This window comes from Perognathus longimembris, chromosome 16 (assembly GCF_023159225.1).
Source record: "Perognathus longimembris pacificus isolate PPM17 chromosome 16, ASM2315922v1, whole genome shotgun sequence".
NCBI classification, from domain to species: Eukaryota; Metazoa; Chordata; class Mammalia; order Rodentia; family Heteromyidae; genus Perognathus; species Perognathus longimembris.
The window spans coordinates 16,071,766-16,143,552 of NC_063176.1; the positions used below are offsets into that span (position 1 = coordinate 16,071,766).

The 71,787-nt window shown below is 39.5% G+C and overlaps 2 protein-coding genes across 2 annotated transcripts; both read left to right on the forward strand.

The window, feature by feature from the left end:
* Positions 1–18,931: 18,931 nt before the first annotated feature.
* LOC125364496 (dentin sialophosphoprotein) lies at positions 18,932–23,940 on the forward strand. Its single transcript, XM_048364106.1, has 4 exons — positions 18,932–18,982; positions 19,926–20,012; positions 20,163–21,107; positions 21,904–23,940. Exons 1-4 carry the CDS (start codon positions 18,932–18,934, stop codon positions 23,938–23,940), a joined length of 3,120 nt encoding a protein of 1,039 aa, XP_048220063.1.
* Positions 23,941–38,950: 15,010 nt separating this feature from the next.
* On the forward strand, positions 38,951–49,107 carry Dmp1 (dentin matrix acidic phosphoprotein 1). The gene is made up of 6 exons (XM_048364496.1): positions 38,951–39,014; positions 44,389–44,463; positions 44,719–44,772; positions 46,302–46,334; positions 46,484–46,531; positions 47,836–49,107. The coding sequence occupies exons 2-6, from the start codon at positions 44,410–44,412 to the stop codon at positions 49,105–49,107; spliced, it is 1,461 nt and encodes a 486-aa protein (XP_048220453.1). The 5' UTR covers positions 38,951–39,014; positions 44,389–44,409.
* The last annotated feature ends 22,680 nt before the right edge of the window (positions 49,108–71,787 follow it).

Consider the following 71,787-nt stretch of genomic DNA (forward strand, 5'->3'; position numbering starts at 1 on the left):
CTTAAGCAGTTGTCTGTGACTTATATCTGTAACCCTAGCTACTCAGAAGGCTGAAACATGGAGGATGGTTTGAGGCCAGTGCAGGCAGAAAAGGGTGTGAGATCTATGTCTAAACAAAGAGCAAAAAGATGTGCTGGAAGTGTGACGTAAGTGGTAGAATGCCAGCCATGATGAATAGGTAAGCTGAGAGCGAGGGTAAGGCCTTGAATATGGGAGAGTAAGGCTCTGAGTTCAAGTTCCATTTATTTATGTTGTTATAACACAAATACCTAATTCAAAGTTTTTCATTTAGTAATAAAGAACTTTGCTCTGCAATGGTTTACTGTGCTTACTTAAATTCTCCTTCAGAGATGTGTCAGATTCTCTAAATCTGAATCATTGTAAAAATGAAATTCTGTCTTGTGCTTATTATGTCAGACTTGTACTCCACCTGCGCACTGGTAGCTCACATCTATAATCCTAGCTAGTCAGGAGGCTGAGACCTGAGGATCATGGTTGAAAGCCATCCCAGGAAGAAAACTCCATGAGATTTTTATCTCCAACTAACCATTAGAAACCCTGAAATAGAGCTGTGGCTCAAAGTTGTGTGCACTGGCCTTGGCAGAAAAACTCGAGAACAACACCTGAGTTCAAGCCACATGACTGATAAAAATAAGTAAATAAAAATTGTACTCTGATCTGTATCCTTCCCCTATTTTTTTTTTTTTTTTTTTTGGCCAGTCCTGGGACCTGGGCTCAGGGCCTGAGCACTGTCCCTGGTTTCTTTTTGCTCAAGACTAACACTCTGCCACTTGAGCCACAGCGCCACTTCTGGCCATTTTCTGTATATGTGGTGCTGGGGAATTGAACCCAGGGCCTCATGTATACGAGGCAAGCACTCTTGCCACTAGGCCATATCCCCAGCCTTCTCCTATTTTTGTCTTCTGACATCATTGTTGTGATAACAGATAGCCCTACTGAAGACCCATATGGTTCTGAGTAGCACATACACCCTTTACTGATTTGCAATTGATGACACTAATTATCGTGTATCTTCAGAAATGGCTGCGGAACCGCTTCTGCCCTCTCAGATAGAGCTGTCATAATCAGACCCCTGATGAATCAGATAGGATGAGAAATTTTCCCAGTGACTGAGTGATTTGGCAGTCCTCAGATGAAGACCCAGGCCTCTCAAATGTAGCCAGCTTTCTCTGGCAGGACCTGTTCCTGGGCTGATCCAACCCCACAGACCACATCCTTCTGACACGAGAAAGAAGGCGCTCTTTCGTTTTCGTGAAATAATACTATCTTTGACTACATGCAGCACTATGACATATATTCTAACTTGGACAATTTTAATTTTAGTCAGAGATAATTTATTCACAAGGTATGTTCTTTGACTTAGAACTGCGGCTTCCAAACATTTTCCCCCACCCCATCCCCCCTTTATGCTAACACCAGTGCTTGAACTCAGGACCTGGATGCTATCCCTTAACTTTTTTACTCAAGGAGGGTACACTACCACCTGAGCCACAGCTCTACTTCTGGCGTTTGGCTGGTTCATTGGTGATAAGAGTCTCACACACTTTCCTTCCTGTTCTGGCTCTGAAACTTGATCCCCAGATCCCAGCCTCCTGATTAGCTAGGATTGCAGGTGTATGAGTCACTGACCCCTGGTGTTCTCTCTCTGTGTCTGTCTCTCTGTCTCTGTCTCTCTCTCTCTTTCTCTCTCTCTCTCTCTCACTTTGCTGTAATCCTCCCTCCCCATGAGTTGAGTCCCCACATCTATTCTCTCTGCCAGTCTGGCCCCAGGCCCTCATGAAGAGCAGAGCACTGTAGTCCCGCTAGGGTTGGGCAGCTTCTGTCTGCTCTGGAGGTGGGAGCAGAGCCGTAGCAGCAGGAGAGGGGGGCTGGAGGAAGGCCCACAGAGTCAGGAAACTGAAAAATATGGCAGCGGGCTTTCACACAGTCAGTCTGCTTTGTGAACTGAGTTAGACTCCAGGAAATTGATGTGCAATTGCCTCTCCAAAGAAAAAAATGGGGCGGGGGGGGGCGGTTAGTTAGTACCTGTAATACCCAACACAACTACCTCTCTTTTTATAAAATGTTTCTGCAAATACACTCAGTCTTATTTGATTCTTTCTGAACAATAATGTGATGTTGGCATACAAGCCTATTCCCTTTGCAAGTAAGACAACTGAGTTTCAGAAAGATTGGGTTGAATGGTTTATAACACAACGCATGGCTATGAACTATAGTTGTCATCATCATCTCAGCTAACATATATCTAAAACTTACGATGTACCAGACTCTAAAACTTACACTGTACCAGACTCCATTAAGTGTTTCATATGGATAGTTCTTTTAACTTATGTTAACAAAATACAAAATCAAAAAATTTAAATTGCCATCCCCTTGAATCACTTCCATTATATCCAAATGACTTCTTTCTATAAGCACAAGATGTACAAAAGCAACTATTCAATATGTTTGGTATGAGAAGTTTCAATATAAACTTTATTCTCATGGAATTTGGCGTGCAGCACAGTTGGTCCAGCATTAGCCAATGAGCAAAAGCATCAGGTACCAAGTTCAAGTTCTAGTCTTGAACCTAAAAAAAAAACAAAAAAAAGGAAATTTATACTCCCTGAAACCAACAGTTTCTGCAACCTGTATCTGAGAGTTAAGCCTACTTAAAAAGGTGGCTTTTTGAAGAAAAACTTGAATTGTTTTTGTCTAAATTCTTTCATTCATCCTTCAAGTAAATTGAGGAATTTCATGATTTTTACATTGAACTGTCAGAAAAAATAGAGCAATCAGATAATTCCACTTTAAGTTGTCTCTGTTCTTTAGCATATAACAGAAAGTCAGCCAATACAACAGTAAGTTGCCGTGGAAATACTTCAGTTACTGAAGGACGGTCCCTCTCCAGGAAGTAGGTTGTCTACTCGCGTATACGCTGGAACTGCTTGTGTGGTTCCCTATCACAGAGACGACTTCAGGTTTGGGTAAGCTCAGACATTTATCATGCAGTCATCTCTCAGTATCCATGGAGGGGTTAGTTTCAGGACCCCATAGAGATATAAAAATTCATGGATGCACAAGTCCTTTATATAAAACAGTATAGAATTCACATATAGCCTACATATCATGTTAAACATCTCTAGATTATTTATAATACTTAATACAAGGTGAATGCTCAGGGAATAATCATCTATATGAGTGTAGTACAAATGAAAGCTTTTTTTCCCCTCAAATATATTAAATCTGGTACTGGTTGGGTCTATGCATGTGGACCCCACAGAGAAGGAAGGCCAACTCTATTATATAAAAAGAGAACTTGCACTAGCCCCAAATGATGAACTCAGATCTGGAATTTTGTCCATTTACTGCAGAGTCAACACATATGCAGCAAACATGCTTCTAACTACTGGCCAATGGAAAACATTAAATTTAAAAGAAGTTTAATTAGAAACATTGGCTTTAGCTAAAACAACACAAAGGGCCTTGCATGCTTCGATCAGCTCCAATCACCACTACTAGGAAATGGCAGTTGACACGTAAGAAGAAATCTAAATCTGAACCAGACTGGTGGATTGTAGCAGAGTCAATGTTTGGATTGAGATATTACAGGTTTTCAAGATGTAACCATAAAGGGTACATAAGATGTGTGAATGATTTCTTACAGCTGCATGTGAGTCTGTAATTATCTTCTGGCAGTACTGGGGCCTGAACTCATGGCCTCATAGGTAAACACTTTACCATTTGAGACATGTACCCAGCCCTTTGTGTCTTTTAATTTTTTTTTTTTTTACATAGGGTCTTGCTTTTTACCCTCCTAGACTTGGGCTGAGATTCTCCTACCTCTGCCTCCCAAGACTACAAGCATACACCACCGTGGCTGATTTATTTATGAGAAAGGGAACGCACTAACTTTCGCCCCAGCTGACGTCAGTGCACAATCCTCTTATCTCTGCCTCCCAAGCAGTGGAGAGTGCTAGAATGCCCACACTGAATCTGTGATGATCATTTTTATAAAGTTTAATTAGCAAATCTATTTGTCTTTTCAGATTTTCAATACAACTTAATTAGAATCTCTTCTATGTGTTTATAGAATTATCATTTAAATCAGACCACTTCAAAGTAGGGGAGATACTAGGTCATCTAGCTTAATTGTTTTATTTAACATTGAGCGTACAAGACCAAAGGCAATTCTACTTATATACCTAACAATTTGATGAAGATGGAAGCACAGTTAAGTGACTACCTGTGTCTTAAGGAAGTTTATAAAGGTAAAGAATTTGAAGTTTGTTTCAGGTCACAATATTAACTAGTTATGAAATCTGCATTAGAATTCTCTGTGTTTCTTCAGGCTGTTCTCACTATAATCCTCATGCAAAATAAATATTATGCTATGAGCCTAATACATATGGAGATGTAAACTTCACAGTCAGTCACACGGTTCATGTCTGTGTAATCCTAGATAGTTGCGAAGGGGAGATCATGATTCTAGGACAAACTGGGGAAAAAATTGTGAGCCTTTCATCTCAGTCAGTTGATCTGGGCATGGTGTCATGGCTCTGTCAACCATGTGGGAAGCACAAAACAGGAAGATGTGGTTCAGGCCAGCCCAGGAATCAACATGAAACTTTACCTCAAAAAAACAACCTCAGTTAAAAGGGTTGCAGAACATGGCTCAAGTGGTAGAGTATGTGGTTTAAATCTAAGCATATCCAGGAAAAAGATGTATGTATGATGTTCTGTTCTATTCTTAAACTACAGTTGATTTGATGATTCATTAATGGGTTATCACCCACTGTTTGAAACTTATTTTTCGTTTACTTTGTCTCTTCCACCAAGACTTGGGAGGAAACTTTCTTTCACTGGTAGTTTTCTTTGTAACTGTGCTCAGATCTTGCATACTAAATTAAAGGAGATGTTGTTTTGGTTAGTTTTGCTCATTTAAATTCATAGTGGCACATGCAAAACATTGTAGCTTGATTCTTCCTGTGGCCTTAAGGCACTTTAGGTCTCCTTTCACCTCCTTTTATTTCCTTTCCCTCTTCCTGGCCACATCCCTTTAAAATTGAACCCTGCCATAGTCTGAAGTGATGGGTGGTTTGTTGTTTGAGGAGAGCAGAAGGCCATGTCTATAAGAGGCTAATGCAGGCAAATGATTCACTGATTTGCATTTGGCTTACAGCTGTCTCCGAGTGGGTGTGCTGGGTTGGTGGTGGGGCTGGGCTGGCAGTCATCCGTGGGATTGCGTGTGGGTGGCCTGGCATTCCTAACTCTCTTCCTGGCAGACCCCATGATGTTTCCCTCAGGATCGGCTGCATCGCCCTTCATAAGTTGCATGGTTTAGCGGTGAATCACCTCCTGTTGCCTGGCTTCCTGTGACATTACTTTTAGAACCCAGAAACGCCACAGGTCTGTTGGCAGTGATATCAGCTTCTACTCATCGCTGGTATAGATTGATTTGGTCTTCTGGCTGTCCGGAATCACCTCAGGAGCATTCTTGCAGAATCCTCACAGGAGTGCTGTGTGACCTCAGTCCACAATCCTCTTATCTCTGCCTCCCAAGTAGCTGAGAGTGCTAGAAGGCCCACTCTGAATCTGTGATGATCATTTTCATAAAGTTTAATTCGCAAATCTATTTGTCATTTCGGATTTTCAATACAACTTAATTAGAATCTCTTCCATGATTTTGTCTCATTCATGTTGGTAGAAGTGTGGACTAGGGGGCAGATAGCTTTGTTTAGTAGGTTCTTAGAAGGTCATGGGGAGGAAGTGGTAGAGTTGAGGTTTACACACACGCACACACACACACACACACACACACACACACACACACCACATGTTTTGAGGAGTTTCTTTGCCTAAGTTGAACTTGTCTTGTTTTCCTCTCTTTCTAGATTTGGTCACCTTGGCTCTGTGAACTCTTTCAGCTAATAATCATGACAGTTTTAAGTTCTAGAATTTTCCACGCTTGGCTTTTCTCATTTCAAGAAGATGATCCAGATTGGCTCCCAGAGATGTTTTGCAATCACAGACACACTTAGCTGCTCTGTAGAAAGTATTCTAGTTCTCCTTTTTGGTCAATAGTTGTTAAAATGAACATACACAAAATGAATCCAGGAGGCATCTTAAGTGAACATCACTAGCTCCACCAGGATTAATTTGGATTTATTAGGTCATCAGCACTCCTGAAGCCTACAATTTTTCTCAAACTAGATTTAGTTTGAATTAAGGTGATTAAGACACAAATTAGGAGTCATATTGTAAAAAATGCTTACTTCAAGGTAAGGTATTTGGACTAGTATTCCACACTTGAGCCAGCTTCTTGCCTTCATATTAATCTCTATGCTTGATGGTTTTAAAAAGGATGTCAATAAGTAGTGTTAAACAACAAGTTAGGCATGATGGTTTATGCCGGTAACCCTAGAAACCCTAGAGACAGAGATCAGAATCCTTGTTCCAGGCCAGCCCAGGCATAATAATCTTAATAATAATAATAATAGTAATAATAACTATATGCAATGGCATCCACCTAACCTCCAGCTATTTGGGAAGCATAAATAGGAAGCCCACAGCCAAGACCAGCCTGGGAGGAAAAAAGGAGATCTAATTCAGAAAATAAGAGAATAAAAAGGGTTGGAGGCATGGCTCAAATGAAAGAGTGCTTGGTAGCAAGCACAAAACCCTGGGTTCAAATCCTCGGATCACTAGAACTCAAGATGCAAGTCCTCTGTAGACACAGGGCCATCACCACGTAGACATGGAGAGCCCTTTCTGCCTGTGACAGAGACTTAGGGCTTTCCAGGGTCAGAGTGCTCCTCCAGCTTCCCCAACTTCCCTTGGAGTTGGGTTGACCCTGTGACTGTGTTCAGACCAATGGCATGAGACAAAAGCAGTAAACTACTACCTAACCCGTATCTCCAAAATATCCAGCTGTGTCTTGCTCTCTCTGTAGGCAGTCCCTTGTCCTTCATAGAGCCCAGCACAAGACTTCCTAAATAAAGGAGGGACTAAATAAAGGGTGTCTATTAAGAGTTTGATCCCAATCTGGAGTAGCTGTGCAGACCCAGAAACAGTTTTAGTGTGATAACTAATATTTAAACAAGTGTGCCATCTAGTCCTAGCTTGTTTTCTTGCTCAACCTTGACCTTGGACCAGGTGAGATGAGAAACCGGGGGATTTCCGCGGCCCACGAACGCCTTGCGATGCTGGTCGCCATGGGAAAGCACTGTCAGTCCTCTTATGTCTGACTGTTTGTCTAGCAGGGAAGAATGTGTAATTACCTCTCGAAAATCCCCGTCTGTCCGCTGATAGAGGCCAAGCGTAGGTCACTAGAGTTAGCAAGTAAAGATACAGAATGACCAGCTAAATGTGAGTGATTTGTAATTGGCTATTTTTATGAACTTCGAGATAAAAAACTAATGATCTAAAATAAATTTTAAATACTAAATTATATACCTCAAATTATATTATCCCAGTGAGTTGGCTCTCCTCACAGTTATTTGTTTTATCGATTTCATTTTTAAAATACCTATAACCTGTTTCATTTTTATTGTAATTTCTTCAATAATTACATAAAATTTTTATTTTGTCCACTGATCATGCATGAATTAAAACAATTACTCAATGCCACAGTCGCATATAAGCCAGTGCACACAACACGCATCAGCATAAAGTTAACAGTCAAGATTAGTTCTCCAAGTTCACTGTGTTGAAGGAAGCACATAATACCACATTTTGTGGTATAACTTGCTCTTTTTAAACATTTTTATTAAGTAGTTGTACAAAGAAATTGCCATTTAACAAAGCAATATATGTTGCCTTATTTTTCTTCAGTCTCGTGTGGCATCTCTTGATAAATAATGTGTGTGTGTGTGTGCGTGTGTGTGTGTGTGTTTGCTTGCAGGTACTAGGGCTTGAACTCAGCCTGGGGATTGTCCTTAAGCTTTTATGCTTGTCTGTATCTCTACTACTTGAGCCACAGATATACTTTCAGCTTTGTGCTAGTTAATTGGAGCTAAGAATCACATGGGCTTTCTTACTTGGGTTGGCTCAGTCTCCTCAGTAGCTTGGATTGCATGGATGAGCTACTGGTGCCCAGCCATAAGTGAGGAGGAGAATAATAGAAGGAATGACAGCGATCAAGATATATTACACACATAGATGAGCATGTCAAGTTGGAACTTCTTAGGTAACTATTTGAGAATTTTTTTAAAAAACAACAAACATTGTCAAGAAAAGTGGCTCACACTTGTAATCCTAATAACTTGGATTAGGAGGATTGCTGTTTGAAGCCAGCCCAGGCAAAAAAGTTCATTTGAGTCTATCTCCAAAACAGTCATAAAAAATCAAGACTGGGGGCTGGGGATATAGCCTAGTGGCAAGAGTGCCTGCCTCGGATACACGAGGCCCTAGGTTCGATTCCCCAGCACCACATATACAGAAAACGGCCAGAAGCGGCGCTGTGGCTCAAGTGGCAGAGTGCTAGCCTTGAGCAAAAAAGAAGCCAGGGACAGTGCTCAGGCCCTGAGTCCAAGGCCCAGGACTGGCCAAAAAAAAAAAAAAAAATCAAGACTGGAGGAGAACCTGCTTAGCAAGTAGGAGGCCCTGAGTTCAAAACCCAGTACAGAAATAAGTAGACTTCACTCCATGGATTATTTTAAAAAGTTAACATAAATGTTATATGAGATTGGTATTCAGAATTTGACTATAACTAAGGATTCTCTCAAGAGCCTTTGTTCAAGGCAGTTAACACACTTCTGAACAGAAGAGAAGTGAAGACTGCTGAATGCTGACAAAATCACAAAACTTTTTAAAGGATTCCGTTTGAACAAATAAATGCTGAAGTACGAGAACAGTATTATACACTGATTTCAAAGTCAGTAGAAAGTACATTATTCGGGACATGGCAGGACAGCCGGTGCCTTCCATTCCTGTTTTTAATTCAACTTTGAATAAACACTGTGCTTTCATGCATATACTCACCAACATTTGTATTTGTGTTACTGACAACAAGACAACCTTCCTCATGAATTCCTGATGCAACAGCAGAGCCTCAGCAAAAACGTGCATTTCTTAACTCTCATCTGGAGCTATTTTCACACATGTAGCCTAATAAGTAATTTTTTGTCATTCACATAAATGTATGTACAATACCCTGGGCACCAAAATCAAATACAGTGATAACAGGGGATAAGTCATAGGAAAGAAAAATGAAAGAAAAAAGAGCTAATTTCACATAGTACATTAAAAATAACATTAACAATAAAAAACCTCTTGTTTCCATATCCTGGAGTTCATTTTGATTATCATCATCTTATATGAGGATAGCCATTGAGCTATTGTGATCCTCTGCTAGAACTATCCTAGACATATACTAATTATTACCAATGAGGGAAAACATAGAGTCTATATTTCTTTGGGTGTGGCTTACTTCAATTAATATGATTTTTTCCAAAGCTTTCCATTTCCTCATGTGTGATGTCATTCCAATGAAAGCATAGAATTCCATTGTGTATATATGCCACATTTTCTTGAGCCATTCATTTACTGAAGGGCATCTGAATTAATTCCATATTTTAGCTATGGTAAATAATGCTGCGATGAATATGGCTGTACTGGTAGCTTTAGTGTGCCTTGTTAGTGATCCTTGGGGTAAATGCCCCAAAATGGGGTTGCTGAGTCATAGGGGAGCTTTATAGTTGGTCTTTTGAGGAACCTCCACACTCCTTTCCAGAGTGGTTGAACAAGTTTACACTCCCACCAACAGTGTAATAGTATTAACCTGTTGTCCACATCCCTGCCAGCATCTGCTATTATTAGTTTTCTTGATAATGACCATCCTAACTGGGGTGCAGAGGAATCTCAATCTTGTTTTGATTTTTGTGGCCAGAGATGTTGAGCATTTCTTCATGTGTCTCTTGGCCATTCTTATTTCCTCTTCGGAGAAGTCTCTCTTTAAGTTTTTAGCCCACTTATTAATGGGGTAGTTGCTTCTTTGAGGATTTGTTATGGAGGGACTTAATTTTTGGAGTTCTACATATAGTTTAGATATGAGACCCTTGTTTATTGTATGGCTAGTGAAGATCTCCCAATCTGTGAGCTTTTTTTTTTTAATCTTGATACATATGTCCTTTGCCATGCAGAAGCTCTACAGTGTCATGCAATCTGATTTGCCCAATCTTTCTTTGATTTGTTGTGTTTCTGGTTCTTTATTAAGACAGTTTTGACCTATCCCAAAGAGTCCTAGTGTTTCTTCTATTACTTCTTGTAATGGTTTCAGGGTATCTGCTTTTACCTTGAGGTCTTTGATCCATTTGGAATTGATTCTGGTGCAGGGTGATATATAAAGATCTAACTTTAGTTTTCTACAGGTATTTAACCAATTTTGTGAGCACCATCTGTTGAAGAGGTTGTCTTTCTTCCATCCTATTGTTTTTGGCTCCCTTATTAAAGATTAGGTGGCCATAGGTCTGCAGGTTCATTTCTGGGTCTTGAGTTCAATTCGTGCTCAAGCCTGTTCTATTACCAGTACCAAGCTGTTTTTCTTAATCACTGTAGCTTTGTAATAGAGTTTGAAGTTTGGTATTGATATTCCACCAGCACTGTTTTTCCTGCTAAGGATTGTTTTTGCTATTTGGGGTCTTTTATTGTTCCATATAAATTTCTGGATTGCTTTTCTATTTCATAAAAGAATTTTATTGTTGGGATACTGATGGCTTTGCATTAAATTTGTAGATATCCTTTGGCAGCATTGCCATTTTTACAATGCTTATCCTCCCAATCCAGGAGCATGGGAGGTTTTTATACTTCCTTAGTTCTACTTTAATTTCCTTTTTCAGGGTTTTACAGTTTTTATCATAAAGATCTTTCACTTATCTCCAGTTAACTGCCAAAAAGCTGGAAGGGGAGCTGTGGCTTAAGTGGCTGCAGTTGAGCAAAATGCTCAGGGACAGAACCTAGGCCCTGAGTTTTAGCCCAAGGACCAGCATACACATGCAAAAAGTTACTATTTTGTTACATTTTAGTACTAGTCTAGGAAGTGATCTATCTCTTATGTTCAGTTATTATGTGTATCTTATTATATAATTACCATTTTTATATTAAATGAAACTTTAGGAAGTACAGAAAGTTATGTTTTGGTTTTACAAGATGAAAAATATACACAACTGAAAATAAACAGCGACTATCACAGGAATTTAAGAGATTGAATTTGATAACCTCACGGTGGTGACAGGATATTACACACAAGTCAGAACTCTAAGTAGAAATAGCGACTGCACTGATGAAAGGGCTGCTAATTTGTGAACTCTTAGTAAATTCAATTTAATGCTTTATGCAAGAGAAGTAAACTTCCCTCTTACCTACAAGGTACATCTGTACTTGCAAGACCATCATTCTAAATTTGTATGTTTGGGAAGCCTGGTATTCAGAGATTGGTAAACTTTCAGAAGTGAGAGTGTTTGGGTATTGATGAACTTTCAAATGTGTTTTCATAGTGACTGGAGAGAGGCACTTTTTGATTGGCTCATTGTCTAGAGGTATTGTCATGATTGGCCAACAATCAGAACCTTTGACCATGGATTTGCTAAACTTCCAGAAACAGTTACAAGAGTGAGGCTATTGTTGATTGTCTGACTTTCAGGCCATGTGTACCAACTCGCTAATTTGGATTATTGGTGGGAACTTGTTCATGAGTTGGGGTTTTAGAGCAAGAATAATCTTCGATTGTTGCATGTGAAAAGTAAATATTGTTAATTCTTAGTCCCCCTCCTTTGGTCTTCCCTTAGCCAAATTTGAAAGAAGGACTGTAAGGGTTTGTTAAGATCTTATTTGAGAATGTGTCACTTTTTGTTAGTTTTGGCATTTAAAAAAATTCAGCACTGAGTACTCTGGCAGGAAAAAAATCACCATTAAAATTTTTTGTTTGAGCAAAGTTGAATCAAGGACATTGTGGGGCATCTTGAGAAAGTCACTGCTGCGCGTGCTGGGAATCCTTTGGAGAAGACTGTCTTGTGCATGCAGAAGGCTTGGCCCCAGTTCCCACCACCGGTCAGTCTGTGTCTCTGTCATTGTCCCAACCCAGATGTGCTTCAGGGATAGCTTAAAGGGGCACTGAAAAGTTTGTGTCAAAATAGTGACATCATTAGATTTCTATTTTAGATATATCTTCTGGAGTCTCTGAGGGGCAACAGAGACAGAGACTGGAGGCAAATGAGACGCTGAGAAGTTCAACATTCCGTAGGAGAGTAAGGACTATTGGATGCTGGGCACTGGCACTGATGCTTAGAGGTTGAGGTCTGCTCAGAAGTCAGCCTAGGCAGGAAAGTCTAGTGAGACTCTTATCTCCAATCAACCAGCAAAAATCCTGAAGTACAGATGTGGCTCAAGTGCTAGAGTTCCCTGAGTGAAAAAGTTAAAGAAAAGGGCCCTGACCCTGAGTTCATGCCCCAGTATCAGAGTGTGCACACGCATGTGGACACACATATACACACACTTAAATGTTTAATTTGATTGTTTATTATTTCTTGTGACTCTTTTTTGTAGATCCCATTGGATTTTTGGTGTAGATAATTATACAGTCTACACTTCATTTCTGTTTTCTTTTTTCATATAGATGCCTTTATTTCTTCTTGTGTTTCAGAAGCTGGCGAATAATGTTGAATAGCTGAGGTGAGAGAATATATCCTTGTACTGCTCCTGGTCTTGAGGAATTAGCCAATATTTCAAGTTAAGATGAATAGATAGCTTTTATGAGGTTGAGAAAGTTCTCTAGTCTTAGCTGAGAGGTTGTTTTTAATTTTTCAAATAAAGAATGAACAGATGTACTTAAATTTTTCTGAGCTCATTGGTATCTTTTTTAGTTCATCAATGTGGTAAATTACATTGGTTGATTTTTTTTAAGTGTCAAACTCATCTTGCATCCTTGGAATAGAGGCAACTTGCTCGTCATGAACTTTCTTCTTCCTTTGTCATTAGATTTGATTTCCTACAGTTCCATTTAGAGTTTGGTATTATTACTCATGGTGGACACTGGTTGGTGGTGTACTTTCATGTAATATCATCATGGGCTTGGTATCAGAGTAATGTTAACCATCAAAGAATGGTTGGGAACTACTTCACCCTTTGTTTCCTGGAACAACATGTCTTCCTGGAATGTTCTGGATTCACTTGTGAAACAATTTGAGCTCAAAGTTTTTGTGTGTGGGGGGGGGGGGAAGATTTTGAAGTATGAATTTCATTTCTTTAATAGCTATGGGGCAGTGCATTTTTAAATGAGCTTTGGTGTTTCAAGGCACTGATCTAGTTCATATAAGTTGTTAATTTATTAGCCTACTGATGGTCACGGTACTCTTAATATTTACATGCTTTACCATAAGTCTATAGAATGCATCATAGTGTCATCTCATTCCTCACATGGCTGATTTGTGTCTTGTGTTTTCCTTCTTCAGGCCAGCTTGTCTTTTTTTTTTTTTTAATCTTTTTTCTTTATTGTCAAAGTGTGGTACAGAGGGGTTACAGATTCATATGTAAGGCCTGAGTCTTTTTAAAGAACCAGCTTTGGATGTATAGACTTTCCCTGTTTTGTTTTTTGCTTTCTATTTGATTTATTTCTGTTCTGATCATTATGATTTTGTTTCTTCTTCTCTCTTCCTCATTTTTTTGGTAATACAGGGTTTGAACTCAGGACATTTTGCTTTCTAGGCTGCTGCTATATGACTAGACCATGACTTCTGCCCAGTTTTTTCTTGGTTATTTTGGAGATGGAGTCTCGAAAACTTTTCTGTCTGGGGTCATGTTGAACCAAAGTCCTCCAGGTCTTAGCCTTCTGAGTAACTAAGATTACAGGCATAAACCAGTAGCACATGTTTTCTTTTGCATTCTTTTAAATTATACCATCATCATCATTTGTAGTTTATGTTTATGTCGGTGGACAATAAGGTCTTTATTTCAAAGCTTTTTTTTTCTTTTCACACATATTCATTTATGGCTGTAAGTGTCTCCCTAAGTGGTTTAATGAATATTGCACACAATTTGATAAATGGTACACTTATTTTCATTCAGTTCATTGCATTTTGTTTTAGTCATTTGGAGTCTTCTTTATTATTGGCTCTTTAGAAATGTGCTACCTAGTTCCTAACAGCTTTGGGTTTTCCAAAGTTTTTTATGCTATTGATATCTAGTTGAATTAGAGTCTGGTTGGAAACATTGTATGACTTAAATTCTTTTAAATGTACTGAGATTTACTTTTGCGGCTAATATGTATCTATCTTGGCAAGTGTCCCATGTACATGTGAAAAGAAGCTTTTAGCCATGTGCTGTCCTAGCTATTCAGTAGGCTGAGATCTGGAGGAGCGGGGTTAGAGGCTACCCTGGCCAGAAAAGTCCATGAGACTCTGTCTCCAAACAATGAGCAAAACACAGAGCTAAATGTGTGATTCCACTGGGAGAATGGCAGCCGAGCAAGTGCAAGGCCCTGAATTCAAAGCCCAGTAACTCCTCCCTCCCCACCAAGGAGACTATTTGTTATTTTAGTGCTGGATAAATTGTTCTATAAACAACAACTAGATGAAGTTAGTTGGTACTTCTATTTAAATCTTGTGTATTCTCTCTGCTTCTCTGTCTGTTACTAAGAGGGTACTATTGAACTTTGACTAATTATCCATGTTAATTCAAAGTAAGGTAGAGGCAGGCAGGTTCCATTCAGCATCTTCCACCGGGGTGTGTGTGTGTGTGTGTGTGTGTGTGTGTGTGTGCGCGCGCACGCTTGCATATGTGGCAGTGTTACTTGCAGCAGGGCCTTGAGCCTTCATAAGATTTGCTTAAGTCCTTCAAGCTTTCCAAATAAGCTTGTTACATAAATAAAAGCAAAATCCTTGCTATGTAAACACAGCTTCAGTTGAAATCTCCTTCGTATTCTCTCCTCCAGTCCTCTCCACCTCACTGTGATACCTACACACATGTATTTCTCTCTCTATAAAATTCTGAGATCCCGCTATTGGACAGTGGTCTATTATTACTGGTATGTATTCTGTACCCTTCAGTATTGTAACATTGAAAATATGGACATATTCATGAGCAAGTACACAGGGAGACATATTGTTAAGTTTCAAGCCCCTGAACTGGAGAAATCGTTTACAGATCACCTGCATCCTAACGAACACCCCAGGTGCAGGCAAATGGTGAGTTCAGGAAAACTCCAATGTTTTTTCTAGATTTACAATCCGGTTTTCTGTGTTGCCTGCCACAGCTCACAGAGATAACCTTTGCACTGCTAACCATTGTGCAGTTTTAACTTTTGTACATTTAGGCAAGTCTGATTATTCAAGTAATTGATTTGTAAACTCTGTGTCACTGTTTGAGTTAGATCAGAGAAATGTCATGGAGGGACTGTTTACAGATTGTTAAAAAAATTCTTCAGGTACTCTTAGACTGTCACACTGGGGGGAGGGGTGCAGTTTCTTGAATTATAGCACAGAAACTTTAATACCTACCTCAAGAATGATAGGGGTCTTAAATAGGCAGTCATATTTACTAAAGAAACCTAGAGTTTTCTTAGATTACCAACCTGAGCAAGACAAGAAATGTCAGGGTGACAGAGTTTAAGTGGCTCCTTCCAGATACATCACACTGATTCTCTATATTTAAGATGCAAAGCAGCCTTCCAGGAGCTATTTAATTAAGTGAAAGTAAGTCTAGTTCTTCTGGAACCAAATAGTTCGGTGACCAAATACATAGCAGGCAAGTGAGGAAGTGGGGAGTCATTATGTGTCCCATGGAGTTGGGGACACTACACAACCCCACATCAGGGATCCTAAACAGTGATTGGTTGAGGAAATGATCAAACTCAGTTTAAATTTCGGCAGGTACAAAATTGCCATGCAAAACTCCAGGACAGTGTACCTGTCTCTGCCTTTCAAAGAGAAAGATAAGAAAACTTGGATTTTCAAGGTCCCTTTGAAGGCTTTTAAGGTAAGATAGAACCTTCTTTGAACTCAGAACCAACAATTCCTCTAGAAAGAACTTTGAGCTTCAGAGACAAAAACCACTTGATTTTAAACTATGAATAAATGTTTTGATTAGATTTTTATTTCCTTTTGACTTTTCATATTGACGATATATTAAGGATAATAGAAGATTAGGTGAAGCAATGTTAACTCCACTTGGTAAGCTACTGCCCCAGAGAAGGGTATGCTTTCTTCTTTTTCACAGACTATATGTTGTTAAACTTCCAGTTGCTTATCAGAGAAAGATGCATAAATTGGAGTAGATATGACCAGAATGGTTTTTGAACAATTTCCTAGAGTTTTATTTTGATTTTTGCAATGATTATTGATTTATTAATAGTATCAGCTGTATGTAGATACATTTGTTGAGAGACAACCTCTATTGTGATTTTTATCCAAAAGAAAAACCTTAAATCTAGTGAAAAATACTTTATTTTTTATCTTTAGTGTTGTAACATGACAGAACTTAATGGAAAAGAAGCTACGTCATCTCTTCCTCTTTCAAGTAGCATCAATAGTGATATTGAAACAGATTCTTGCTGAAAAATAGACATAGATTAGGGTATTTTACACATTATATACATTTGTTTCAAAATCTCACTATTCCATGAACTTTAACGCTCCGTGGGAGAAGGGCTTGTATCTCTTTCCATGCTTCACTATCAGGCCTGTAGTCCATCTTCAGATATCAGTTGACTAACTGAATGATTCTCAGTTTACACTCTAAGTCTCAGTCCCTGGAAATTCAGCTATAGGCCTGGAAAATTAGCTTCTGACACCTCCTATCAAACAGCACATCTATTTAGGATATCTAAGATTCTGACTTGTGTTATACATAACTTCCATTTTAAATACAATCATAGGTTTGGAAAAATATACTAATGAAAAAATGTGAAGAAAATGGAGATGAAAATTTGATACTTACCTGGTCACTTTATTCAGTTTTAATTAAAAAACCCTCAGGTCTAAATCCATCTCAGGCTTTCCATAAAAGGCTTTGCTGTTCTCTTTATTTACTTGATCTCCTCATTTCCTTGTTTAACCTCCCAATTGCTAAATCTCGTTTTGTGCAGAACACAAATGAAATGATTTGAAGAGGAACTGGAGGCGCTGGGGATGGCACTAAGGCTACTTCTACAGGGGTCCTTTAAGCTGCTTGCCTGCCTTGGCAAGCGGTGGCAAGCATGGGTGTGGGGTTGCTTGAGAGTGGTACTGAGATGCTAGTGTGGTCAGACTGCTGGGCTGGGGGGTGGGGGGGAGAGGAGACGTGAGTCACCCTGATTTCAGAGCACTGCTTTCCAGTCACAGGAACTTCGCAGGACCTCAATGCTGACAGCTTTGAGAATCTATGTGCCAGGTGGTAACAGTATAACTTGGCTGAAGGGGCTGCTGGCCTTTATCAGCTCTGCCTGAGAGCCGGGCATTGCCTGAACTCAGCCTCATTTTGACCTACAGCATTTTTAAAGGAGATATGGATATTCTTGGCTTTGTCTGAGCAGCTATAAAGAGTAAGGCATATTTCTGTGCTTTTTGTTCTTTTTATTTTCTCAGTAACTCCAGGCCTGTGCTCTCTTCCTGTGAAGAGAGCTAATACTACTACTATTAATAATAATACTATACTACTAATACTAGCTAATACCTTTTATGACATAGGTTTCCATTAATACTAGTAACTTTTAACCAAGGTCATATTATGACATACAAGGTTAGACTCTAAATCAAGTGGGTGGTCCTGAAATAAGGGTAAAAAGCTTTTCCTTTTACAGTAATAGCATCATAACATAAAGAAAACCACAAAGTAGTAAATGGAAGCTGGTATGTTTGAACCACTTAGATTATACAATACCTATTTCAATGTATCAAAATATATATTAGATTCTTTCTGAATTTGGATTGTAATAAGGTGAAAGATCATATTCTCAGAAGGACCTTGCAAAAATTGTTCTTATTTATCAAAGTAGTGCCAAGTTCCAAGAAAGAGGGCTGGCTGTTGCTCATGCTAATTACAGTCATTCATCAACAGCATTCCCAAGAGTTGGTTTTCTGTGCTTTGCATTGGAGATAATGGTAACCAAAACACACTGTTGGACCTCTGGACTTTGTGGTAAGGTAGAGAAACAGGTGATGTCGGACAAGCACAGTGTGTTGCTAGTGAGGTGCGCAGGGGCTGCTCTGCAGCATACGAGAAGGAGGAACACCAAAGGTTCTTGGGACTCTCAAAGCTCCCATGAGATCCACTTAGGAGGGCTGGTTACTGACATGCATCGCATGACTGCCCCAGTACCCTTTGGGATGGACTCAATGAAAGTTTCTCAGAGATGATTCTTCTGCAGAACCGTAGGATATCCCTGAGGAACCTTATTTTTATTATCCAAGATCAGGGGAGAGGTTCATAAAGCTATTTAAGGCTCTGAATTTCACACAGCCAGTGGCACAGGTGGAATTTGAACCCAGGTCTCTGATTCTTTCCACTGGACTAGGGTTTCTCAGTTCAGTCTCTCTTCCTCTTGCTGCTGTGACAGTCCAATTCTATAGATTAGGGGTGAGGATACAAGTGCTTCATCTTTTAAGCCCGATCTTAGCAGAATTACTTAACACGATTAAAACTATTGAGAAGAAAGGGATATGATTATAAAGGGCAGAAGGACGGCTGCAGCCATGGGCTGGGTAGTACATTGGCACACGCAGAAATAGAAAGCAGATCTCTGGTTCTCATCCTGGTGAAGCTCCATAAGCCTCCATAACCATGTGGGTCTGCTGTGGAACACTGCAAATCTCCTCTTGTTCAAAACACATTCCTTGCTCTAGAAAAGGGCAAATGTTGCAAACCCAAATAATGTAATACTCTAGTTATCACTCTTTTCTTTTTAAGCAATTGTCTGCTGTTCTTGTTTTGAAACGGCCATTGATCACTGTTCCTAAGGAAAATGAAGATATTTATATACATTTGCATTTGGGCTGCTGCATGGGCTATTCCAGTAAGTATGTCTTCCTTAGCAAACCTTTGTCCTCCCTTTAGTCTTTATATTGAAACACACACACACACACACACACACACACACACACACACACACACACTTAAGGCTTTATAGATAAGTTGAGTCCAAACATTTAGATTTTCATCAATGACTTCACAATATCTTTCTCCCATCTCAACAAAAATAATGTGCATTTCAATTCATGTGTCATTCTGTCAGATGAAACTTTTGCATTCTCAGAGAATTACTATTTAAAAATGTATTCAAATGACAGGGTGAGGAGGGGGAGCTATGACTGTAATCATTGCTACTCAGAAAGCTGAGATCTGGAGAGCTGAGGTTCAAAGCCAGGCTGAGCAGGAAAGTCTTCAAGACTCCATCTCCAATTCAGCAGTATAAAGCCAAGATAGAGTGCCAGACATGAGAAAAATATCCAGAGTAATTCACATTCAATGCCAAGAAGTCATAGAGATATTGCTCATCATTCCTTCATGCTATTCCCTTGCAGTGGCTACAACTGGTATATTACTTCAGCTTGCTTTTTTATTAGTTCTGTCACACCTGCTGTTGTTTTAGGAGTTGTAGCCAGGATTGTGCTTGAAGTGGGCCCTTACTACTTTAAGAGGCTAGCTGGAACAGAATACCAAAGGTTTATCTCCTTATCTTTATAAGGGATATTCTCCGATAGCTCAGATAAATGGTCTGGCCAATCAATAACATTGGTGATAGCAAAAAAATAAATAAATAAAATTGCCTCATTAGAAATTCTACATAAGGCCTATAACAAGCTGTTTCTCTTTTCTATGTCATTAGGTCATCCTATCCTATGTCCTATCTTTTCTTCTTTACTGAAAGAAAAATGTGTGTACATATACAAATGCATCAATACACATAGAAATAAGGGTGTGTATAACACCCATTGTTGTTGTTTTTTTGTTGGCAGGTTCCTCAAATTAAACCACTGGAGAGACATGCTGTTGAAAAATCTGTGAATTTACCTCTTCAAGCAAAAGCAAAATCACCAGTACAGGTTGAGACATAAAATGTATTTCCACTAATTTTCTATTTATAAGATGATTTTACATCCCACTAACCATGTCCAAATTTCCACTCATCTTTTCAATTTGCTTTACTTTGAGATGACATTCACCCTTGATTTTGAATTGTTTCTCTTTTTCAGAATGAGTTAATTGTCAATGACATCACTAAAGAAAGTGGTGGCCCCCTGTATCAAAGTGAATTAGAAAGGCAACACTATATCATAGCTGGTGATAAAGGACAGGGGAACGACTCTGAGTTGGCAGAAGTAGGAGAAAAGAAACCTTCTACACATTTCACTTTAGCAAGTAAAGAGGGAAATCTTGAAGATGAAAATGGAGGCACAAGAACTCCAGAAATATATGGTCATGATGCAGTACATGGAAAAGAAGATACCACAGCAAATGCCACCGGGGGGCAAATGAGCATTACTGGCAGTGTTACAACAGCAAATGAGAGCAATATTGATGGAAATACAGATCAGAATGTAAAATATCAGGAGGGGGCAGATGTAAGCCAGAATGCCACTGTTGTCCAAGAAAATAGACCACAAGTAGCTGACAGCAATAACAGTACAAACCATGGAGATAAAACAGACAGGACTGAGGGTGATACAAATTCAACAACATCTCACAGAGAAGGAGAGGAAAACTGGAATGGGAAGGCTGAGGTAATACCAGGCAATGGGGGAGATGCTGGCCTGGATCATTCTGATGGGTGTCCTAGTGGGAATGGAGCAGATGAGGATGGAGACAAGGGCTCTGGTGACACCGAAGGTGTGGAAGCAGATACGAAGGAAGAGGGCAGTGATAACAGCCAGGCCCAGGAAGGACAGGCTCAGGGAAAAGAAGAGAAAAGCACAGGTCAACATTCAGTTAGTATTGAAGACTGTGACTCTGAAGAGAAGCAAGATCCCAACAACAACACTGGTGCAGATGATAATTCTAACAGTGAAGAAAATGCTGAAGCTATTCTAGAAGGCCAAGCAGAGAACTTCCAAGAATCCAGTCATAGAGAAAGTAAAAGTGTGGGAAATGGAACCATCCAACAGTCAGAACCAAGTACTCTTGGAAAGAGTCAAGATAAGGTTGGTTTTAAGTCCCATTTATTTACATGGTAGTTTAAATTCTTCTCCCCTCTTCAAAGGGACCACAAAAACAAGCCCTGATGAGCATCCAGGTATTTTCACCTATCTTGAATTAGTATCTAATGAGGAAGCTAGAGAACTTGTTAGATTTTAATATTGAACAATTTTTAAAATACCACTCATTTCTGAATAATTGCTCTCAATGCTAGAAACATCTTGGGCTAAATAATGGTCCCATCATGGAAATGCTTTTAAAACATGCTGTAGCATATTTTTATTGTACCCATCATGGGTTACATTTTCATCATCATATGATTGTTTACAAAACTTTCTACTGAGTAGAAATGTGGATGAGTTGTTCAAGAACCTAAACAGCTGAATACTTTCAAGTACTGACCATATTTTCACAAAGTGAAATATTTATTGAATAATATTTATCAAAATATGGAATATTAGGCTGGGAATGTGGCTTAGTGGTAGAGTGCTTGCCTAGCATGCATGAAGTCCTGGGTTCAATTCCTCAGCACCACATAAACAGAAAAAGCCAGAAGTGGTGCTGTGGTTCAGGGGTAGAGTGCTAGCCTTGAGAAAGAAGCCAGGGACAGTGCTCAGGCCCTGAGTCCAAGCCCCAGACTTGGCAAAAAAAAAGAAATATAGAATATTTTATATTTACAAAGTATTGAAAGCTGGGTTCCTGTTTCCAGACCCACACACCCTCAAACAGCCCTCCTTATACAAATGCAATTTTGCAGTAAATGTTCTCTAATCAGCCATTTCTTCCTTCATTGTTCCTTAGGGAATGAAAACTGAATCTCCCAACAGTGAAGATAGAACTAATAGTACCAAGAGAGCTGGGGAAATACTTGAACAGAGTAAAGGACAACGTGGTGGAATCACGGTGAAGGAAAACAGAAAACCACAGGGACAAGCTGACAAGTCAGAAAGTCCTGGCAGGAAGCCAGAACCTGGGAGTGAGGCTGGACATAGCAAGAGAGGTAGTGACAGTAACAGTGACGGATATGATAGCTATGATTTTGATGATAAGTCCATGCAAGGAGATGACCCCAACAGCAGTGATGAATCTAAGAGAAGTGATGGTGCCACTTCAGAAGGTGACAATGACAGAAGTAGCCAAGGAGATGTTCCCTACCTCTCAGATGAATCTGAAGATAATGGCAATGACAGTGACTCAAATGGAGGAGATGATGATGACAGCAATAACACTTCAGATGCTAATGATAGTGACAGTAATGGTGGTGGTGACAGCGAGAGTGATGAAGTTGAATCAGAAAGCAGCCAAGGCCGATCTGAAAGTGGTGACACTGACAGCAGCGACAGCAAATCAGACAGCATTGGCAGCAGTGACAGCAGCGACAGCAGTGACAGCAAATCAGACAGCAGCGACAGCAGTGACAGCAACGACAGCAAATCAGACAGCAGCGACAGCAGTGACAGCAACGACAGCAGTGACAGCAAATCAGACAGCAGCGACAGCAAATCAGACAACAGTGACAGCAGTGATAGCAGTGACAGCAGTGACAGCAGCGACAGCAGTGACAGCAGTGACAGCAGCGACAGCAGTGACAGCAAATCAGACAGCAGTGACAGCAGTGACAGCAGTGACAGCAGCGACAGCAGTGACAGCAGTGACAGCAGCGACAGCAGTGACAGCAAATCAGACAGCAGTGACAGCAGTGATAGCAGTGACAGCAAATCAGACAGCAGTGACAGCAGTGATAGCAGTGACAGCAAATCAGACAGCAGCGACAGCAGCGACAGCAGTGATAGCAGCGACAGCAGTGAAAGCAGTGACAGCAGTGATAGCAGTGACAGCAGCGACAGCAGTGACAGCAGCGACAGCAAATCAGACAGCAGTGACAGCAGTGACAGCAAATCAGACAGCAGCGACAGCAGTGACAGCAGCGACAGCAGTGACAGCAGCGACAGCAAATCAGACAGCAGCGACAGCAGTGACAGCAGCGACAGCAGTGACAGCAAATCAGACAGCAGCGACAGCAGCGACAGCAGTGGCAGCAAATCAGACAGCAGCGACAGCAGCGACAGCAGTGACAGCAAATCAGACAGCAGTGACAGCAGTGACAGCAGCGACAGCAGCGACAGCAAATCAGACAGCAGTGACAGCAGCGACAGCAGCGACAGCAAATCAGACAGCAGTGACAGCAAATCAGACAGCAGTGACAGCAGTGACAGCAGTGACAGTAGTGACAGCAGCGACAGCAGCGACAGCAAATCAGACAGCAGCGACAGCAGTGACAGCAAATCAGACAGCAGTGACAGCAGTGACAGCAGTGACAGTAGTGACAGCAGCAACAGTAGTGGCAGTAGCAGCAGTAGTGACAGCGATGACAGCAGTGACAGTAACAAAAGTAGTAGCAGCAGTGATAGTGACATTAGCAACAGTAGTGACAGCAGTGATAGTGACAGTAGTGACAGCAGCGACAGTAGTGACAGCAGCGATAGTAATGACAGCAGCGACAGTAGTGACAGCAGCGATAGTAGTGACAGCAGTGACAGTAGTGACAGCAGCGACAGCAGTGATAGTAGCGACAGCAGCGACAGTAGTGACAGCAGCGACAGCAGCGACAGTAGTGACAGCGGCGACAGCAGTGAGAGTAACAACAGCAGTGACAGCAGCGACAGCAGTGACAGCGATGACAGCAGCGACAGCAGCGACAGGAGCGAGCACGGGGCTAGCCCCTCTGACAGCAGCGATGAGAGGGATGAGCAGAGCGAGTCTGGAACTAGCAACAGCAGCGGGAGTGCCAGTGCTAGTGAGGGCAGTGACAGTAACCACTCAACGAGTGACTACTAGAACACAAACCCCGCGGGATTCTTTGTGTGAAAGAAAAGAGTAATTGGGAGGAAAGAAGCTTCCCAGCATAATAAAGGAAAGAAAGAAACAAACAGAAGGCCTGTGTGAAAATGCAGAACCATAATGAGGGCATCACATAAAACTATTGGATCCAGAACCAAGCTCCAGAAAGCGCCCTCAGAGAATCACAACGCATTGCCTTTGGGAAACACATATTCTGAAAATACTTTGTTCCAAGTGTAAAGCCAAACCTAAGAGAACAATCAAACTAATCTTTAATACTTGGCGAAGAAACCTCAACAAATCACTTACTACATGATAAACTATTTCAACATTAAGGTGCTTTAGAGCAAAGGGAAGCAAAACCTGCCTTAAGCCTGTACTAGTCCTGTTGCCAAACACTGCTGACTGTGGGGTAAGAAATGCTGTTCTCCAACACTAAACTTGGCCACGGATGTGCCTGCTTGTTCCATAGAACAAATACATTTGTAACATAAAAACATCCCACAGCAACAATGTAACCAATCAAGGCAAGGGAATAGTCTTTTTTTAAGAGACTAGTCCATTAATTCCAAGGTAAAAATTCTGGCCACTCCTTCTCATAAAAGAACTCAGAAGATGGCCCAAGCAAAACAGAATTATGAAATAACATTTCTGAAAACCACTAAATTAAATACCAAGTCCCTAAAGCTATTGAGAAACACCATGCGGTACTTAGAACAATGTTTTGCTTTCAGTAGCCACTCTCCAAATAATAACAGAATTAAAGGAATACGTGAACAACTGATTCTGCAAGGTAGGAGCAACTTGTTGAAGTCTACATGTCAAACAGTTATTGTCTTCATAACATTCTCAACAAGTGAGACATGTTCCTATTCTTTTAAACTTCAGCATGCATCCACTTTCATGCCACACCCAGACACTTTACTCTCATGATTAATCTCTTTAATAAAGCCAAGATTGCTGGGGGGTAGTGTTTTGGAAAACTTAACTTTCTTACTTGAGAGTAATATATACAAGTAAGAGCTGAGCATAGATTAACATCCTTAATCTTGAAGCCCAATCTCTTGGAAATTAGGATCCTCAAGGCTTTTAAGAATGGATTTTTCCTTGATAGGGTAAACTTATAATTTAATACTTCACAAAGAAACCTCAACTAATTACTTACTACATGATAAATTATTTAAACATTAAGGTGCTTTAGAGCAAAGGGAAGCAAAAAGGGCACTGAGAAAGTAATCATGAGACATAGACAGGAGATAAATTAGGATTGTCCCAGAGAAATTGAGGGAAAATGAGGCTAACACATAAACCTTGATGATAATTTTCAATATGTACTAGTGATGTGTTGTAATTCTCCTCTTTTTCTACTTAAGCAATTATTTTCAATTTATTCCAGTGTGAGGCTAAAATCTGTTAGGAAGGTATGAATGCTAACTTCTTTAACATTATTTACAACCATCTTTTGCTTGACAATTTATCTTAATAGTAGACACACAAAAATACACAAAATTACACAAAATAGACATTACACAAAATTATCAAGGTGCTTCACTTTTCTATCTTCTTTATGTAAAAGTTTCTAGAACAAAATTCCAAGAAATAGTCCTGAAGGCTTTAAAGATGCTGCTATTCACAAACTACTTTGAAACTCCAAATATTGTAAAATGTTAGGTTTGATTATTCTACAGTCAGATAGTAACTCCAAACTCCATCCCTTAAAATATGCCTTAGGTTTTAAATTGTTAGAGCACAAGACTTTTTACTTGTTTTGTTTTAATTTGTAAAGTGCAGCTTCTACAACCTGTCATATTTATCTCAAAAGGTGATCATTAGCAATGGTTTTGGTACTCTGTAGACTGTACAATATATGTAAATAAAAAGATAATTAATTTCAGTGTCATAACATTTATTGTACAATTGCTCACAAGGAAAATTCTTTTCTTAATAAAATGCATGACATCACATTTCTTTTAAATATGTATATACACAAAATACAAGCTTTCAAACACATTTTTTTGGTGTCTGTGCTGGGGCTTGAACTCAGAGCCTGGGCACTGTCTGTGAATTTACTCAAGGCTGGCACTTTACCATGTGAACCACAGGTCAACTTCTAGATTTTCAGTAGCTAACTGAAAGGCTGGGTTGGCTTTGAACTGAGACCCTCAGATCTCAGCCTCCTGAGTAGCAGGGATTACAGGCTTGAGGCACCAGCGCCCAGCATCTCAAACACTTTTAGGAGGTACAAAAATACAGATCTTTATATTTTAGATCTCCAGCCTTCTCCTTTTCCCTTTTCAGAGGAATTGCTACTATCAATCCTACCATCTTCTGGAACTTTCTACACCTATTCTGTTCACACACACACACACACACACACACACACACACACATACATCTTTTGAAAACACGTGGGAATCTACTCTATAAAAATACTCATCTTCCTCTTTTCAACTGAATAACACAGAACATTGACTTATAGAGCATAGATCAATCTTGCTCTCTTTCATAACTGTTTTTAACTTCATGTATGAAGAGCTGTAAATTATTTAGTATGTGTTTGGCATTCTTTCCGTTCTTTTCAAGCCATTTTGAGTCCAATAAGTATCTGTAAATGTCACCTAAGATACTAGCCTAACTCAGATAAACTTGTAGCTGGTTCTCAGGGAGACATTTCCTTAAGAACTATTTCTTGTGGGGTAGCCTGTTCCTGTTCTGACAGCATGACCTAGAACTGATGTCAAAAATCATGAAGACTATGATACTCATTTTCTTTTATAATCACATCTTCATGACTCCTGGACTCTCAAGACAAGAATAGAACAGAACAGGCTGGTAGTAGGAAATGGTTATTTTTGCCTATATTTTTAAAATAAATATTAATAAGTTAGTCCTCCCAGGAGCAATACTGCAATGCTCACAGAAACAAAATTTTGTAAGCTTCAAGTTGCCAATTACTGAGCAGCTCACTGAATCAATTTAGTGAGTTGTGACAAACATTTTATAAAATGATAAAAGAGGAAAGAAAGCTCACAGTATATCAGAGTAGTATATGGAAAAACTCAATCATTTCTATATACACATTCATATACAATAAGTCTGTATATGCATATACAGAACATAATGTAATATAACTTTTTGTGTTTCAGTGGAAAAGTTTGAAAGCCATTAATTTAGGAATACATTGTTGATAGTCATTGTTTTATATTTTAAAAACTTTCTCCTTAAAATCTTTATGGTTTTTTTCCCCTCTTCTTTTTAAAGCAGAGGTTTAAAAGAAGAAGGAAGTGGGGGGAGGGAAATACTGTATGTGTAGAGAAAACAGGTAAGAGCATTAGTATTTTTGTGTGAGGTACTGAAATTTATTTGCATCATAGAAAAGAAAAAGCCCAGGTACCACTGTCACTCATTATCAAGAGGCTCTGTTGATTGTGCAGGTGGATTTGTTGGGAATTGAAACTTACTTTCTGGTGGTATGGGTTTCTCTATGTATGACTGAAAATCTTAAGACTGAAGATCTTAAAATTGGTTCTCCGAGTTTTCTTCTCTTTTCCACCTAGGAATTCCTTTTATACCTGGTCAGACTCCAACACACGAAACAGTGTGACGTTTCGGTGGTGGTGGTGGTGGTGTTATTTAAAAATCTACTTATATAAAATGACAGTCTTTATGAAATCATACCTCACAATATAAATACAGTATAAGTTATTAACCGGAGGGAAATGTCCCAGAAGTCAAACTTGCTTTAAGACTTGGAAGGGAAGCGTTGAAAAATCTGTAGACCAAAATAACCAGGAACAATTTCTCCTTTCCCTAAAAGGAACAGAAGCACACTGACTAGTGTAGCCGTGGGCAGAAATACCACTGTGTTCTCAGAGCCAAGCACCCAGTGCTGCAATGGAAGCAAATCCTCTAGGGAATGGAGCCAGTCAACTACACAATGTTTTCAACCTCTACCGCTGAGCAGGGATATTGGATTCAGTTGCTGGGAGAATGGGGAATTCCTATGAGGAATTGTGTAGTTCAGAAAAACGTATCAAATGTAGCGGTGAAGACAATGTACTTACCATGGCTCTAACTACAGAGATAAGCCAGGAACAGATCTGGTGCTAGAAATCTCTCAGGTTTTTCTCTACTATGATCAACATGACTGATGCCTCTGACATCCGTTAAATGAAATTACTGTACTCTTAGTAGAAAATGAAAGGAATGAGACCTTAGAGACTGGGCGATGGAGCTAGGAGCCTGTGGCTCATGCCTGTGGCCTTAGTGCTCATGAGGCTTGAAGGACGGTGGCTTCCAGGCTAAGCAGAAATGTCTGTAAGATTCTCTAATTAACCAATGAAAAGCTGGACTAGAGGTATGGCTCAATTGGTAGAGCACTAGCTGTGAGCAAGAAAGCTGAGTGAGAACATTCCCTGAGTTCAACACACTGACACACACACACACACACACACACACACACACACACACACACGATTAGGGAATTGTTTTCCTGAAATCTGGCTCTCATAATGAACATTTCTAGTTTACTTTCAAAAGACAATAACCGTTTTAAAGAGGATACAACCATTTTTTGTGGATAGGCTTACTACCTTTATTTGCGTGAATTTTGTTTGGAGCTTAGCATGTGCTAAATTCAACGACTTTTTTAACTTTTTGTTTTTTTAATTAATTTTTACTGGTACCATGGTAGGCTTGAACTCAGGTCCTTGAACTTGCTCAGCTCTCTTGCCCAACTAGGCTCAAACTGTGATGCGTAGGGTCTCAGGATCTCGAGTAGCTAGGGTTTCAGGCACCATCTGTCAGCTCCGGGCAAGGAAGGCATTATTAATAAGGAGAGTCTCTGATTAGAAGTAGATCATATTGAGAGAATAGGAATGGCCAAATCCATATGAGTAAAGTACAAAAACAGAGTAAAATTATAAAAAGAAAAAGAAGATGAGTTAAGGAGGTAAGACAGAAGTAATGTAATATAGCTGCTATATTTCAAGTGTTACTTTTTTTTTATAAAATAGCAATTTCAAAATTTGACCAAAAAGGATAATAAATTTGATGATGGAAGGCAGGCATAGTAACTCATACCCAAAATTCCAGTGACTCGGGAGGCAGAGATTAGGATTACAACTTGTGGTCAGCCCAGGCAAAAAGGAAATTAGACCCCCTCTCAGTCAGTAAACCAAGCACAACAACACATATTTGTTGTCCCAGCTATGTGGGCGGTCGGACGTAGAAGAACCATGGCCCGAGACCCAGGGAAATGTGATACTTTATCTAAAAAGGAATTAAAGCAAAGGAGAGTTGGAGGGCAAAGTTCACACAGGAGAGTCCTGTGTTTAAACCCTAGTATCACAATAAAAGAATGGAGAAATTCTTTTTTTCTGGCCGAAAATTAATGAGAATATTTAAAAGCTGTGTAAAGGTTAGTGATTTACACATCTGTATTTAATGACGACAGCTTGACTTGAGTTTATGTGGATTCTTAAAGATATAGATCATGCCAATAACCGAAGGCACAATAGTATTCGTGAGAGCTAGTGCATAGCTAAGTGGAATGGGCTTCATCACTCTGTGTCTACTCATTCACTTCAAACACCGCAGAACAGCAAAACATTCTTCACTGGAAAAGTCAGGACTCACTTGGCCAGTGGGAAATGTGAACCGAGTCGGTGGAGAGAGAATGATGGAAGGCGGAAGCAGTGCCACGGATCAAGAACCACTGGAGCTGGGTGCCGTGGCTCATGCCTATATTCCTAATTACTCAGGAGGCTGAGATCTATGGATTGCAGTTCAAAGCTAGCCTGAGCAGGAAGTCCATGAGACTCCAAAAAAGCTGTAAGTGAAGTTGTGGCTCAAGTGGAAGATTTTTAGCCTTAAAAAGCTCAGGGACAGTGTCCAGGCCGTGAGTTCCAGCACAGGAGCAGCACCAAAAAAAAAAAAATAGCACTGGACATGTAGACATGTTAAACTGTAATACCTTTGTACCAACTTTTACAGTTCAGAATGAATAAAATCCAAAATAAATATACTTATTTTTGTGCTAGTTCTGGGACTTGAACTCAGGTCCTTGAACTTGTCTCTGAGAATTTTTGCTCAAGGCTAGTGCTCTACCATTTAAACCACAGCTCTGCTTCTGGCTTTTTAGTGGTTAATTAGAGTGAAGAGTTTCACAGCCTTTGCTGCTTGGGTTGATTTCAAACAATGATCCTGAGATCTTAGCCTCCTGAGTAGCTAGGATTATAGCCTTGAGCCACCAAGACCTGGCGGTTTTTATTCCTTAAGAAATTATTTATTGGCATATATTGGGAGTAAGTATTTCACTATGTAACTTAAGTGGACTGAACACTTGTTAAGTAGTTCAGACTGACCTTGATCTCATGCTCTTCCTGCCTCCTCCCAAGTGCTGGGATTATACGCATGTGCCACCATGCCTGACCTACAAATTAGATTTAGGAAAATATAATACATTCAGAACCTGTTTTGCCAAAATCATGTGCTTTATTACCAAATTACACATCTGATTTTTTTTTCTCTCAAATTTTTATTATCAAACTAACGTACAGAGAGGTTACAGTATCATACGTTGGGCATTGGATACATTTCTTGTACATCTGATTATTTTTTATTAAAAAAAAAACACACCAGTAAAAGTAAGAAGAAAGCATTTGGAAGAAAATATGTTACAATTGTGGAAGGTTTTGTCTATCTCTGACTGGATTGGTCTTGTCACTGACAGAGACCTTTACATTCAGGTTGAGCTGCTCTTTTCTAGACAGAGTAAGAATGGACTCTTGGAACCCATTCATTGACCCACGTAGGCCTGTAGGGAGGAAGCCATGCGCAGGAAGCTGGAGAGATGATACTGTAATCTTGCCTTAGCATTAGTCAGGTTTGGCAAGGAAAAATGTGGTACACAGTGTACCCAGCATTATCCATTCTTATTCACTAGCAATTTTCTCCAAGATGAGAACATCCTGAGGTCTCCCGACTGGCAAAGACTCAATTTTTGTGGCAGATTGAAATCAACCTTATGCAAATAATCAAGTTGTGGTCTTGTAAATTCAAAAATAGTCTCTAACTAGTCAACTTCAATTTGCAAATGGTTGTGTTTTTATGAATAAGAAAATTAAAAAGGTTATTTTTATCTACTTCCAAACCTCAAAGAATTAAGCATTTTAAGGAAAGGGAAATTTTTGTGAAAACTGAAAAATAACGTGGATATAAAAAATGCTACAAGTGCTTGTTTACTGAAGACTAGGAAAACAGACTGTGAGCAAGATCCATAAAGATGGTGAAAGTATATCATAAGTTTATAGAATAGTTGCTCTTAATGATCACGTGCAAAATAATAATAACTTTTGTGTGCCTCACATTCTTGTTCAGCTTTCTTACTCATACTTCCTGGCACTCTTCCACTTGAGCCATGCTTCTCGATGCAGTTTGCCAGTTATTTTGCTCAGTGAGGCTAGCTGCTTCTGCTCAGGCTAGTTTATCTGAACCTCTGGATCTCAGCCTCCTCAGGAACTGGGATTACAAGTGTGAGCTACCAGTGTCTGATACAGTATTAAATTTTAAGGAAAATAAAGAAATTTACTCCTTATAATTTAGGAACTGGGAAAGGTTTAAACTATGTTCTGTCTTGTACATAAGGCCATCCAGGTCTGTTCTCACATGGTAAAGGGGCTGAAAAAAGCACTCCCCACCCTTTAAAAAATCATATTATAATAGCTACAGAAATGAGTTTGTGAATTTTGAACTTGCATACAGTAAATGCCAAACAATGCAATGTTCACTTCTAAGTAATCAATTGGTCAGAAACATAGATGTGAGAATTTGGCTACTCAAATCTTATTTTTTGGTAGTTCTGGGGTTTGAGCTTAGGGCTTTGTGCTTACTAGTCAAGCTCATTCCCACTGGAGCCATGTGCTCACCTATCAATCTATGCGTACAATCAGTTTTGATCTATGTCATTTCCTTCCACTCCCACCTATCCACTTCCTCAAGTTCCTTAGTTCGGTTTTCAGGTATGTACATTGAGTATTATTGCTATAGTTGCCCACCATTCCTCTCTCTATTCTCCATTTACCCCTCCTCTTAACACCTACCTACACAGCAAAAGCAAGGCTAGGGTCAAGCTCATTGTCCTGAGCTCACACATCAAGGAAACAGAAGCAGCTCAAGTAAATGATTTCATGATGCAGTTAAACTTCTAGATAAGCAAGGAAAAATTAAATCTAAAGCTACTAGGCAGAGAGAGGTAATGAAGATTAAGACATAATGAGATAGAAATTTTAAAAATTATATATAAAATTAATGAAATGAAAGCTGGTTTTTTTGATAAAGTTAATAAAATTACCAGACCTACTGCCAGATTAACAAAAGAAGAAGAAGAAGAAGAAGAAGAAGAAGAAGAAGAAGAAGAAGAAGAAGAAGAAGAAGAAGAAGAAGAAGAAGAAGAAGAGGAAGAAGAAGAAGAAGAAGAAGAAGAAGAAGAAGAAGAAGAAGAAGAAGAAGAAGAAGAAGAAGAAGAAGAAGAAGAAGACTCAAATCAGTAAGATTAGGGATACCGCAGGAAAAATCACAACAAACATCTAGGACATCCAAATGATTATAAAGAACTATTTCCAGAACCTATACTCACTAGAGAAGGAAATCCTAGCAGAAAGGGACAAACTTCTAAGGAAATGTAAATTGCTCAAACTGAACCAAAAAGATATGAATCAATTAAATAAAACAAGATATGAATCACTTAAATAAACCAAGAACATAAAATGAGATAGAGGTAACAATCAAAAGTCTTCCAATAAGGAAAAGCCCAGGCCCTGACGGGTTCACCACAGGATTCCATAAGGCTTTTAAAGAGGAATTAATACCCATATTCCTTAAGCTCTTCCATGAAATAGAAGCAGAGGGAACAATCCCAAACTCATTCTATGAAACCAATATATTCATCCCCAAACCAGGCAAGAATCCAACAAAGAAAGAGAACTACAGACCAATCTCCCTGATGAACATAGATGCAAAGCTCCTCAATAAAATGTTAGCCAATAAAATCCAGAAACAAATTTTAAAAGTCATACATTATGACCAAGTTGGCTTCATTCCACAGATGCAAAGCTAGTTTAACATATGAAAATCAATAAATGTAATTCACCACATTTACAGAGCCAACCTCAAGAACCACATGGTTATCTCAATGATGCAGAAAAAAACCTTTAACAACATGTAACATCAATTCATGTTAAAAGCTCTGGGGAAAATAGCAATAGAAGGAACATTCTTTAAAACAATAAAAACCATATATGACAGACCAACACCCAATATCATACTAAATGGGGAAAATCTAAAACCATTTCCCATAAAATCAGCAACTAGACAAGGATGCCCACTCTCTCCACTCCTTTTCAATATAGTTCTGGAATCCTTACCCAGAGCAATAAGGCAAGAAAAGGACATTAAAGGGATACACATAGGGAACGAGATATTAAATCATCTCTATTTGCAGATAACATGATCTTATACCTGAACAACCTCTAAAACTCCACTCCTAAACTCTTAGAACTAAGAAACCACTTCAGCAAAGTAGCAGGATACAAAATTAACCCAAAATTATCAGTAACCTTTCTGGATGCCAAGGGAAACCATGAAAACAATCCCATTTGCAAAAGCCACAAAAAGAATAAAGTATCTAGGAATTAACCTAACCAAAGATGTAGAGGATCTACTTAGTGAAAACTATAAAAATATATAGAGAAATCAAAGAGGACACCAGGTAATAGAAAGACCGCCCATGCTCATGGGTAGGTAGAGTCAATATTGTGAAAATGGCCATCCTGTCAAAAATGATATACAAATTCAATGCAATCCCATCAAAATCCCAGTGATGTTCTCTACTGAAATAGAGAAAACAATCCAACAATTCATATGAAACAACAAAAGACCTGGAATATGCAAAGCAACTCTAAGCAAAAAGAGCAATGCAGGTGGTATTACAATGCCACATTTCAAGTTCTATTATAGAGCCATAGTAATAGAAACAGCTTGGTACTGGCACAAAAATAGACCCGAAGATCAATGTGATGGATTAGAAGACCCAAAAATAAAACCAGTCAGCTGATTTTTGACAAAGGATCCAAAGACATACAATGGGGAAAGAAACACAGGAAACATAGCCTCTTCAACTACTGGTGCTGGGAAAACTGGGCAGCCACATGCAGAAAACTAAAAGTGGACCCTAGCCTATCACCATGCACCCAGATCAACTCAAAATGGATTAAAGACCTCAACATCAGACCCGAAACCCTGAAACTACGGAAGGACAGAGCAGGAGAAACACTAGAACTTACAGGCACAATCAGGAAATTCCTGAACAGAGTCCCAGGGACACAACAGATTGGAGAGAGACTCAACACATGTGACTACATTAAAATAAGAAGTTTCTCCATAGCTAATGACATAGCTACTACACTAGAAAGACAGCCAACCAACTGGCAAAAGATACTTACCAACAATACATCAAAGACCTAACATCCAGTATAAAAAGAGAACTCAGAAAACGAATCCCTTCACCACCAGAGGCCAGGGCAGAACCCGGGCTCCCGGACCGCTGACCACGCTCAGCACCAACATGTCAGCATCTTGTCCCTGCAGGCCTCCGAATTCCCTTCTGAGCTGATGTCCACCCGAAGCAAGGCTCTCTGCGGCTGAGTCCATGTCTTTTACAGGTGGTTCAGGACTTTCTGCTTTTAATTTTCTTTTTGCACAACAACAAGAAGTCCACAGAATCTCTTTCACGGTGCTGAACTTAACTTTTTCAACCATTTCCCCAGGAGAACATCCAGTTGAATGGACCTTTTTTTTTTTTTTTTTTTTTTTTTTTTTTTTTTTTTTTTAAGAAAAAGAAAGACAAGCAAGTGAAAGGAAAACTAGGAGGGGGGACCATCTTATCTTCCCAGAGGTTCGCTCCTTCTCTGGCCTGGACTGTGATACTTGTTATTTATGAAAAAGACTCTTACTTAAATGCCCTTTCTGCAGTTAGAAGATTTTCTTTATATATACTATTCCCACCATGGGGAGTGAAAAAAAAAAACACGTTAAAAATCACAAGGAATTGCCCAATCTTAGCAGACTTTGCCTTTTCTCAAAGGTGGAGTGTGAATACCGGAAGGATTCAGTGTTTAGTTACTTAAATGAAGTCTTTTGGTCAAAATTTACTTTTTGACCCAAGCCTACTGAATGCTGTGTATGTATTGTTATACAAATATGTATATATATATATATGTGTGTGTGTGTGTGTGTGTGTGTATTGAGTGAGACCTTGTGAACTCTTTAGAGTTTTCTTGTATAGTGGCAGAGGTGTATATTTCTGCAGAAAAATGTAATGATATACTTATTCATGCTAAACTTTTTATAAAAGTTTAGTTGTAAAATTAACCCTTTTATACAAAATAAATCAAGTGTGTTTATTGAAAAGAAAACTCGAATCCCTCCCAAATCTAATAAGCCAATTACTAAGGGGTCAAGGGAGCTAAAGAGAGACTTCTCAGAAGTAAAGGTAACAGTGGCAAACAAACACATGAGGAAATGGTCATCATCCCTGGTTGTAAAGGAAATGAAAATAAAAACAACTTTGAGATACCACCTTACCCCAGTCTGAATGGCCTATATCCTAAATTCAGACACCAAATGCTGGTGGGAATGTGGAGAAAGAGGAATGCTACTGCCCTGCTCGTGGGAATGTAACTACTACAACCACTCTGGAAAGCAGAGTAGCTGTGATCACAGTCATGAGCTACCATACCCATCTCTTCATTTCTATTACATTTAAAATCATTTCCTCTGTTTTCCTCCTGTTTCTCTTGAAATATTTGCCATATTTATTCTTTCTCATGTTTAGTCTACTGGTCTTTATTTCTAAAATAATGTTTTATTTTATTTCAAGTTTTCTTCCTGATTCCTAATGCTTCATTTTTTATTCTCATTTCAATTTATGGTTTTTCATCTATTGTGTAATTTTGTTTTGGTATTTTAAAATAGAAAGTTATGCTTTTCATTTATTCCTTAATTATGTCTTTTCAGTATGCTTTCATGGTCAACTCGGTTATTTTCTTGCTTCTATGAAATTTAGCTCTCAAAGCTTTTTCTTTGGTAGGGGGGAGTACTGAGGTTAGAACTCAGGTCTCTGCCACTTGGAGCCACATCTCCAGTCCTGCTTTTTGTTGGTCAGTTGGAGATGGAATCTCATGGACTTCTCTTCTCAAGGTGATTTTGAACTACAGTTCAGATCTCAGCTCTCTGAGTAGCTAGAAGAGGATTTCAGGCATGAGCTAGCACCCAGCTCAAAGATTGTGTGTGTGTGTGTGTGTGTGTGTGTGTGTGTCTGTGTTTTAACATACGATTTAACATACGATTTAAAAAGGCAACACAATTGAGGGAGTTTTCTAATCACATGTCTTCCTCTTCATTTTTCTTTCTTTCTTTTTTTTTTGTTTGTTTGCCAGTCCTGGGACTTGAACTCAGACCCCAGACACTATCCCCAATCATCTTTTGCTCAAGGCTAATATCCTACACTTGAGCCACAGCACCCCTTCTGGCTTTTCTGTTTATGTGGTGCTGAGGAATCGAACCCAGGGCTTCATGCATGCTAGACAAGCACTCTACCACTAAGCCACATTCCCAACCCTTCACTTTTCTATTGTACTAAAAACATAGCAGCTTTCTTTTGATGATTTCTTGGTTCTATTTCCTTCCCATACATATTCGTGTCTTCTCAACTGTGTGTCCATGAAATGTTTTCTACTTTTCAAGATTTATTCTCTGTATGTATCTGTCCTAGAAGGCAGTTATCTGTGTGGTTATCTGTGTGAATTCTTAACGGCTAGTTTGTTCCATGTTCTTTAGATGTTATGTGCTGTTGACATACACCAGCAATAATTACTATTTTAGAGTTCTCTTGTCCTCCTGTCTCTCAGATATCCTGTTGCTTCACTCTGCTTCCTCCTGTCTAGACACTGTAGGCCTTGTGACAGTTGCTTCTTTCTCTGGTCACTTTGCTTGCAGTTTGTGAGTATAACTTGTGCAGTGCAATAACTATAATCTCCCAAGATGGTCACAGCATTTTCTCTGATCTCTATATAGTATATTATGCTCCTCACACTATGAGATAGAGGCTGTTTTCTTTTAAGTTTGAAATGGCTCTGTGATTGACCTGACCAATAGTAGGTGAAGAAAGTGACATTCTGAACCGCTTTTTATGCCCAGCCACCGGTTGGTAATTACGCCATGTCATAGCAGAGGCCATATAAAGAGCTTTGAACAATGGCTCTGGCTGTGCTTTCTGTAAGGAAGCCTTCTGAAGATACTATCCCAATTGAGTCCCCAGATAACTGCAGATCTAACAAGAGAGCTGATAAAATGAGAATAATCTCACAGTACAAAGCATTGGAGTGTTTTGTTTTGTTTGCTGGTTCTGGGGCTTGAACTCAGGGCCTAGGTGCTGTCCCTGAGCCTCTTTGTGCTCAAAGGCTAGCGCTTTATCACTTGAGCCACAGTGCCACTTCCGGCTTTTTCTGAGTACTTAAATATATCTGTAGATAACTAAACCTCTTGGTTTTGTTATAAATGTCCATGGTTTTAAATTGTATCTAGTTTCTCCTTTGTTTTTGTATAGAGACAGAGAAAATTTAAAACAATATCTTGTTTTAAATCTTCCCAGAATCCACTCTGCCATAAGATTATAAGGTTCTTCTAAGGCAGACCTCAGTCACGACCCATGAAACCACCAAGAAGGATAATTCAGAACTGGAGCAGAATACAGGAAATTTATAGCTTCCGCCTATGAATGTTGGCCTTTTCATCACCGTATGTGAAAATAGCCTCCTTTCCCTCATCTCTTGCCTTCTCATGAATGTTGTAGTTGACATTGAAATAAGTCAATAATCCATATATTTGATATTAGCTTTCAAATTAGGTGCTCTTATTTTCTCACATCTAGATTGTTAGTAACAACTTAAAAATTTATCATAATTTCAAAAACAGGGACTAAATCATGTGAACAGTGATAGCATGAGAGTAATGTGGCTTATTTCTAATCATTCAAAAAGTATTTATTGTACTCATTATAACCTAAACACCGTCCCAGGAGTTAGGCTATTTGGTACATGCCAGTAAACTAAGAAAACAGCCTTACTTTTGAGGTAATTAAAGTCCAGTGGCTTTTGTTGTTTACATGTTTATTCAGTCGTCACCTTTTGGTTATTTGAGCTTGCTCCTAGAGAGGAGCCAAACCCACTTCCACATAAAATAAGGTTTTAGAGTATTATTTTCTGTTTAAAAAGTTACTTAGTAGTGGTACTTTATGTAAATGGTACTTCCTATTATGTAAATAGTACTTCCTGAGGTTAGTAAAAAAATTGTAGTAATAGTAAATAGAAAAGAGTTAAATAGTAAAAAGTGTGTAGTACACAGGGGTTGGAAGATGGGAGGAAAAGGAGATGAGTAGTAGAGGGTTGTTAGAAGAGGAAAAGAGAAAAAATAAAGCCTATATTCCCAACACCAATAATTCCAGAAAATCTAATATTTTAGTAGATTCCCTCATGTTCTACCTGAAAATGTACATCAACAGGAAACTCTCTACCCACCTCTGACTCTCCTTTTCCCATCCTTAGGTCTTTCTGGGATCTGTTAGTGGGTGGAAGACCTTGTCATTGTTTATAATGTTCATAAGCCTGCATGGATGTGAATGACATATATTTAGAAATCAAAATAAAGCTTTAGGAAGATCTTCAATTCAATGGAAACTAGTCTAGTCATTTTGGAACCACAAGAGCTTTTTAGGGAAAACCTGACTCTGCCAGCTGGAGGAAGTGTGGGTGTCTGGGGTCCCCATGACACCTGTGATGTCAGTCACCCCCAGCTTGATGCTGATTGGCTCTGCAGAGCTGCAGCAGAGTTTAAATTCCTGCACCATCAGGGAAGTGTCAGAATAGCAACACAAGAGTAGCTTCATTTCCTCTGTGAGAACTTCAGTCTGATTTTGGAGATTTGGGGAGAGAAAACCTTGTGAACTCAGGAGGGTAAGATATTTTCATCCTTTAATTTGTTAAAATGAATTGGCATGCTGTGTGAAAATACCAAATATGTGCAGATATTGAGAGACATTGTGCTGTGCAGAGGGAGAAGAGGATAGCTACATTTTGTGGAGAGAGAGAGAAGATTCTCACTTTTGTTCCTTTTGTTAATGCTATAGTAAGAAATAATATTACAATGACATGTTTAGCCAATAAAGCCAGGTGTTTTTCTCAGTAATGCTTTAATTAGATCTTTGCATAGTAGTTCTGTAAGGGAATGTTTACTAAATCAAAATAAAGCTTTAGGAAGCTTTTAAGTGTCATTTTGAAGTTTGTATTTAATTAAATATAAAACAAAACTCCTATATATGTGATTTCTAGATATGGAGGTATGGTGAAATAATCTAAACCAGATTGGTAGACATTTATAGAATCTCTAGTAACATTCAATTTAGTTTATATAAATGACTTAAAGAATATACCAAGTTCATTGAAACAAACCAAGGGTGTAGTAGTTCTTACATGTCTGTATTGGTTAATTAGGTATTCATATTAGCATAATTCTTTGAATACAGCAAATTCAATAAGTAAGATGGTGTTGCCTTTTGAAACATTTTGTAGTCTAGAAGATTTAGATGTGTATATAACCCTATCAGTATTTATTTTCACTTGTTACATTTATCAGCTTCTTCACTCATACCAGGAAGATTTATCCTCCACAATAGAAAGTGGGTGCTGTGGTCAGGCCATGCATTCTTGTGACATCTAGAAGATCCCATGAGCGTGGCAATACTTCAAGTAAGCTGTCCTCTCCAGGAGGAATGACTTCTTGTTGACCATACTTTCTGCTTATCAGAAGCTCACACAGACTCTTCTACTTTAACCTTGGTTAAAAACATGTGAATCCACACAAAATTTTCTAAAGGACATTCATCTATTGACCAGCTCCAAAATGGCAATGTAGACAAGTGTGGCCATTAGATTAAGAGGCCTCAATCTCTATTTGGGGCAGCTCAGAGTTTTTTCACTGTGGCTGAAGGCATAAAACATTGTACCAATCTCAAAACCATTAAAACCACAGGAAAGATTCGATTTTTTCAATAGGGTTATTTACTTCCTTCTCTGAACTCCTCATACAGTTTACAACTTGGTCAGATTCTACTTTATTTTTAGAGTAATAGTGGAACAAATTCTAGCAGATGGAGGCTAGTTTCACATTAGTGAGATTCATTTATTATTGTTGTTGTTGTTGTTTGTTATTAACACTTTATTAGTAGTACACAATGTTACATATTCAACAGCTAGAACAGTACCTGGCACATTAGATGTTTTCATCCAATATTTATTAATAGCTAATAAGTAGATATAGTGCTTATTAATAGTCTTGAGAATAACAATACTAAGACAAAAAAGTAGCATACATTGTTTTCCAAGGGCAATAGAGAGCCTATGGGTTTTCAAACTTAGATTTCTTCCATTTGTCCTATTTCTTATATTTTGGTTTGTGTAAAGGAAGGTCTGTATTTTACAAGTGAATTTTTGAGGAAATTCAAGTTTCCTTACTTGAGAACACAACTGTTGGCGTAATTAGAAGACTACAATTCATTTATCTAGATCCCAACTATTTAAATCTTTTCAAATTGAGGAAAAAAATTGAGAAAGTTCAAAGTTCTCTGATGTACTGACCTTCGAATGTGTGGAGCTCAGTTGAAGGTTGTGGATAGCCTTTTGTTACATGGTCTCATAATATACATGTATCTAGAATGTATAAATGATATTAATCAGAGCTTGGTGTTCGGGACTTCTAAGCAAGCTTGTAGATATTTGCTTAATTTACTATTCATAATAAGGTGACTAAACGGCTATTTCTGCTAAAAAGTTTTATACAAGTATGGTGCTCTCATTTGGAAATACACTTCACAAATCTATTATTATAAAAATGTGAATTGAAAACACAATGTAAGTTTAAAATCTGGCTTTCTTTAATGCTTAAGGGTGAACTGTGACCACATGCTTTGAAAAGAACAAACCCTCTGTTGGAACTCAAGGTTATCTTACTGTAATCTACCAGACTACTACTTAGGAAATTATTGCTTTCAGTTAGGGTGCTAAACTGTATTTCCAGAAGCCTGAGCAAGTTAGTACATCTTCCTTATGCTTTATAGTGCTTCACCTGAGTATTTCTCCCTGAGAAAACTCAAACTCTGGACACGTGTGCTTTTTGTTGAAACCCCCACAAAATTTGGAATCATGTACATGGACATCTTTTCATTTTCCAATTATTAGAGAATAGTGAAGCTACAGGAAATGCAAGAGAAATTAGTAGTTATTGACCTTTTGCCAAGGCTGGAATAATTGTTAGTGTTTACAGCATCTTGAGACTATTATTCAATTCAAATTTCACTAGGAAAATTAAAATAGTGATTTGCCTAACTTTGAATACACCTATGAAAGTGAAACGATTAACATGTAGCTATTTTGAAACTCTCATATTTGGCAAAGTTTTACTTGTGAAGGACTAGATCTAAGAACTTAATGTTTTGAGAGTGCATACTAAAGGGACAAAATACTTGTAGAGCTAGATTAGGCTTAGGTGATAATGAGGATTTTCACATTGGACTCAGTACTGACTTCTGACCCTTTACCTTTTTTGCTTACAGCTGGCACTTTACCACTTGAGATACATCTCTACTTTTTGCTTTTTTTCTAGTTAATTGGAGATAAGAGGCTCGGGGACTTTTTGGCCCAGGCTGGCTTCAAACCATGATCCTCAGATTTTAGCCTCCTATGTAGCTAGGATTATAGCAAGGAGCCACAAATGCCCAGTCTCAGTTGATAGTAATCAAAGAATTCTAAAAAGAAATTAAAATAATATCAAAACATGTAAACTGATGCTTGCTTACATTTTTTTTTGAAACAAGATCCCTATCTTTACCCAGGCTGACTTGGAACACCTCCATCCTCTTGCCTCTGCCTGCCTAATTCTGGGATTGTAACTGTACACTGATGAAATATGAAATGTACTGGGTTGAACTGGGATAAAGAAAATAATGCAACTTAAGTAAATATACATTAAGAAGGGCTGTAACCTGCTCTGTTTGACCATTTGAGCTGTAAGAAGTAGAAATATAAAACATTTTTAGTCTCCATATCTTAGTATTTTTACTATTTTCATGAATAGATGGAAAAAAATTAGTAGATCAGATGACTTCTTGAATCAGGTTTCAGGTATAATTGAGCACATTAAGATACAAGCAATATATTCTTTGTAGGTCAAGAGTGAGAGAAGGGATGGTAACAAGGTGGTTTAGTGAGAATGTTGGAAGTGATGACATTGATCAAGACATATTGCATTCACAAACTGCTTTGTTAAATGGCAGCTCCTTTGTAAAACTACTTAAAATAGCAATCTTTTAAAAATCACTTGAAGTACTTTTAAAAATCAAACATACTATTAGGTCTAGTGAACTGACTTATTGTCCAAAACTGGATTTGCAAATTGACACGTGAAAAGAAAATGTTCCCAGTTGATAATAATATATAACCAAGATTGAAAACCTTAGTTTAAATCTCTTGTTATTAGTAAATTATGTATTTAACATCTAAAGAAAGACACAAATGTAAATTCTGAAATAACCTTATAGGATTAAAAAATACATGTGAAAGTCCACAGGTAAGTACTTTAGAAAAACTCCCCGTGGTAGGGAGGGGCAAGTGGGAGAAAATGAGGGATAAGGTGACAGTGCTTAAAAACAACTGTGTGCACTAGCTTACTTATATAAATGTACACCCCCTGCTCATCACCTTTTCAGTAAAGATTTTTTTTAAAAAGAAACTATCAGTGACTAGCGTGCAGGGAAAATTGTTTTCTTTCAATTATTTTGGTAACTTTTTACAACAATATCTAGTGGTATCTATTTTTAGATATGGGACAAACTGTTTTCAAAAATCAACAAGTTGGATAAGAAATGTACTCACTGCTTTATGCATGAAACTGTATCCCCTCTGTACATCACTTTGACAATAAAGAAATTAAAAAAACATCAGTTTTCAAAGTGTGAAATAAAGCCACTTTCCAGAAAAATATTTAGGCTTGATATTTTTCTCTTGCCATGATTCTCAAAGATCCCAAACTTCTAATCTCCTTCAGATCCTTCAGAGTTAAGAATGATACCCAAAGGGTTTTTAGCATAGTTATCTATAATGTATGACTAAATGTACCATAGTAGATATTAAGAGCTTTCTTGAGCTATCATATGAAGCCTACCACTGCTCATCTTTTGCAGATCAAGAAGAAGAGGAGCAAAAAAATATATTTTGTCTAGACATTACACTGTTATAACTGCCACTTAGAAGCTTATGTGCATGTGTGTGTGTGTGTTTGAATGTATGTATGTGTGTACAAGTATCCTATCCTATCAATAATGTCAACCAATGTAGTATTTTAGGGAAAATAAATTGGTTAGGTGGTTCCATTATATCCAAGTTGTGGAACTATTATAAAAATGAGCAACCAGAAATATCTCCATTGGCTATTCTCTTTTACTTTTACCCCATTTATGACATTTATGTGGACCTGAAGAAGTATTTATAGACCTCTTCATTGAAAAGTTTTAACTTTTGTTTAAGAAGGTAGATTTTAATTTATTTTTACAAATAGTTTCATTGAAATGTAACTGGCATCCAAATGTTTCTCCTATTTGAACTGACCAGCTTAGTGATCTTTCACATCTTCCCACGGTTTAGCCATCTTCACTACAATCATGTTCAGAACATTTCCATCACCTGTGAAAGAAATCCTGCACCTCTTAGCTATAACTCCTCAACCCTTCATCTTCCCAGCTCTGGGAAACCTCTAGTCTACCTTCTGTTTCTATGGATTTGCATGCTCTAGATATATCCTATAAATGGAATCATGCAAATGTGCCCTTTGATGTGTGGCTTCATTCACTCAGCATATGGTGCTCACGGTTCTCCACATTGGTGCTTTACTTGTTTCATAGCTGAGTAACAGTCCATTGTAGCAAGAAAGCACATTTTTCTCTATTCATTCCTCAGTAGATGAATGTTTTATGAGTTTTATTTATTTATTTTTTTTTTTTGGCCAGTCCTGGGCCTTGGACTCAGGGCCTGAGCACTGTCCCTGGCTTCTTCCCGCTCAAGGCTAGCACTCTGCCACTTGAGCCACAGCGCCGCTTCTGGCCGTTTTCTGTATATGTGGTGCTGGGGAATCGAACCTAGGGCCTCGTGTATCCGAGGCAGGCACTCTTGCCACTAGGCTATATCCCCAGCCCTATGAGTTTTATTTTTAAGATGGAAAATTTAAAAGTTGATTTCTTAAGCATGGAATTACAACGGACGCCTGTGTCCTTCGTTACAGGTGGAGACATCACAACCAACTATGAGGACCAGCATCCTATTTATACTCCTGTGGGGCTTATCCTGTGCTCTCCCAGTAAGTATTAGGGTAAGGATTTATGTGTGAGTGTGTATGTGTGCGTGTGTGTATGTTACATATACATGTGTATGTGTGTATATATATACATATATACATTTACATTTTTATATCTAAACTTCACAATTTTTATCAATTATGAGCCCAGAAGAAAAAGTTTGTTTCAGTAAGGTGATAATAAATTTCTAGGAAAGTCTTCTTCTTGAAAACATCATCCATTCACTATGGTTTGACCATGTCTAATTACATTTTTAGGTGGTCAGGTATCAAAATAGTGAATCTGAGAGCACTGGAGAAACTGGATCATTGGTGAGTAGAAACAGCACTTCTTGAGATATTTTAATTCAACTCTAGGTTGGTTTTACCTAATTGATTCAATGGGAAATCTTGGAACTGCTGATGATTGATGACATTAACAATGACCTAGTAGGTAGTAAGAAATAAACTTGAAGTTTATATAAAAAGATTGCTTAAATCCAACTTAGTAATATGATTTGGGGAGGAGGAATTTTAGCTTTATTCTTATAGCTAAGAGAATTAACTAAATCTGACTAGGTTATATGCTTACTAAGTGTTCAAGCCAGACTTGGAATTTCTGTTACTCGCTGCAGGACCTATAGTTTACTCAGTGTGAAGTCCTCTCATAGGAAGGAAGCTGGTCTGAAGACTGGCAGTAGAGTTGCAGTTAAAATGTTGTACTAAGAGCACTGTATTCTCTACTTCCAGCTTGGTCTTAGCACTTCGGGTGGTAACCAAACAAAACCAGAGACCTAAAGGGGTTCTTCACTACCTCAGCCTAGAATATATACACAGGTGGATGTATTTTGAATGTTTTTCAGAAAAATCTAGGGGTTGGTTAGTTTCAAAGCAGCCTACTGAATCTCTCCCTCACTTAACCTGAGACACACACATGCCCTGCTCTCAAGCCTAGCCTTGCTATGAGAAAAATATCAGTATTGTGGTGCCACCTGTGAATTCCAGATGATGATGACTGACTGGAGCAGAGATTTGTGTCTGCCTGCAGTATCACAGAACAAAGACAAGTGATGATAGCTCCTTCCCCAGGATTGCCCCAGACTGGTTACATTCCTACATGATTCAGAAATGTGAAACAAGGCCAAACTATGACTAGTGTAGTTAAATTTCAGATTTAGAATCTATTTCTTAATCTCTTTAGTGGTTCAAGAAAGGTTTAGCCAGCTTACATTTGTAATTCTAGCTACTCAGGAGGCTGAGATCTGAAAATTGAAGTTTGAAGCCAAACCAGGTAGAAAAATGCCTGAGACTCTTATCTCTAATTAATCACCAAAAAGCTGGAAGTGGAGCTATGGCTCAAATGGTGAAGTGCTAGCCTTGACAAGGTTAAGGGACAGTGCCCCAACCTCAAATTCAAAACAAAGAAAGAAAGGAAAGAGAAAGAAGGAAAAAGAAAGGTTTAATAGCATTCTTTTTTTTTTTTTTTTAGTTTGTTTTGGTTGATGATGGGGCTTGATCGCAGGACCTGGACACTGTCCTTGAGCTCTTTTGCTCAAGGACAGCACTCTACTACTTTCAACCACAGCTCCACTTCCAGTTTTCTAGTGGTTAATTGGAGATAAGAGTCTTACAAACTTTCCTGCCTGGGTTCACTTTGAATGGTGATCCTCAGATCTCAGCCTCCTAAGGAGCTAGGATTACAGGTGAAAGTACCCCCAGCGCTGGAGTAACATTCTTAATTTAATTCTGTCTACCATTGGAATTTAATTTAAAATTATTCGAAATAGCTTTAATAATGCAATTTTCTAATTGACACAATTCGCCTATGAAAAGAGTGACTTGTTTTCCTTCCTTTATTGCAGGATCATTTGGCTCAATTAGCAACACCACCCACGGTAACTCTCTCATTTATCTTTGTCTCATGACTTTGATACACTCCTCATCACCTTTACCATTTTGAAAGTATTACTTAACCAAAGGATGTGTATCGTACTTTTCTCTTTCCTGAGGAATTACTGAAAGAAAAATTTTTTTTCTCTTCCAGGGAAGCAGTGAGTCATCAGAAGAAAGTAAAGTTAGCTCAGAGGAACAGGTAATTAAACAGGCTTTCTTAGCTTTGCTGGCTGCTTAGGAAGTGATGGTACATTAAATTACCTGGCAACAGTTCTAAATATAATATTTTCTAACGATGGGTTATGTTAGCTGAACAGTCTCATAAAATAAGGAGAGGAAAATGAGAGGACAATTCAGACATGCTGTTTGTTCCATTTTTATCATTGGAGACATAGTGGCCCCAAATGTCTCTCCTAGTTAAAGAGAAACATTCATGCACGTGAACATAGTCATTGACTGTATCAGACAAGTAATAGCTCACTCACTCAACAGTGTAAGTATTGCTTTAATGCAATTGGTGAATTTCACATCAAGCACAGACAAATACTCTGATTGACAAGATGCTCATTGAACCTAGAGAACAACTTGATGCCAAGGATCCTGTTGGGAATAGGGAGGAGCCTTGGGGGAGCTTTATGGAAACAGCTGCAGCGGGAATGGCTGTCTCTTCTAACTAGGCCTATCTATGGACGAAGAGTGAAAAAGTCAGATTTAGCTAATATCTTCTTACTAAGAAATTAGCTTGATTCCTTTTCTAAGATTAAATACCATTACTTTCTTGATTACCATCTATCTATCTATCTGACTGTGTATCTATCTTTTTAAATTTTATTGTCAAGGTAATATACAGAGGGGTTACAGTTCCATAGGTAAGATAGTGAGTACATTTCTTGTCATACTTGTTGTCCCCTCCCTCATTTTTCTCCCATCTTCCTTCATCACCAATCCCTATGTGTCTATCTACCTATGTCATTCAGTCTGTCTCTGTTTATCATCTATCTTTTATCTATCATCTATTATCTAAGTTGTTGTCTATCTCTCTACCCATCCCTCCATGTACCTTTTGTGCTAGGGATCAAACCCATGGTCTCAGACATGCCAGACAAGGCTATCTACCACTGAGCTACAGCCCAGCTCTGTCCTATCATGATGACCAAACTATCCTGAAGGGCTTTGATGCACATTGCAGTCTACACACTATAGCGTGGGTTCAAAGACGAATTATTAACCTCTTTACTAATGATTTATCAGAAGAACAGTCTACAAATTAGAATTAGAGAAATGCTGTTGCAGCACCGAGTGAAGTGAGTCTCTAGACCGCCCACAGATAGAAGGACTTGCATCGCAACCTTTCCTCATGTCTGTTAGGCTACAGTAGATGTGTTCCTGAGTAGTCACATTGGTCCTCGGCGAGAGGATGGACATGGGATCTGAGATGAACGTGACATAGCTTCCTCCGTGTCAGTACCCAGAGGACTGACCATCTGTTTTCCTAAACCCCAGGTCAATGATAACCCCAGTGACAGTGCAGAAACAGCGGAGCACCTGGACTCTGATGACGGCCAATACTTTTCTAGACCAGCTGGTGGCCCCTCTAAAAGTGCAGGCACTGGAGGCCACGACAAGGAGGATGATGAAGACGACAGTGGAGATGACACCTTCGACGACGAGGACCCTGGCCCAGGGCCTGAAGAAGGACGCCAAGGAAGAATCTCCCGACTTGACAGCGATGAGGATTCAGCTGACACCACACGGTCCAGTGAAGACAGCACCCAAGACGCCAGCAGCGAGGAAGTGAACAGTGAGGACCAAGGGGACTCCACCCAGGACAGCGAGAGCGAGGAGACCCGCGTGGGAGGCGTCGGGGACGGGGAGAGCAGCCACGGGGATGGCTCTGAGTTTGATGAGGAAGGGATGCAGAGTGACGATCCAGACAGCGGCACGAGGAGCGAGGGAGGCCGCTCCAGGCTGAGCGGGGCGGGCAGCAGGCCCAAGGCGTCCCGGGGGGTGAGCGCTCAGGACTCGGCCGAGCATCCCAGCAGGAAGTTCGTGGGCAAGTCTCGGGTGTCCGAGGAAGAGGATGGCAGACGTGAGCTGGCTGACAGCCGCTCTCGGGAAGAAATCCAGAGCAGCGACTGGGTGGGCGACGCGGAGCCCCAGGCCGCGGGGCTGAGCCAGTCCCGGGAGGCCGGGCCGCCTGACTCCCCGGAGGACAGCACGGAGGAGACGCGCTCTTACGAAGACAGCCCCGACGTGCCGGACTCCAGCAGCGAGTCCAGCCAGGAAGAGGAGCCGCCGTCCCCGGACAGCAGCAGCAGCAGCAGCGAGTCTCAGGAGGACGCGCTGAGCGAGTCCAGGGGCGACAATCCGGACCCCACCGGCCAGCCGGCAGCGAGAGACAGCGAGTCCAGCGAGGAGGAGAGCTTCCACACCTTCTCCAGCTCCGAGAGCGAGTCCCGGGAGGAGCCGGCCGCCAGCGAGGCCACGTCGTCCGAGGAGGACAGCCCCGAGTCCAGCGAGGAGAGCCGCCCGTCCCACAGCGCCTCCGCCGAGAGCCAGAGCCCCGAGAGCCAGTCCGACCAAGAGGCCGACAGCGACTCGCAGGACAGCAGCAGGTCCCAGGAAGACAGCAGCTCCAGGGACAGCACGTCGAGCAGCGAGGAGGAGGGCCAGCCCACCAACCTGGAGGCAGAGAGCAGAAAGCTCACGGTGGACACCTACCACAACAAGCCCATCGGGGACCAGGACGACAATGACTGCCAGGACGGCTACTAGCACCTGCTCTCCTCAGGCGAGGCTCGCCCACCAAGGGGGCTTGAGGAGAGGGAGGGGGGTGCAACTCTATTTATTGGTATTTTGATCTAGAGGATAACCAGAGGCCATTTCTTTCTGACAGGCATAGCTGGACAGCAACTTGTTTTCTAGGGAGTCACTGGTCCATGAGGATTTAAACACTATGCAAGGGCAGGAGGACACACCAAGGGTGCAAGCAAGGAAGGAGGATGTACTGCAGCCTCAGAGCTGACAGCCATCCTAACTCATTCATTACCTGACGAATTGTTATTAATAGTCGATTAGTCACCAGGCACTGTGCTAGATGCTGGGGTTTGTGGGAAGGGGGGATAATGACGCTCCAAACCTGTCCCTTGCTCTCGAGGAGCTGTAGCAAGACACCAAACTAGAGAATGGAAGAGGGATGCAGGTGAGGGCAAGAAGCATTCAGGGACCACATGGTAAATGCCAGAGCAGGATAAATAAAATAGACTGGGGCGCAAAGAGGGGTGACCAGTTGTCTCCTGGTGAATTTATGGGCATTGCAGTGGGAAAAGCCACTGGAGCTGGAGAACTGAGAAGGATTTCTCCAATGAAGAGAGCAGAATTCCATTTATTCTTCAGATAAACCATCATCGACCTAATCGTATTCGATGCCAATTTTGTAAGAAGTACTTTCAGCTGTGGCATGATGGGGTGTTTTGGATACACAACCTTTTTCTTCCTCAAGTAATTTACCTCGGTGCTTTGTATGGGACTCCATGGCCGGTCCCTTGGTAATTATATGTCCAAGCTTGAGGGTGGACAGCAGAGGAGAGAGCGCCCTCTTTACAGAGAGGATTTCTAGAGATAACTTTTCCAAAATCAGTTTGATGTACAATATTGGAAAAATTGTTCCCTGAGTCCTTCATATTTGTTACCCACAGAAAAGCTCTGTATATATGATTCAACTGATTTTTACCAAATATCATTTGAAGTGTTACCTCAACAGAAAGTATTTGTTTTATAATAAAGACAGTAATGCCTAGAAAAACCAGTGTGCTTGTTTTGTTGTTGTTGCTGTTTAACAGAGGCATTGATAGGACATATGTATGATAAATAAGCTTTTAAAACATTACCAAAGAGTTTACTAGTATTCCTTTATTAACATCAAAGATTTTCTTACATTCCTTTATAAAAAGTTTCTTTGCAATTCAGAAAGCATTTTCTTTGGTTCAGCTTTATTAAAAATATGATATGCTTACCTAAAGTCAAATGGTAATCAATGGCTACTGCTCTTGTCACCATTTGATTACAATCCTTAACAAGAATGATCTTTACATTAGACTATAAATAATAAAACTGTTTTTCAAAATATACATGTCAGACAACATTTTAATAAAATTGTAGGTTATTTATAATATTTTGCTAGATACACTTATTGGTGAGAGGGGGAAAATTAACTATTGTTGAGGCCACACCAAAAGTTCTGATGTTTGAGTTTAACGTTAATTCTTACTGGTCTCCCAGACTCTAATTTGTATATATGTTCTGGAAATCACAGTGAAACATATTCCTTGAAGCATTATTCTGTTTAAGAAAATGACTTCATCTTGGTTATACTCCTTAAGAAATGTATCTTTGTCCCTGCTCCTCCTGGAGTACATCTGAATTCCTCTACAAATGTATTGCAAGTATCAAGATGACGTCTCCATGCATCACAGTTTTTACATAGTGCTGCCCTCTGACAAGGTCAAAGCTGTGTTCACATGGAGATGAACATGTCAATGAATTTGTATGATTATACACAGATATAAATTCATATACACATATTTACATGCACACATGTACTCTATAATTTTAATTTAGTGGGTGAAATCTAATGTTTTCTTTTTCTTTTTCTTTTTTGGTACTGGCCCTGGGCCTTGAACTCAGGACCTGGGCACTGTCCCTGAGTGTCTCTGCTCAAAGCTAACATTCTACTGCTTGAGTCACAGCTCAACTTCCAGCTTTTTTGGTAGCTATTTGGAGATAAGAGTATACAGACTTTCTTATCAGGCTGGCTTTGAACCATGGTTCTCAGATCTCAGCCTCCTGAGTAGTTAGGATTGCAGGTGTGAGCAACTGGAAGCTGGTATAGGGTTCTCTAATTTTAATAGGATCCAAAAACATACATATATATATATCCAAAAACATATATATGTGTATAAATATATGTATGATATATATATATGTCGACAAATTCCACACCTGTGTAGGTTCTATTGGTTTTTGTATTGATTACCAGGCTCTATTAACATGTACTGTTTTCCATGAAGAAGTAGCCAATGCTGGGCTTCTTGGATGCCTGAAGCCTAGGTGATCCGTTCTTACTACTCAAACGTCCCATATCATTACAGTTGGACAGGGGGAGCCCCTGACCCAAGGGAAGCTGGTCTGTAGTCTGCCAGCCTCTAGACAGGGAGTTTCAAAGGCTCTGAAGGATGTGAACAAGAATGACTTCAGTTCAAATCCACCTTTCCTTTTCTGGAAATCTGAGTACTTAGGAAGCAAGAAGTCAGAAAGTGGTTAAAAATAGAAAAGAACATGAGATGCAAAAATAGAGAGAATCCTATTCCTAATTAATGTAAAGCATAAACTGAAATCTTAATCTCCTAATGTGCATGGATGAAATCTCAATCTTGCTGCATGCTTGGACCATTAACCTGTTATTGCTCCCAGGTCTTCGGGGATTCCAGTAATGTTCTACTGTGTTCTCGGTCACCCATTTCAAAGCAACCTGAGTAAATGTCTGTTCCTTGCAATATATAAAAGCTAAGGCGAGCCATGCCTGTAATCCTAGCTACTCAGGAGATTGAGACCTAAGGATCATGGTTCAAAGCCAGCCTAGGCAGAAAAGTCCATGAGACTTTTATTTCCAATAAACTATTCATAAAAGGCCAGAAGTGGCCCTGTGGCTCAAGTGGTAGAGCACTAGCCTTGAGCAAAAGAAGCTCAGAGACAGTGCCCAGGCTCAATTTTCAAGCCTCAGGACTGGCAAAAAAATAAAAGTTAAGGGATCCAGATTCCAACTCCTGTATTGAGGTAGCCAGTGTCTCAAGGTCCTGTAACATCTCAACCGTGCTACCTTACCAGACTCCTGAAAGGAAGCACAGAGTGCTTTCAGTCATGCTCATGAGAGAAATCCGCTAAGGCAGAGGTAGGTGGGTTTTCTTTTAAGTTTTCCTGGCTCATTTTGGGTGTGGAAACTGGGGCTTCTTGCTAGTGGAAATGGGAGACAAAAGTCATTCAAAGGAAGGTTGGCTGGACTTGGTCCTGAGCTTTCAAGATGTAGATGTTTCTTCATGAATCCTATTCAAGTCTGTGTAGATCGGTTCAGGTGGACATTCACACTGGACACTGATGGCTCATGCCTGCAATTCTAGCTGCTCAAGAAGATGAGTACTAAGGATGGTAGTTTGAAGCCAGCCTGGGTAAGAAAGTTCACAAGACTCTTAACTCCAATTAACCACTAAAAAGTTGAAACAGGAGTTGTGGCACATGACAGCTCAGATGGAAACTCGATTTGCCCTTCTTCCCTGCAGCTAGGCACACATACCTCAGTCCTGGCCAATGGAATGTGAGCAGAAGCCCTGAGCTCTGCCTCTTTCTTTTCTTCTCTTCCCATTGGATGGTATTTAGTAAATACTGAAATAACCTCCTCTTACCAAAAGAGACCTTCTTCTTGATTTTACCACAGGATAGAAATCAAGGTCGTTTTATTTAATATACTATATTTCAGGATCTTTTTATCACAGCAGCTTAATCTATGTACTACAATATGGATATATATGTATAATAGAAAACATGAGATGATGCTACTTTGGGGACCTAATACTGGGGCTTGAACTCAGAGTATGAGTACTGACCCAAGGTTTATTTTATTTTTTTTGCTTGGCTATTACTTTACTACTTATGCCACAACTCCTGTTTCAACTTTTTAGTGGTTAATTGGATTTAAGAGGCTCGTGGACTTTCTTACCCAGGCTGGCTTCAAACTGCCATCCTTGGTACTCAGCTTCTTGAGCATCTAGGATTGCAGGCATGAGCAATCAATGTCCAGTGTGAATGTTCCTTTAATTGGGAAATATTCTAAGTTTTTAAACTCAAAGGTTGAGTAATCTTTCCTCACAATGGAAGAAAATGTGGTCTCACAATATCTTTACACATATTAAGTAGGCTATAGCATTGTGTCGGTGAAATTATCAGCATGACAGAAAAAATACACAAAAATTCAGTTAGAATCAATTATTTCACCTTTACAAGTAGAGTTGAGAAAGACAATGGTCTTACATATAAACTATTTTGTGGGGATAAATTGAAATTACACCATTTAAGGAGCCTACTAGATACTATTTGGTAACTTACTACACCGAAGTATAAAATAGTTGGTCCGAATTTTAAATTGAGACATTGGCTGTTTATGTACAGTTTTCTTATTAGGACTTGCTGTTCTGACTGAATGCAATCAAAATGAGATAAAGACGCAGTCTTGCTTATATACCACTAAAATCTGTCCAGTAGTGATGATTCTCACTGTATAGCTATATTGCTATAGAGCTCACTTAAGGAACTCTCAAAACCTGTCATTGTCTTGGCTTCATTCCAGAAATCCCAAGATAATTAGATTGGTACTGAGCATTGGCATTAGTATTTTTTTTTTTTTTTTTTTTTTTTTTGCCAGTCCTGGACCTTGGACTCAGGGCCTGAGCACTGTCCCTCGCTTCTTTTTGCTCAAGGCTAGCACTCTGCCACTTGAGCCACAGCGCCACTTCTGGCCATTTTCTATATATGTGGTGCTGGGGAATCGAACCCAGGGCTTCATGTATACGAGACAAGCGCTCTTGCCACTAGGCCATATTCCCAGCCCATGCATTAACATTTTTTAAGTCCCAGGTAATTCTAAAGTGTAATCAGCATTGAGAACTTTTTCTTTTTGCCAGTCCTGGGCCTTAGACTCAGGGCCTGAGCACTGTCCCTGGCCTCGTCTTGCTCAAGCTAGCACTCTGCCACTTGAGCCACAGCGCCCCCTCTGGCCGTTTTCCATATATGTGGTGCTGAGAGCTTCATGTGTAGGAGGCAAGCACTCTTGCCACTAGGCCATACTCCCAGCCCATTGAGAACTTTTAATATACTAATTTTGGAACATTTTGGCCATTCTTAGGTCACAGATGTAGGTCTACATTTGGATTGGTGGCTCTGTAATCCTAGCTACTCAGATGGTTGCGATCTGAGGATCGCAGATGAAAGCCAGCCCTAGGCAGGAAAGTCTGTGAGACTCTTGTCTTCAATTAACCACCAGAAAACCAGAAGTGGAACTGAGGCTGAAGTGGTAGAGCACTAGCCTTGAGCAAAAAAGCTCAGAGACAGTGCCCCAGACCCTGAGTTCAAACCCCACACCCAAAAAATAAATAAATAAAAATAAAAAAGGTTTTCTGCTTCTTCTGCCAACAAGTTAACAGGCTCAACATTTAGGTAAGTGGTACAGGTAACTCTCATCAGCTCCCAGATAGTGACTAGTTAAGACATAACTAGTCATTAGAAAGACCATTTTGCTTCTTGGTAAATTGCCTAACTTAAGGTCAATCATAATGGAATTCTGAATTTTATTCTCTCCTGCTTTCTGTTAGCTTCTGCATCATCATAAAAATAAATCTAACTTAAGTTCGTGTGTGTGTGTGTGTGTGTGTGTATACTCACACACATTCCCTCTATCTTGTACACCACCACCACAGAAAGAAGAAATTATAGCTGGAAAAATAGCTGCATACTGAAAGGTCAGAAAGCCTGGCTTTTTCCCTTTTAACACAGATCATGACTGTTATTTTAAACAACTGAATTTATTTATTCATTTATTTACTTATTGGCAAACAACTAAATTTATAGTTTGCTCAGAGGCCTTATTGTGTTACTAATATGAAAAGGAATTCTATTTTTGTGTGTGTGTAAAACACATCCTCCTTTACAAATTGTAGTGCCGGGCTAGATTTACCTCCCCTGGTGCGGGGATGCTAAGCTTACTCCCTTATCAGTGCTCCCCTTTTCACCCTCTCCCCTGGGCACCTGACCAGCAGGCAGCCAAGGTGGAGCGAGGGACATGGGCAAGCCTAAAGTGCATGCAGCTGAACGAGATCCCCTTTTCCTCCCTCCTTACCCACCAAGGAAGCCAGGCGCAGACGGATCTCAGAGACACTTCGGAGAGCAATCCGGTTTATTGGGGAGGGGCTCACAGTAATATAGTAGTGATGCCGAGGATTGAGCATGAGCTGCAATAGGCTGGCGAGCTTGTCTGTCCAAGAGCAGCTCCCAAGGACCTCCCTCATGGGCTAACATCACTTCCCATAGTACCGCCCTGTGTGCTCCCTGGCGCAAGAGGGGGGATGGTCTCAAAGCTACCCCTTCTGGTTCTGGACCCAGAAGGAGATAGGTGTGGCTCACTTCCACACTGCCCCAGGGTTGGGGGAAGGGCGGCGTCCTCGTCCTTCCCCCGCTTAAGGCCAAGATAAATCCCCAACATTGTAGGTCTAGAGATGGGCTGGAAGTTCCCAGGAGGAAAGAAGGAGGAAAGTGTAGAGGAGAGACTGGAGGACCCCTCCCTGGGAGGCACAGTTGCACTCTTTCCTGCCTCCTATCCTAAATACAACTTCACACTCTTCCCATCCCTTGTGTGGAGTGGGCTTTGCCCTATCTGCACTCTCTCCCCTTAACCCAGGTTACAAAGCTAGAGTAAAAATGAGTTTGCTTAGGCATGAAAGGACAGTTGGCTCCACTTCAAAATGGCAACAATACCCGTAAGAGAAAGTTTTATTCAAATTAATTAATTTATTGTCACAGTGATGTACAGAGGGGTTACAGTTTCATACATAAGGCAGTGAGTACATTTCTTTTTTAAAAAAATTACTTATTTATTTATTTTTTTGGCCAGTCCTGGGCCTTGGACTCAGGGCCTGAGCACTGTCCCTGGCTTCTTCCCGCTCAAGGCTAGCACTCTGCCACCTGAGCCACAGCGCCCCTTCTGGCCGTTTTCCATATATGTGGTGCTGGGGAATTGAACCGAGAGCTTCATGTGTAGGAGGCAAGCGCTCTTGCCACTAGGCCATATTCCCAGCCCGAGTACATTTCTTAACCAACTTGTTACCTCCTCCCTCATTTTTCTCCCATCTTCCCCCCTCCCCATTTCCCTCCCCAACTCCTCTGAGTTGTACAGTTGGTTTACAGCATATTGTCTTGTTGTCTCTCCATTTTGATGTTCCCTTTCCTTTCCCTAGTTCCAATAAACCTATATAAAATACCCAGGGTACCAAAATCAGCTTCAGTGACATCAGGGGTAAAATCATGGGGAAGAAAGGCAAAAGAAAAAGGCATAATTTCATATGGTACATTGAAAATAACAACAACAATGATAAACCACTTATTTCCATAACTTGGAGTTCATTTCACTTAGCATCATCTTATGTATTCATATGATTCATATTGAGCTATTGTGATCTTCTTCTAGAACTATCCTGGACATGTACTCATTATTACCAATGAAGGAAAGCATAGAGTCTATGTTTCTTTGAGTCTGGCTCACTTCACTTAATATCTTTCCATTTCCTTATGAATGGGATCATGTCATTCTTTCTGATGGAATCATAGAATTCCATTGTGTATATATACCACATTTTCTTGATCCACTTATCTACTTAAGGGCAACTGGGTTGGTTCCATATTTTAGCAATAGTAAATTCTGCTGTGATGAACATAGTTGTGCTCGTAGCTTTAGTGTGGTCTTGCTTGTATTCCTTTGGGTAGATGCCCAAAAGCAGGGTTGCTGCGTCATAGGGGAGCTCTATGTTTAGCTTTTTGAAGAACCTCCACACTGCTTTCCAGAGTGGTTGAACAAGTTTACACTCCCACCAACAGTGTAGTAGGGTTTAAGGGAAAGTTTTGCTTGCCATTAGATGTTCACACTATGGAGAGACATCACAGGGCCACTGTCCTCTGTCGGCTCGATGTAGCACTTGGGAAGTGTGATTTACACTCTCTCCATTCTGATCTGCCTCACTTACACCAAGAAGAAACCTGATGGAGCCAAATGACCTGAAAGGATGAAAAATAAGAAAAATAATGAAAGGAGATATTAGGTGAAGGAGGCAGACAGAAAGGGAAGGCAAGAGGGGGAGACTACCTTGTGTTTTTTTAGAGCTGGATTCAGAATGGATTGACTTAGGGGGAAAAATTGTCCACTATTTTCTAGATGTTGTGTATGTGTTTGACAAGGCATTGTTAATATATTTCTATTCAGGTGCAGGTGGCTCAGATCTGTAATCTTACCTACTCAAGAGGCTAAGATCTGAAAGTAGTGGTTTAAAGCCAGCTGAGGCAGGAAAGTCCAGGAGACTCTTGTCTCCAAGAACCTAGCAAAAAGCTGGAAGTAGAGCCATAACTCAAGTGGTAGAGCACTAACCTCGAACAGAAAAGCTAAGGGAGAGTGTTCGGGTCCCAATTTGAAGCCTCAATACCAGCACATGCACACACACACACACACACACACACACACACACACACACACACACACACACACACAGATTTTTCTTTTTAGAATAGATTGTGTCTTGATGATTTTCCAAATAATAAGAGCAGTATTGTGGTTTGAATATAAAATGTCTCCCACAGGCTCCAGTATTTGGGCGTGCTCCTCAGCTGGTAACCCTGTTTTGGAAGGTGTGGTAGAAACTGTAGGAGGCAGGGCGTAGTTGGACAAAGTAGGTCCTGGGTATGCCATCCCCTCTCCTCTCTATGCTTCTTGTCCTCTACCAGACGAAGCCTTTGTCATCGGCTTTGGCCACCCTGATGTTCTGCTAGAGCAAACTGTGCCAAGCAAACCCAAACTGAACCTTCTGACACCATGGGACCAAGGAAATCATTCTTCCCTTTGAAGTTCCAGCAACAGTTTTTAGACATAGTTAGAGAGCTGACAAACACAGACATCATAAAGGAAATGCAAATACCCCATCATAATTTAATATGAAGAGTTTTCTCTGTAATTCTATAATCCCACTTCTTGGCCTTCATCAGTAAGGAAGTGTATTTTTAAAGAGCTCTGGTGAGAATGATTTAAATTTTCTCATTCTATTTACATAATTTTGGCGTGCTCTATCATGATTTCAAGCTACCATGCATTATCTAAATTAATTGTATACCTTTCCTCTTTTTTCTATAGCTACTAGTAATGGAGGAATGAATACCTTTGTGTACATAGCATTTTGCTAGATACCAACTTTGGATTACCTGCTCCAAAAAAGAGCATCGGGGGTGAGTTGGGGGAGGGAAGGTGGGAGAAAAATGAGGGGGAGGTAACAAGTGTGATAAGAAATGTGCTCAGTACCTTACACATGTAACTGTAACCCCTCTGTACACCACCTTGACAATAAAATGAAATTTAAAAAAAATAAAAAAGAGCATCTGCCATCAAGAGTAACAGTGAAAAATCTTTCCTTTGGAAAGATGTCTTTAAATGCAGCTACGTAATGTCTTCTTCCACTGTTTGAACACAGAATCACGCTAACACATGGCTTTCAAATCCTCCTCTATTGCAAAATACACTTAACCAAGCTATACTTCTTGATTTAATGCTGGTAATTTGATGGCACCAACTGAGAGTAAAGCTGTAACTTAATCAAGGAGAACAGTAATTCCTAAATCATAGTCCTCCTAGAGTTTAAGTCAGTTAGTTGTAATTTTAATTTACAACTTAATAACGTAATTATGACCCAAAAATAAAATTATAATTAAGCACAATTGGAATTTGTTTACATTGCCTCTTAAAGGGATAGGATTTTTCTTTCTTTCTTTCTTTATTGTTGTTGTGAAGATGTACAGAGGGATTATAGGCTAAGTAATGAGTACATGGGGGGAGGGGCGCAATGTCACCCCAAGGATCTTTTTTGATACAGCGTCAAAGCTACATCAAACATATGCATTAGTCCAATTCTGTAATGTCTCAAATACTCAGTAGGTGGCAGTGTTGCTTGCTGGTCACACACTGAAAATAATCTGTGGGCAGTTCTCACACTAGAGGGAGGCATTCCTTTAGACATCCCTAAGAACTTTTACGCTGTTACACAGTGTTAGCTCCATTTTGAACAACAGCTTTTCTCATGGCATTGTCCCACACAAACTCACATTGTTTCCCTCTGATTACTGAAAAACCTTCATTGCCTTAATCTAAAAACAAGAGCTTCTGTCTACTGATCGTAATTTGCCTGTTAGTGAAGCGGTGAAGGAACTAAGAAATGCCACTCCAATATTCCACTGGGGTGCCCTATTAAATATTGAGGGTGAAAAGACAAGCTTACCTTTCTTCTGTTTCCTGATAGCAGGAGATGACATTCCCATGTGAAAATTGCCTTCCTGCATCAGAAGGAAAGCAACAACCATATCATAAACAATGCTGTGCGCTCAGGTAGAGAAAAGTAGGATGGGCTCAGTAAGCAGAGAGCAAATGACAACTATTCTAAATCGAAATCTCTCATTCGTTCTCCTATCTCTCAACTCTTAAGAGACAACTTTTTCTTCTATACAACAAAGAAGAAAGAAATGAGCAAGAAATCACCTGCTCACTCAATCCCTGTTGCCTACAACACCCCTACGCCTCCCATCTACCGCCTCTTCCTGTCTACTCCCTCACTTCTTTAGACTCGCCCAAGTTTCTGTTTAGGCTGAGCATCTACCTGTGTTCTGGGTTCTGTAGTTTTCTACCTTCCCAGAGATTACATTTCATCTTTATTATTATATGTTTTCCTTCAAAAAGATAGGCACTAGGGGGTCAGTGGCTCACACATAATCCTAGCTACTCAAGAGGATGAGCTCTGAGGACTGCAGTTTGAAGCCAGACTGGGCAGGAAAGTCCATGAGACTCTGATCTCTAATCAACGATCAAAAAGGAAAAGCCAGAAGTGGAAATGGGCTCAAGTGGTAGAGTGCTAGCCTTGACACAAAAGCTCAGGGACAGCACTCAGCCCCCGAATTCAAGCCCCAAGACTGGCACAAATATATATTGTCAACTTTTTCACTCCAGAGACTCTACTGATGAGTGACTTATCTCACTCTATCCTTTACAACAAGTTTCCTAAAAGAGCACTTATTTTCTTTTGGCTTGGTTTTTTTAAACTTTCATTTACTTTCAACCCACTGCAGTCTGAACCCCTTTCCACCTCGTATCTGTTAGCAGAGCTCCTCATCTGCCTCTGTCCCTTATCTGTTAGCAGAGCTCTTCATCTGCCTCCCTGACTCTACTTACTCATCTCTGCTTCAACAAATTTACTATGATCTCAAATTTCTCTATTATATTCAGCTTGCTGGGTGCATGGCTTTGGCCCCTTCTAGTGAACTGCTTTGTCAAACTCACCAGTGATGCTGTTAGATCAAATGGGCCCTTCTCGTGCTTCAGCCCCTTTCATTAATGGCAGCATGACACGCCTCATCAGTAGTTCTCTCCTTACACTTCTTCCCCGATTTGAAGGTCCCCTTCTACCTGATTCTCTCTCTCTCTCTCTCTCTCTCTCTCTCTCTCTCTCTCGGCTACACTGTCAGTGGTTTTTCTAGCTCCTCCTCTGCCTCACAATTTTTCTCTCTTTTTTTCTCACATCCCTCCTTCCCTTCCTCCCTCCCCTCCTCTCTTCCCTTCCTTCCTTCCTTCTTTCCTTCTCTCCTTCCATCTCGGAGCTTGAACTGAGGAGGGCCTGGGTGCTGTCTAAACTTTTTTGCTCAAGGCTAGTGCTCTACCACTTAAGCCACAGCTCCACTCCCAGTTTTCTGGTGGATAATTGAAGATACGAGTCTCATAGACTTTTCTGCCTGGGCTGGCTTCTAACCTCAATCCTCAGATCTAAGAAGTCTCTCTTTAAGTCATTCTACTCATCCATCAGAAAGAATGACATTGAACCATAAAGAGATGGAGAGACTTTGAGAGGATGTGAAGTGAATTAAGCCAGATCCAGAGACGCACAGGTTGCGTGGTTTCCCTCTCTGGGGGGACTAGATCCAGAGAAGCACAGGTTGCATGGTTTCCCTAGAATGTGCCTGTAAATCTAGAACTAAGCACACTAGGTGGCACTCGAGCAGTTATGAGTGAATTAAATGGAGAATAATAAAAAGCATGGAGAGTGAAAATAGTATAATTCTTTAGAAAGAGTAGGTCATAGCCCAACAAAATGAGAACTAGGAAAGTAGTACTTGAGAGGGGGGCCAGGAGCGAGGGGTAGAAGAATGAGTGGCGGAAATGAGTAGAATACAGGCAAGAATATCCTGCCTGTACCACAGAACTGAGAAAAAATAAGAGAAGGGGATGAAGAGGCTGAAGGAATGACAGAGATAAAAATACATTGTATACAGAAAGTGCTTTGTTAAATGGCAAAAAAAAAACCCTCAATATGTAGCATTAAGAAAAGTGAGGAGGACTGGGGATATGGCCTAGTGGTAAGAGTGCTTGCCTCGTATACATGAAGCCCTTGGTTCAATTCCCCAACACCACATACACAGAAAACAGCTAGAAGTGGTGCTGTGGCTCAGGCCCTGAGTCCAAGCCCCAGGACTGGCAAAAAAAAAAAAAAAAAAGTGAGGAAAGGGGCTCATGAGAATGTTGAAAGGGGTGACATTGATCAAGAGGCACTGTATTCATAAACTGCCCTGTTGAATGGCAATTCCTTTGTACAACTCCCTAAGGAAAATAAAAGTATATTAAAATAAAACAGGTAACAAGTTAAACAAGAAATGTACTCACTGCCTTACATATGAAACTGAAACCCCTCTGTACTTCATTTTGACAATAAAGGAAAAATAAACCAAAAACAAAAACTTAAAAAATGTATCTTCAATGCATCTTATTAAGCATGACTGGCAAAAACCTAATTGTCAAGGCCAATTGGCTCATTTCAGTCACACTGCTTAGCATCTAAAGCCACAGATCAGTTTTCCCTTTTCCTGCTCCCTGGTTACTCATTCTCTCCCTGCCTGACCAGCCCTCACTGATTTGTTTTACAGGTTCCTTCTCATCTTGTATAGGAGGGTCACCATCTGTCTTTGGTTTTGTACATTCTTCCTTCATGATCTTATCCACCCAGTAACCTCTTTCTCCAGTGTTCTCCATTGTCCTTTTCAGTCAACGTTCTGCAAGCATTCCATACTCAATCTGCCCACCTGAATTCATGAATTCAGGCTTGTTCTTCCTCATCTTTCCTTACTTTTATGAGCAAGTCATCATTTCTAAGCTGGAAATCTGGAGACCTTCCTCACTTTCATATTGTCCTTATTATTCCCTCTCAAACCCAGTTGATATCATGCTAACTCTGTATCAGACCACTCTTGTACTGATTTCCATCCTTACATTAGTGGCCCTCTCTTGGAGGCTGAAACTCAGAGGATCATGGTTCAAGTCTAGCACTGGCAAAAGTATCATAGGACCTGGTGGCACAAATCTGCCATCCTAGGTATGCAGGAGACAAAATAAGATTGTAGTCCAGGCTAGCCTGGGCAAAAACATGAGACCTTATTAAAAAACAAAACTAAAGCAAAAGGTCTAAGGTCATGGCTCAAGTGGTAGAGACCTGCCTAGCAAGTCCTGAGTTCAATGCCACTAAAACAGTCCAACAGTGTATTTTATTCTCCTTGTTCTTATATGTCTAAAATTTTTCTCTGGGTATTCTAATTATATCAATTAAGACCATATATATCCTATGAATGCTGACTGTATCTTTTGACATCAAAATAACACCATTTTTTTTTTGCTCAGAATATTTAGGGAAGTTACAAGGAATTGTTACATGACATAGTAGTCACTATTGAACCATCGCAAGGACTTCTGTGAAAGACGTAATCTTATAATCACCTTTCCATGAATCATGGAAGACTTATTGGGAAATGCTCCCAATATATGTCTCCCAAAAAACTGTTTTGTTTTCTTTAAAAAAAAAAACCCACAGACTCTAAATGGTCACCCTGATAATGTTTCTCTTCCTTTTCTCCCATCATAAAGTTTAAGTAGGGCCCAACTTTAATAAGCAATCATTTATGACTTGGAATTTTATGGATTAAACTGTTCCCTTGGTTCTATTTGTTTTCCTATCCTTCTTCCCCTTTTCTCAGATGTTCTCATCTATTTAGTTTCTTCTCATTTGTATGTTTTTATAAGCTGTGTCAAATCTTTTTATAGTGACCAGAAAGAACAGACCTAAATTAAATAAAAGTATGATTATTTCATCAAGTGTGCTTGATTCTTTTTAAGGGAACATAAACTCCTATATATATGAAGATGAGTGTAGGTTTTACCTGCAGTGTGCAAAGTACATGAGGTAGGAAATGGTTTATTTAGAATGTCAAGGAACAAGGTTCTCCTCAGTTTATGATTATTCCAGAGTTTACCTCCTGAAAAAAATCACTCTCATAAAACTTGTAAAGAATTGGTACATTCCTCAAAAGCTCTTATAAGCCATGCTAAACAGCCCTGCTATTCTCAACACCTGTGATAGTCGATGTTCACACTCGACAGCTCTGGTGGAAATTCACCATTCCCCTGTGAGATGCACCACAGAAACTTGTTCTTCAGTTACTGGATCACTGTGGCTTAAAGACAACCATAACAGGTATGTCCGATCAGGTTACTTAATACTTCCGAGATGTAATTTCTTTGTAAAAAATATATGTCCTGAAGATCCAGTCGTAGTTTCATATTCCCACTCTCTTTGCCACTGTTGTTTCCCTTCTTTATTCATTCCTTGTCTTCAGTATTATGGGATTATTGAATATATCATATAAATAAACTGATCAGACATCTCTGAACTTCTACCTCCTGGGATTCTTGATATAGATCTGGTTTCATATTAAGGAAATGAAAATCTACTTGAAATTTGGGGGCAGTCTGTATTGACATCTGAGAGAAAACTTTGGGTTCTCTCAATTTTAACCTTTATCTCTCCTTGCCTCTTCAGGAACACTTTGCTCACTTATCATGCTGCTTACAAGAAAAAGAAAGTTCTAAAGATGTAGGAGTACTAAATTGAAGGGTTGGTTGATTGACTTTTTTATGTATCTTTTTCTTCTTAAAATTTGGAGGGGAGGGAAATAGGGAGGGGGAAGTGGGAGAAAATGAAGGATGGGGTAACATTGCCTAAAAACAAACGTAATCACTACCTTACTTAATAACTGTAACCCCCTGCTCATCACCTTTTTTTTTTTTTTTGGCCAGTCCTGGGCCTTGGACTCAGGGCCTGAGCACTGTCCCTGGCTTCTTCCCGCTCAAGGCTAGCACTCTGCCTCTTGAGCCACAGCGCCACTTCTGGCCGTTTTCTGTATATGTGGTGCTGGGGAATCGAACCTAGGGCCTCGTGTATCCGAGGCAGGCGCTCTTGCCACTAGGCTATATCCCCAGCCCCTGCTCATCACCTTTTAATAAAGACAAAAATATAATTTAAAAAAATTGACAGCAAAAGAATAAAAGAAGAAACAACGACCATAACAAAAATTCCAGGACAAAAGATATAGTTCAAGTGGTAGAGAGTTTACCTAACAAGCATGAGCCACTGAGCTCCCAGTACCAAGAAAAGAAGAAGAAAGCCAGAAAGCTAAGTCCACAGCTTGATTTGTTCCTTTTCCCAGTGTTGAGAGTGTCAGCCAGATGAGCCTCTTCCATGCTTCTCTAACAAATGAATAACACATAGGAACAATGTAATATAGGTGTCTGATGTTTTGGGTTTCTTTTTCACAGTTTTTATCATCCTAATAACTTAGTAAGGTAATTGGCTTCCTTACAGATTAAGGAAAAGCAGATGAAAAAGAAAAAGGAATTTATTCCCATAGTCCAACCTAATTAGAACTGATCACTACCTTGTAACAGAACACAATGGATTCACTCCCTCAGTGAGTGCAAAAACAATACCTTCAACCCAAAACAGTGAGGGGGCTACTACCTGCAGAAAATAAGGAGAGCTCTGGGAATGACCTGCAGAGCAGAGTATCTCTAAACAGGAAAGCAAGGAAGTTCTGCGTATTTAACCTGGAGAGATTTGTACAAGTAGCACCTTCCTATGTTAATGCAGGTCAAGGTCATGTTTCTTCATCCATTATTAAAAACAATAGATAGAAGTGGTTTGAGTCATAATTATAATTAAGCATCATAATGGAATTACAATGAGCAAAGTTTATAATATGTCAGCTAGAAGAGTGGCAGGATGGTTTGAGCGGTTTATAGCAGTTCCATGGGGTCTCCTCTGGGCAGTCTTATCTGAAACAAAACAAACCACTTAAAGTGACTTCGACAGCTCTCAACACTCTGCAAGAACAGTCAGCATATTTTCAATCTACTTATGTAATTTTCTATCTTGCTAAAAAATATGAAATTCACAGTTGTCCATCAGGCTCTCCAGCAGTTGCTGCTGATGTTCAGTGGGTTGGCAACAGTATCTCACTGTGGTTTTAATTTACATTTATTAATGACACCATACTGGACACTGTTTCTGTGTTTATTGGACATCTTTTACCAACTGTTCCAGTTCTTTGACTATTTAGTGAATTGTTTGTATTACTGAGTCATATGACTTTTCATGTAACATTTTTATATAAGATCTTATATACATAAGATCCTTATATATATTTATCTTTACACATGTCTGCACACATATATGTGTATATATAAATTGTGAATTTGTTATCTTGTGAATATTTTCTCCTTTTTCTGTATTTGAAGAGTATCTTTTAATGGCAGTGGGTCTTCTAAGTACTGTAAAGCCATACAATTTTATTTTCCATTATAAGCTTATTTAAACTATTTCTATATTATTTATGCTTCCATAGGTAGTTTAGAATCAGCTGAGAATCTGATGAGGAATTCACTGAGTCCCAAGAGTAATTTGTGGAAAATTGATTCCAGCATTGTGCATCCACTTGACCTCAACATCTTTCTTTCTTTTTTAAGAAAACTATCTTTAAGTAGTTGTACAAAGGCATTTCAATTCAACATGTGAGTTTATGAATACAATGTATCTTGATCCATGTCACCTCTTCCATTATCAACTTCACCCTTCTCCTCATATTACTTGGCTCAGTTTTCACATATACTATATATTGAATATTATAGCTAGATTTGCCTACCAGTCTTCTCTCTATTCATTTGCCCCTCCCTTCCCCTCCCCTCCCCTCCTCTCCTCTCCTCTCCTACCTGTGACATTTTTCAGCTTCCTCCTCGTATTCATTTTGTTAAACTGTAACTTAGTTGTTCAAAGGAGTTAAATCATTGGGATTTCCCTGCACACACCATACTTTATTCAATTGTTTGTTTATGTGTGCATATGGTTCCATATATATTATCCTATATGTTTATAATTTAGATCTAACTTCAACATGTAAGAAAAGGCATGTGCCTTTTGTCTCTCAACATCTGCATCTTTGAATCAACTCTGTTTTAGACTAGAAGCTTTCATCTTAAAGATGAAAAAAAGTTTATTCCTAAGCTTTTTATGGTTTTAAGGTCAGTCATTCTAGAGATGTTGCTTCTTTGAGTTCTATTTGTAATCTATATTTCTTTTCTTCTTCATCACACTACCTTGAGTTCTATTATTAATGTTTTCAAAGAGGTCAACTTTATTTTTATCTATTTTCCCTTTTCTTCTTATATTTATGACTCACAGGTGGCTCATACTTCTAATCCTACCTACTCAGGAGGCTGAGATCTGAGGACTGAGTTTTGAAACAGCCTGGCCATGAAAGTCCGTCTTATCTCCAATTAACTACTAAAGAACAAAACAAACGAAAATCAGACAGAAGTGGAGTTATAGCCCAAGTGGTAGAGAACTGAGCAAAAAGCTCAGGGACTGTGCTCAGGTCCAGAATTCAAGCCCAAGGAGTGGCATACACACATAAAACAACAACAACAACAATTGGTTACTGCTATTCTTCTTGATATTTCAGTCTTTCATCTTTCAATTTAATTTGCTACTGTTTTCTCTTAAGCTAAAATATCAATCATTGATTTAAAATCTTCTCTTCTAATATACACACTTAAAACTGTGCACTTCATATGAAGTACTACATCTCAAAATATTTTCTAATTTGCTTTTGTGAACTCTTTTTTTCCCCATGATTATTTGTGTTTGCTTAATTTCCAAAAATGTAATTCTTCCTGCTCTGACTTTGCTTTTCAAAAATTTAATTTTATGTTGGTCTAACAACATAGTTTGTATTATTTCAGTACTTTACATTTTTTAAAGCTTTTAAAAAATGATCCATTATGATTTCATTATTGAATATTGTATTCTACAAATGTCGGTTGATAGTGTGGTCCAACTCTGTACTCTTATTCTTTCTTTTTCCTGTGTAGATTTTAATAATTACTGAGGACAGAGTGTTATGTAATCCAACAAAAATTACAGATTTGCCTGTTTCCTCCTGAATGCTGTGGTCATTGCTTTATTTCCATTAGACTTCTATTATATACTAATATATCTTAGCATGGCTATAACTTCTTACTGTATTCACTATCATCTCTGGTTATATCCTTATTCAGAAACGGCATACATTGGCATGAATAGTCATTCCATTCCAGATTTCTTCTGATTAATGTATATGGTGTTTATTTTTTTCTTAAGTTGCCTGTTTTCATTTTAATAGTATAGTATCAAAATTGTTTTTTGATTGGCTAGTTGGTGCCTTTACACTCAGCACTGCTATAATTAGGTCTTATTTGTTTTTTCTTATCTTTGTTTTATCATCTTATATTTGTTTTTTCTCCCCACTCCTCCCCCCTGTGGTTACTACATCTTGAATGCTACTTAAGCAATGCACTCAACCACTGAGCACACCCCCAACCCTTTATATATTTCTTGTTATTTTTTGAATGGGGTCTTATTGGGTTTTTTTTCTCTAAGCTAATCTTGAACTTAACTATGGTCTCTGATTTATCTGAGACCACAGGCACGCACCACTATACCCAGAGTTTCATATTTGTTTTCTAATCAGCATATATATGTATCCTTTTCTCTTTCCATATTTTCCCGTTTTTATTTATGCAAGTATTTCTTAGCTTATTATTATTATTTACTCTTTTGATTTATCTCATTCTTTTATTTCTTTAATAATTTCAGTAGGGAATGCAATACATAATCTATCATTGTATACTGCTTCAGTATACTATAAAAGCCACATTTAAATATATCTTCACTTACCATTCCTCTTCTTTGTGCTATTCCTTATATGCTCCATGAAACACATTATTGTTTATGTTTAGTCAATTGTTTTTAAGGAAAAATTGAAAGTAGAAAAGTATGTAACTTCTACACAGTGTAATTTCTCTTCAACCTGAATGAATCTGTGTAGTACTTCTTGAAATATAAGTCATCAATTCTGTTTTCTAAAACTATTTTTTAAATTTGCCTTAATTTATAAAAGTTTGCTTTTGAAATTGCAATTTAATAATTTATTTTGTTAAGCATTTTAAAGATGCTAGTCCCTTGTTTTCTGCTTGTACTGATTTTGATGAGAAGTAGTTATTCTATGGTTCCATTCTTTCATGTAATGTCCTTTTAATCTGGGTGTTTTGAAGTTTTTATTTTTAATTTGGTCTAAAGCTGTTATAATAGGATATGCCTAGATGTGGTTTTCTTTGTGTTTGTGTTGTTTGTGGTTCATTTCCCATCTTGGTCAGAATCAGAAGCTAGGATTCTCAAAAACAAGTTTTAGATGTTGTCTTCTTGCTGGAAATGAATGCATAGCTTCAAAGACATTAGTTTATTCGGTTCAAGACAATGTTCAATAATGTTATGTGAGTTACAATGTTAGTACTGAAATATGTTATTGTAGTTGGGGAACTTAGGGGCTATTACTTTTTATGCTTTAAAATATTCACTTCTTCAAAGACTTTTTATACAGCTTCATAGCCTTGAATTTATATGAATAATTAACACCAAAACTGTACTGTCTTTAGCAAAATCTAAAGGCACTGATTCATCACACACACACACACACACACACACACACACACACCTTTAAATAATGTATAATTTGTTGTAAAGGGCACTGCATCAGGCTGAGATATGAGGATCTTGGAACAAGCAAACTCAGGAATCTGACAAACTCTTATTTCTAATAAAGCAGCAAAAAATGTTGGAAGAGGAAGTGTGGCTCAAGTGGTAAAGGGTCAGTCTTACGGCGTGGGGTGAACAGAACTCAGGCCGTAGCTTCCACCTTAGGAAATTAAATTTTTTTCTGCCAAAGTCTCTTTTCTAAAATTTGGATTCCATATGCATTAGATGTCTTTATAATAGTCCACAGGCCACTGAAGCTCTGTGTATATAAAAATTTTGTTGGTCTATTTTTTTTTCTTTCTTTACTTCAGTTAGGATCGTTTGTACTCACTTTCTTCAAGATTTTTTTTTTTGTATTTCCAAACTGCTATCAAGTCCAATCTACAATTTTTTTATTTATTTATTTTTTTTTTTTTGCCAGTCCTGGGCCTTGGACTCAGGGCCTGAGCACTGTCCCTGGCTTCTTCCCGCTCAAGGCTAGCACTCTGCCACTTGAGCCACAGCGCTGCTTCTGGCCGTTTTCTGTATATGTGGTGCTGGGTAATCGAACCTAGGGCCTTGTGTATCCGAGGCAGGCACTCTTGCCACTAGGTCATATCCCCAGCCCATCCAATCTACAATTTTAAAAAATTCAGATGTTGTATTTTTAGCATATACTTTCCATTTGCATCTGCCATCTTTTCAGTTTCCATTTATTTTCTGATATTTTCTGTCTGTTTACTCATTTATTCATCTTTGTCTTTAAATCTTTGTCTACCAACTTTATCATGGTGTCATGGTAAAATACAATTTGTCCTATCCACAAGTACCTTTTTCATCTTATGCTTAAAAATGGAATGATATACTGTTGAGACTGAGATTCTGAATTTGTTTTTCTATCAAAAACGTTGGCCCAGGGGCTGGGGATATAGCCTAGTGGCAAGAGTGCCTGCCTCGGATACACGAGGCCCTAGGTTCGATTCCCCAGTACCACATATACAGAAAACGGCCAGAAGCGGCGCTGTGGCTCAAGTGGCAGAGTGCTAGCCTTGAGCGGGAAGAAGCCAGGGACAGTGCTCAGGCCCTGAGTCCAAGGCCCAGGACTGGTCAAAAAAAAAAAAAAAAAAACGTTGGCCCAGCACTGGGTGTCTCAGGCCTGTAATCCTAGCTACTCAGGAGGCTGAGATCTGAGGATCAAGGTTCAAAGCCATGCCAGGCAGGAAAGTCTGTAAAACGCTTAACTCCAATTAACCACCAGAAAACTGGAAGTGGTGCTGTGGGCCAAAGTGGTAGAATGTTAGCCTTGAGCTCAAAAGCTCAAGGACAGTGCTCAGGTCCTGAGTTCAACCCTGGTGACTGACAAAACAAAACACAACTAAATGAATGCTGGGTTTTATCTGAGAAGAGAATAAATGTATTGACAGCTCCACTACGGCTTGGTTTGCAGTTCTGTTCGGGTAGATTTGCTGTAGGTCCATCCCATATATGAGGTCAGAGGTCAGAGCTCAGCTCGTCCTACTCCAAATCCCGAGCTGTCTGGACCCTCAGTTGTCTTTTGCATCCCATTGTCTCTTAGCACTGTGGATTCTCAGGGTTCTCCATGGAGGTCACATTTCAAAGGAGCTGCTGCTTCTCGGCAGATCTGAATTTACAAATGTTTGCATAGGTATACAGGCAAGGATTCTGGAAGACACTCATAGAGATGAGTACTCTGGGACTCCTCTGCCTAGGCGTCATGACCTCAAACCACAATCCTTCTAACTCTGCCTCCAGGGTAGCTGAGATTACCGATGTATGTCGCCATACAGCTCATGTGGCATAGCATTGTTCTTGCCTAACAATATACTTAGTGCTCAAAGATACTTATTAGTTTCCTAGGGTTGCTGTAATAAGTGACCACAAACCAGGAGCAATAATTTATTCTTTGACAATTCAGGAGGCCAAAAGTTCAAAGTCAATGGACTCCTTGGGGCGTTATAGGAGAGAACAGTGGCATGACTCTTTGCAGGTTCCACAGGCTTAGAAAATTCCCAGCTTGTGGCTGCTTCAACTTCAGCCTTCCCGTGACCATTGTCCCTCTTCTCTCTCTGCCATCTCTTTCGTTTCTTATAAGGATGCTATCCATTGGCTAGAGACCTACTCAGCTAATCAAGGATAATCTCAGCTCAAGCCTCATAATCACATGTGCAAAGATCCTTTCTCCAAATGGGGCCACACCCTCAGCTCTGGTAGACATGTATTTGGGGCTCACAAGACAAGTTTTTCAAATGAAAAAGTACACAAATAAAAATCCGGTGCTTCTTGCATGCATAAAGGACAAACACAAGAAATATTACAATTTTAGCATCTTTGCTACCATTTATTTAGAAATCAATTTTGCAAATCATATACAGTTGTTATTTGATGCTAAGATTCTGTTATGGCAATGCCAAGTTCACAAGTAAAAGTTTAAATAAAAGAACATAATTAGAAAACATATAATAAAATTCTAACTTATTGTTTTTTCCTGATATGGCTTTTTTTAGATTAGAAAATTTAGATTATATATAAACTCCTTTCTCCTCAAGTAGGAGATTAAATGGAGAAGGCATCATAGCAATGGAAGAAGAGGTCACAGTCTCTTCTCTTGGTT

Bases quoted from the DNA above. Each gene is read 5' to 3' on its own strand.
- Dmp1 (XM_048364496.1), top strand. From the start codon at position 44,410: ATGAGGACCAGCATCCTATTTATACTCCTGTGGGGCTTATCCTGTGCT. The intron at 44,464-44,718 runs GTAAGTATTAGG...TTACATTTTTAG, and splicing joins GCTTATCCTGTGCTCTCCCA to GTGGTCAGGTATCAAAATAG. The intron at 44,773-46,301 runs GTGAGTAGAAAC...CCTTTATTGCAG, and splicing joins CTGGAGAAACTGGATCATTG to GATCATTTGGCTCAATTAGC.
- LOC125364496 (XM_048364106.1), top strand. From the start codon at position 18,932: ATGAAGATATTTATATACATTTGCATTTGGGCTGCTGCATGGGCTATT. The intron at 18,983-19,925 runs GTAAGTATGTCT...TTTTGTTGGCAG, and splicing joins CTGCTGCATGGGCTATTCCA to GTTCCTCAAATTAAACCACT. The intron at 21,108-21,903 runs GTTGGTTTTAAG...ATTGTTCCTTAG, and splicing joins TTGGAAAGAGTCAAGATAAG to GGAATGAAAACTGAATCTCC.